Source organism: Ochlerotatus camptorhynchus, unplaced genomic scaffold, assembly GCF_037179485.1.
Source record: "Ochlerotatus camptorhynchus isolate MF236.1 unplaced genomic scaffold, CSIRO-AGI_Acam_v1.1 ptg000467l, whole genome shotgun sequence".
NCBI lineage: Eukaryota > Metazoa > Arthropoda > Insecta > Diptera > Culicidae > Ochlerotatus > Ochlerotatus camptorhynchus.
In genome coordinates, this window is record NW_027040953.1 from 952,650 (window position 1) to 1,024,738 (window position 72,089).

General features: G+C 41.5%; 1 protein-coding gene across 1 annotated transcript; it reads left to right on the top strand.

Moving 5' to 3' along the window:
- The first annotated feature begins 3,400 nt into the window (after positions 1-3,400).
- Positions 3,401-25,905, top strand: LOC135712247 (uncharacterized). The gene is made up of 7 exons (XM_065235205.1): positions 3,401-3,820; positions 24,007-24,585; positions 24,649-24,714; positions 24,779-24,853; positions 24,937-24,996; positions 25,545-25,664; positions 25,720-25,905. The coding sequence occupies exons 1-7, from the start codon at positions 3,401-3,403 to the stop codon at positions 25,903-25,905; spliced, it is 1,506 nt and encodes a 501-aa protein (XP_065091277.1).
- The last annotated feature ends 46,184 nt before the right edge of the window (positions 25,906-72,089 follow it).

A 72,089-nucleotide genomic window follows, 5' to 3' on the forward strand; every position in this document is an offset into this window, starting at 1 on the left:
ACATTAATTTTCACTAATGATTTACTCTTACATACAGTTTTGCACTTAGAACGTAATTCACTTAACTAACAATACTAACTGACCACGTTCCTGTCATGATTGGTCCTACTTATAAGCTTAATATGTTGACCGTGATTCTCGATGAAATCGATGGGCTGGCCGTATCAAAGTCCGTTGCTAGGTTGACGATCCGCCTACTCAGGTGGTGCTGTGGCTCGCTGTGGCAAAGTCCGCTGCTGGGTTATGTGGTGGATGTTCCAACGTAAATAACTCTAGATCAGTTCTTTATTTTGGTACAAGCATTTATAGCAAAATTGTCCATATAGATAGAAGCTATCTTTTGACATCACTGGTTTTGATCTAGAACACCCTTTTATATAGATAAATTTTATTTTTTTATAGAAGTATTCTATCGATGATTCATTGCATAATCTTGGGCAAAATCATTCAAATAAATCAGATCTTTATTTTGACGTTATGAACGCTGATGTGAATCACTAAGTTTTGATATAGATCAATTCTGTCTTTTGATATAAGCATCCAAAGATGTTATGAAAAGGCACATTTATGGAATTAATTATTTTTGTACAATTTGATTGAGTAGCACTTAATTTAATTTTCATTGAAAAAGGAGCTGGTTCACTGTTCGAATGAATGGTTTTAAGCCCATTTTGAAGGATGCTTTATTCACAAAATAATCAAAAATATAATGAATACATGTGAAATTATTGCTTTGAATTTTTCGATCGAGCTTAATTTTAGAGGCAAAAAACACTTTTTCTATTTCCTTGTAATTTCATCTGTTATAGCTGTTAGGATTGAGAGTGTAAAATATTTGATTTTATCTATAAACGTTTCGTTTTCAGTATCTTCCGATCCCATTTCGAAGTGAAAAAGATCCACTACAGCTGATTTAATTTCATGTCTCTCCCAGAGAATTGTGTTAAACATACCGGAGTAATTTATTTTTGCATTTCATCGATATTTTTCCAGATTCTCCAGGATTAAGATTTTTGAATTTATTAACGACCATGTCATTGACCTTTATATTTATTTTTTTTAATTCACAAACGTCTCATAAAAAGGTTGATTTCCTTAAACAGGGATGCCAAAATTGCGACGGATGTCAATTTTCCACTTTGACTCATCGATCCCTTTCTATAGATACCCATATTGCATCGGTTTAGATTCATATACGCAGGCCGGAGGCTGCTATCTTGGATTTTGGTCCACCATCTTGGATTCCAAAATGGCGATGGATGCCAGTTTTTCACTTCAATTTATCAAGCCTTTTCTATAGATACCCATATTGTATGGTTTTAGATGCATTTACGTTGTCCGGAGGCTGCCATGTTGGATTTTGGTCTGCCATATTGGATTCCAAAATGGCAGCAGATGTCGATTTTCCACATCTACTCATCGAGCCCATTCCATTGATACCCATTAGACTGATGCAAAATTTGAAATTTTCGCTCCACAGTGCTCAAACGGTTCCAAATTGAGGCCAGATTAGCCTCACAAAATTTGAATAAGAAACTGACTTGGCGCAAACCATTTGATGTTTATATGGGAATTACTATGAAGAAACAGTAATTTCGGTTCATATCTATCTAAAAATTCACCAGTTCACTCTACTTTAGAAAATGATAGCTGAGCTTGTTGAAAATTTTCTCAGCTACAGTTTTGTTCCAGACCAGTTTTCGATCAAATGCAAGAAACAAAAGTTATTAATGATTCAAGTCACTGATGTCTAATGATTATGCTCAATCAACTGTTCAGCAGGCAACATTGGTGTTCATGGCGCGTAGAATAGAGGATAAAAATCATGGCTACTATGTCACACTGCAGAATGCAGTGTTGCCCACAATACAGTTGCTTAGTCTTGCCATAAGATTATCAATCTCTTAAACAATTAATAACTATTTAATTTGACGTTTGGCTGAAAAACGATTTCCTGCAAAGTTGTAGCTGATAGAAATTCCAATGAGAATAGCAATAGAACTTTTTAACAGTACAATATTGAAAAAGAGCAGAAGACAATGAACAAAAAAGTTTTGTTTTCCCATAGTAATTTCCATATAAACTTGAAATGGTTTGTGACAAGTTAGTTTCTTATCAAATGAGTTTAAACTTTCGGAGGATAATCAGGACCCGATTTGAAACCGTTTGAACACTGTGGAGCAAAAATTTCAAATTTTGCATCAGTCTAATACCCATATTGCATGGATTTAGATGAATATTCGCTGTCCGGAAACAACGATATTGGATTTTGGTCCACCATCTTGGATTCCAAAATGGAGGCGGATGTCGATTTTGCACTTTTACTCATTAAGTAAAATAAACAAATGCACTAAAACCAGCGTAATGTCAGTTCATGCACTGTATTAATGATAATTTTGTCCTTTTTGGCAAGTAATATTACACCATATTTTCAACACGATTGAAGTGCATCCACTTTGATGTGAAATTAAAATTTATTTTAGGCTGTGCATATTGGATTCCAAAATAGCGGCAGATGTCGGTTTCTTACTTTGACTGTAATACCAAGGTATTGATTTTCCATTTAGTGATTTTGTTACCTCAAAATCAGCTAAGGTTAAAATCAACCGTGATTTTCTGTTTGTGATGTTGCTGATCTTAAGATCAGCAGTGATTTTCGACCGTTCCTGATTTTGGATTTTTTTTTTATTTTGCCCACCAGACATAAATAACAATTGTTGGCCTATAGAACGTCACAGACGGTACTGAGAGATTTTATGGTTGAGTAAGTTTTAAATTTCTCTTGTCGCAAGCTTTGCTGTCCTCCAGCATCGTTGTAGTCTGATCCAACAAAGGTTTCCTAACCAATGGCAGCAATTTTTGAAGACCCTGTTTGATTAATGACGTCTTTGTTCATTTAGTTTAGCTCAGCATTCTAAACTGCCAGTCTTCATTAGCCGGTGCATGTGAAATAATTCATGCTTGCAAACATTTGCATACTGACTTCAAGCACTTCACACGTTCATTAACCTCAACGAGTACATGCTCATCAGTGCCAAAACCGTATGAATAAAATCACCGACAAGAGAAGACCCCCACACACGCTACGCATGCCCTTCGCGATCTACCAACCGTAGCTGGGCTTCACGCAAAGAAGTTCTCTCGCTACCCGCACACAACCATCGCAAATCGCTTCAATCAACCGTGGAATACCGCTAAATGGTTGCGGATGGTTGAGAACTTCTGCCAATTCTAAACGTCAACCAATCAATGCGATGTCACATACTGGCTATCATATGATTATGGATTACCACATATCCTTTCCGGGCTCCGTTTGGTTTCCATCGATTTTCCGTATAAATTCCGATCAATTGTCAACTTCGTTTCCAGTCAGTAACCTAACCTCCAACCTCCGTTCGCGATGAAGTTCCAGTGGCTAATCGTTCTGTTCGTTCTCGGAAGCTCCCTGAGTTCAGTTCTAAGCTACCCCCAGGTGACCCCAGTTGTAGTGACCACGTCGGAAAACGCCACCTCACCATCGCCCACCGTGGGCCAATCGATGATCGAGCAAGATCTCAAACGGGTGGCCATGATCGGGATCCTCTTCGGTGCCGTCCAAGGTGAAGCCGCAATGGAAAAGAAACTCAACCGGCAGCTGCAGGACCTGAGCCGGACCTTCGGGGTGACGAAATTCGACGTCAAAACACGCAAGGTGGCCGCCCTCGAGCGGAGCATGGAACGGGACAAGGTGGCCATCGGCATTCTGAACGGTGCGCTGGATTTGGCCAGCCAGCCGATGACCTACGAGCAGTATAGGCGTGAAATGAGAAAACTGTCCGAGGTATGGCAATGATATGGAAAAACACGGGTGTGCGTTTTTGAATGTTTTTGAATTTGATTGGTTTTGGAACGGACAGTTGGAAGGCTCGAGTATTGATTGGTTTCGATTCGGTTCGGTTAGCATGGTTTGATTGAATGTAAATTGAAAATTACGGTGGAAAAGTGTCCGTGTTTGAACAAAAGTTTCCGCTCAAGTTTCGTAAAACCGATGGATGGAAGTTCGCAGCGTATGGCGCGGAAGTCATCATTTTCAATTTTGAATTATGACTCAGTGAGAGATGCTTTGGGAAAAAAAAATAAACACAAAAAGCTTATTTGTAATTCAAAGGTTAAGTGATCGTCATGACAAAAATAATAAAAGTGGAAGTGCGACAAAATCTTGTTTTTGCTCATTAAGTGCAACCGTGAATTCAGACGCGTTGTTTCTGCGAACTAGTGGCTAGTGTATGTCATTCATTGTGACACAGAACAAGAGTATTTTCGAAACTACTGAGAGTTTAAAGATGTTACTTGAAGCCTGCCATACAAACATGCTTTTGTATGAAAGGGGGATATTTTTATTATAGGTCAGGTTTGGGCCAAAGGGTCTCAGAAGTTTGGGAAATTTTATCCACAGGTAGAGTTTATGATTATATGAACGAAAACAAAATTCGTAAAATTCGGGGTGATAAATCCCGGACATCTCGGACTTTAAAAATGCATAACTCATGAATCAAGCTTCGTTGAATGAATGTTGTTTACTAAAAGCTCAGCAATCCATAAAAATATACAATCTGAAAAATGTTTTCCATGTTCATTTTCATGATAGAGGAGGATTGCAAAGGCAATCAGGAAAACCCATTGTCCGTGCAATGAAATGTTTTTTTTAATGATTTTTGTTATGCTTGAAAATTTCTTATCGTTCAATGGTGAAAATTCAGAGCGGTGTCTCTTACCGTTTTTAAGATATGACCGAAAAACTAACGGCCCGTAAAATTTTTAAAAAGTTCCTTACCAAATGACGAATCGATCTGATGCCACTTTTTGGATTTGCTTGAAACTTTGCATAGTTGGTTTTTATAGCAATCATTTACATTTGAGCTCAAATTCGGCCATTTAGAATCTCGCATAAGAATTCACAATGACTCATTCGATATTTTCCATCAAATTATATCTCAAAAACGTCACTTCCATCCTAAATAACGTCAGGGACAAAATCATAGGAAAAAAATTATTGCTTACATAAAAAAACTACAAGGGACAGTCCTATGGGGTACGCAATGGTGACGTTTGTTAACTGCAGCAGGAGCTTGTGTTTTGTTTAGGAATAGGAATTTGAGAGAGGGTTCTCTCTGTTTATACTCTTTAATATGACTATGATTGCCCTGAAAAGAATCTTTTGATATGAATTTTAGTTGGGTCATGTTCAGAAATTTAACTCTTTTGGAAAATCTTGGTGACCCTGAAAAGGGCCGATGGTAGTAGAGGCTTAAAGCCTTTCGAAGATGATGATGACGTGTAGGCAGCTAGATCAGCAAATTGGACCGGACAATCCTACATATTCTTCGATTCAATGATTGGGCACTCGCAAGAGTCTCGGTGCGGCTGCTGCTGGACATGGGTTGACTAGGTGGCTACAACGGGTTGGGACGGGATACCTCAACGACGAATGGGCACTTGAAAGCGTCTTGTCCTGGCTACTGCTGGGCACTGGTTGACCCGGTGGTTGGAAAGGCGCAGCGAAGGATACCTCAACTTCACTACGAGAAATGGGCACTCAGAAGAGCCCGATTGCTTCAGGATTAGAAGCTTGGTTGCATCCTTTTACACTGCTGCTTATCTTGTGGTCACCGTAGCAAATATTTGTTCTTTTGCGGTCACAACTGCAGACAATGTCAGTAGGTATTGTCAATAAAAATAGGTGGTGTCTAGCTTTGAATCTCTGAACCATCGATCATATTTTGCGGTAAATTGAGCTACTCGGTCCATTGAACCAACTCTGAGTAGTTCTGTCCTATCAACCTCTATCTTGAAGATAAATTGGGGGCTCTGAAAAGGACCATTTGTGTAAATTCCATCAGCGATTCAACCTTATCAGATGTGGCAGGTGAGCAGAAATGAGCGGCACGCTGAAGGTAACAAACAGTTTGTTACCAAGTACCCCAATTTTCCGGTCCATGAATAGTTTGCTGTTTCTCCGTTTTCTCAGGCGAGTTCGGCTGGTCTTCTGCTTCTGGTCGTACACAAAAGCCTTTATGAGAGCAACAATTTGCTGCTTGCAATTGCAGGAACCAGAAATGGCAGGCAGACGGCTTCCTCTCGAACGGTTGTCCACAAAATACTCCATAAGAGCGGCAATTTGATGCTTGGAAATGCAGGAACTAGAATTGACAGGAGCACGGCTTTCTCTCGAACGACGAGTCAAAGTTGTCGTCTTCAAAATTTTGAAGATAATAATGACGATGAAATGTGATTCACTTGAGGGATGCAAAGATACTAGGGGAAACGCTCCTATAGTAGCGGTAAGTTAGACGCGTTAGGTTGCTATAGTTGTGCATGGAGACCAATACACAACTATAGGAACCTAACGCTTCTATCGTACCGCAACTATAGGAACGGAGATAATTTGGCACTGGACATCGAACGAAACACTACATGCTAACGACACTACCAAATGGGAGGAGCTTTGGTCAGCTATTGAATGTCGCTGGGCATGTTCCATACTTGTGGTCAAACCGATTACACTTGGAGCAGCGAGAACGCCGACTTCCAGGGTGTGCCCTTGGTCCTCGTGGTTGTTTTGACCTGGATTCAATTTCCTCTGGGTTCGGGTTGCTGCGTTTTAGATTTGTTCCTTCACTTGGTAAGTTCAGCGGTGCTATTTTGACATTAGCTGGGGAGCCTGCTTCTTGCTGATATGCTTCGTTGCGTGTTGCTGCTTGGACAATGTAATTGATGTCATGTCCATAGATTCGAGCAGCCCGGGTTATTTCCTGGTTCATCAGTCCCTTGATCAATTGCGCTCTTACAAACCTTTCTTGATCAGACTCACTGTACTGTAGCCGCAAAGCCTCACCTTTGCCATCAACCGTGCATGGAATGTAACTGCTGGCTCTTCTTTTTGCTGCCTCATATTTGAGAATGCCTCGTGCTCTGCGGCCGTGTCGGTCATCGATCTGAAGTATTCGTCAACGTTTCTCACTAACTCTTCGTAACAATCCGGCCGGGATAAGCTGGGACGAAGCTTTGCCGCTCGAACGATGTTTTGCAGCTACTCTCCCATGGAGAAGAAAAGTAGCTGCGTTTTGCGCACTGGGTCCCGAGCATTGCTGAGGGAGAGGGCAATCTCGAAATTCTCAATATAAGAATTCCAAGCCTCCCACATCCTCCCAAAGGTTTAATGTTTTCCCAACGAACGCTGCATGATCCATACTCGGCTGCAGAGGATACCGGTGCGTTGGAGCTGGTCCAAGTCCGCATCGCGTTTCAAGCATTTGCTCTAATTTTTCAATTCGGTCGACGGTAACGTTGCCTACCGCTGTTCCAGGGGCGTTGTCCGACCGAATGGCTGTGCTTGATAACAAGTTCGCTTGCCTTCCTCGAGCGTCAGTTTCGTCAATCGGTAGTTCTGTAGGATGTGCCATGCCACCTCCGCTATCTGATTCCGTGTTGCAGTCATCTTCCGAGCCAAACTCGCTAGATGCTCCTTCGTGATCCGTCGGATTATCGCCGTCTTCTATGCTGTCGCCACTTTCACTGTCCGTTCGTCTTCATCCGAATCAGACCCGTCAAACGGTGTTCGTCGTCTGCGATTTTCTTCCTCGTTTCTCCGCTCCCGGATGTATTTTCCCTCGTCAGCCATCTCGAAAATTCTGTTAAATGCCATAAAATGCTCATTAGTTTTCGTTGCCATGGTAATGATACCAGTTTTTTTTTTTTTTTTCGAACGGTTGCGTTCTATTTCTGTGGCCTTGCCACTGCGAGGAGACGATTTTTGCCTCTCATCATCTCATCCATCTCATAGAAAGCAACAATTAAGGGTATATCAGCTGAAGTTCCTCCTCTTTCTACGGTTTTGTCGCTTATCAATCGGACATGAAAAAATTATCATTTTTCGAGAGTTAGAAAATCATGCCCCACCCATTTTGGGTATTTTATTATACACTTCATCTGCTGTGACTTTCTGCAGTAAATTATGCGTTGCATAGAAACAGACGGTGGAATATCAGTGTCCACCTAGCTAAAACTCCTCCCCTTTTTTAGTTTTTCTCGTTAAACTCCTTCTCCCAACAATTTGGTAAATTTTAGCCTTAGCGAACCCCACTCGTATCAATACATTGACGTGAAAGGGAATTATTGACAATAATATTGATGATGTGACTACAGAAATTTTGTCAAAATCGATGTACAATAAAAGCAATCGTATAAGGTCCACTTTTAACAGAAAGAGGCTTAAAACTTTTTTCGGCGAATTTATGATCCTGTTCCACGTCATGGTTCTTCTCTATGCCTGTTCAGATAAATTATTAATTTTATTTATTTTCTCTACTGCGCTAAATCAAACGAGTAGAAAAAAGAAGGGATGTCAGTTACGCGCTAGAATAATTTAAAATTCGATAAATATTTATTCGAATAACTCTTAGGCATCCCTATAAAAAATTGTAATTTCATGTTTTTTTTGTAGTCCTTCGAAAATGCCGAAAAGCAGAGTTTCAACCAGCAAGTGTAATCCAAGATCCAAAAGGGGTGCGATGCTACTTTTCATTGCTATGATGACGACTGAATTAAGGGACTTAGAAGCCGAGGGATGAAAGTTAATTCTCTTCATCGATTTCCTCTTTGGATGACCATGGCTTCACTGACCTATTTCGAACATTTTTTGTTATGCTCTTCTATCATCGAGAACAACAAACGTTTCAATGAATGTGTGTTATTCGTGTGTGATTGAAAAAGGAGACCAAACTATGCTGCAATATTCTAATATCGGCCTTACATAAGCAATGTACAATGTTTTTATCGTATACGGATCGTGAAAGTTATAGCAGAAACGTTTTATGAAACCAAGCATGTTATTAGCTCTGTTAATAATTGTGTTATAATGATCTGTGAAAGTAAGTTTTGAGTCCAAAAATAACACCTAGATCCCTGACTCGAACACACTATTCTACGATCTGGTTTCCTAAAGTGATTGTTATATCGGGTAGGATTCGTTTTCTACTAATGTTAATTGATTTACATATTTTTATATTCAATTTTAGCAGGCTTTTATGACACCAAGCATGGAATATCTGTATTTCCTCTTTGAATGTGTTGATATCTTTTGCATCTTTTATTTCGAAAAAAAAGGTTTAATGTCGTCAGCATAGATTAAAATTCAATTTCTTAATATTGCACGATATGTCATTATCGAAGAGAATAAATAAAAGTGGACCTAAATGGGAGCTTTGAGGAACTCCTAAAGTGACATCAACGGGATATGATGTCTTTCTTTTGTATTTTACTATTTGATGGCAGTCAATTAAGTATGATTCAAGCCACTTGAGAAGTGTGTAATGAATTCCCATTTTTGAAGTTTAAAAAGAAGCATGGGTATGTCAATTCGATCAAATGCTTTGCTGAAATCTGTGTACAACACTTCAACATGGTTTCCGTTATCCATTGCCTTCAAGGAATAATTAATTAATTCGAGCAAATTCGTAGTTGTTGAACGGCCTTTAAAAAAGCCATGTTGCGTAGTAGTTATTCTGTTTTCAATTTAAAGAAAGAGTTTTTCATTTACAATCGCCTCGAAAAGTTTCGGAATGCAAGAGATAATAGCTATACCACGATGATTACGTATGTCGGATTTTTTGCCCGATTTAAAGATAGGCACTAAAAACGAGTTTTTCCATATTTTAGGGAAGTTTCCGGATTCCAGTGACATATTGAAAATCCAAAATAATGGAGCAGTGAGTTCAGTTGCTAAAGTTTTCATAAAAACTGGCGGAACACCGTCAGGGCCAGGACCTTTCGATGCATCTAAATTGTTTAAACCCTTTAAGATATCATGAACCTTGATTTGACTAACACTGATGTCACTTGAAGATTCAAAATATTTACGGTCACGGTCTTTTTCTGAAAACGTAGAATAGATTTCATCCAAGTTCTCACCTACCCTATCGTCCAAATGCATCTTAGATTATCAGTTTTTAATTTGATTTTCACATAATTGAAGAAGTTCCTAGGACAAGATTTTATTTCAAGTTCAGTTTTTAAATTATACTCCTCAAATGCCATATTCACTGCCAAATTTAACTGATCGCAAATGTCTAAATAGTATGCCAAAGTTTCTTCACTATTATATTTTTTTATTTCGATTTATTTCGATGCTTTCGAACAATGCTTGAAATTTTCCATATTTTCGCTGACTTTGTTACAGTACTACCAATATTTCTGATCTATTGGTGATAAAATTATTGAAATTGATCGAGGGACAGCTGAGTTATTTACGTTCAAAATCTTTCATAATTTCGTTACATTTTCCATTTTTGGTTTTCACAAAGTGTACCCCCATATATAAATCACAAACGTTGTCCTATGTTTAAAAAAAAATCACGGTAAATCTATTCAGGTGAATCCTAAATCAATAACTTTTGGACAAGTGTTCGAACTTTCTGAATTAAGATTTTATTGAATAATTTTGCACAGAAACCATGTTTTAAACATTCAAAAATCATTTTCTGTCTAGTCTAGTCTAGTCTACACATACACAGCCAGTAATTGAAAGAATCCTGGAAAATGATACATCTATCATTTTTCTTGACATTCAAAAATCATTTTCTGTGTAAATAAAAAAAAAAAAAAAAAAAAAAAAAAAAAAAAAAAAAAAAAAAAAAACACTTCAAAAAGCTCAAACATCTGCCCAAAAGTTTTTATTTCAGGACTTTAACATTTCATTTTTTAATGTCTAACTTGGAGTTCTCACAAAAAGGTAGCATTTCTTATTAACTTTTCAATGAGAAACATTGAAAATAATTGAAGGTGTATTTTTTAGTTTCGGAAGTTTTTAGCACTATTTTTTTATTTTTTACCCAAAATTCTTTGAATTTTACCTCCCATTTTTTTTCCAGAAAAAAAATCCTATAACTTTTTCCTGGACGCCATTTCGATTGGAAGTGACGTTTTAATGGTATGATTCTGTAGAACAAACTCTAATACGTCAATGAACTTCAAATTGAGTGATGCAAAGTGGCCACATTTTAGAAAAAAAAAGTGAATGGCAAACAATTATGCAAAGTTTCAGAAAACTCGGAGATGATCGAGCCAGGAATTCCTTTTTTTTTAGGTTAGTATTGGGTACCAATTACTCGTGGCGGGCTCGAGGTTAATGGGTAACAATTTAGATTGGAAAGAATTAGGTAGGGAGTTGGTTTCCTAAGCCTCCTTCAGAATCTACTCTTGGACGGTTGACCAAATGCTGACTGGGCAGGGGCAAGTAGCACAAAAACAGGAGGATAATAAGACTGGGACACAATGGCGAGACATTGTTTGGAAAGGAGGGGATGATCACATCAAACTCTAACATCAGACAAAAAAGGAATTCGTAGATGGCTCGTAGGAAGGATCTCGGGATCCCAATACATCTCTTACTTCACGCAAGGGTTGTCTACCTTGGGCTACTAGTTTATCCAATAGACGTGCTCTGGAGGCGTCAGTACCCGGACAATGCCAAACTGCGTGATCGATGTCATCATAATCGATAATGCACGTCTACATATTAGGGTGGGACAAAATTCAAATTCCAGTTCCAGTATGATTTCCGGGGGCTTTTAGGTCCTAAAGTAACTGTTTTAAATGTCAGGGCGGTCGGTGTAACTATATTTTAGTGCCAGTGGTTTTAGTTTTACATAGGATTTTCAATGGGAAAACTTACTTTTTCACATGGTTGATGATGATAATTTCAAATAACAGACTAAAGTGCTAATTTTTATACGATAGATGAGGAGATGAAGCGATAGAGTTGATAGTTGCGTTAGAGTACGGCAGTGTGAAAATTGTATATAGAGAGTAGAAAGTGAGCAAGGACAACTTTTTTGGAAGGTAAAAATTGGTTTTATCATCTCTCTTTACCAAACTCCCCCGTTGAAGAGGGGTGGTGAGGGGTATTCCCCCCGCCACCATTGGCAAAAAGAGATGATCAACAACTCGCTCATGTACCAACGATGTGTTTGAAACAGTTCTATCGATTGTACCGCACTCAAGTTATTATCTGAAGGAAGACATCCAGTCGTAGGTTTGGAAATTGCAACTATTGTTACCTCTACCACGGTATGTGCTCCTGTCATCGTTGACTTTACGATCTCGAGGGGACATGGGTAAGGTAGGTGCTGCTACTGTACCTTTCGACCAATTACAGTAATTGATGGTAATCTCCCATCCAGAGTTATGTAGTTTAACTATTTGTTTGTATTACTAAAATCTGTAAAATTGTTAACTTCACGCAGCACTATCCTCTACAGGTAACGAAGGTAGCATTTGGTTTCTTAAACATCTACAAAGTCCCTTTATCCTTCTTGAAATTATTCGTTATTTCTGAAAGTTCTGTCTTTCCAAGCATTGTAATTTTTGTTTTCTTACTCGATTTTCTCCTAGTTTCAAGAACAACGTGATTCATTTTCAGAAATTTTTAGTGAGCAAATCAAAGTTCTGAAAAAAAAACTACGAAAATTTTTGATAACCCCCAGAGATGTTCGTGATGTTACCGTTGAAAACATTAATAGGCAATAAATTTACTGATTCAGTGTCAGGTTTTTCCGATTATATCAGGTTCTTGTTTCATACGTTCCCAAGAGCTCGTAGGAGTAACCACTGTTTAGCATTACTGCCGAAAGTGTTAAATCAGTCCAGAAAATGTAACACTTTTGGAAGTGAGTCTATCCTTGGGAGTTTCAATATTATAACAACTGAACTCAAGCTTTTCTGAAATTATTAAGTATTTTATGAGCTGAATATATGGATACAGTATTTCCAATTTTTTCCGAAGTGATTCAAAACTTTTGCAAAGTTCAGTTCTGTTCAAAGTGATTGTGTACGTTCTAAGCTTTTCTGAAATGGTTCAGTACTTTTCAAAGTGATCCTAAGCTTTTTCTCAAGTTATTCAGTACATTCTGAAGTGATTCTGAACTTTTCCAAAGTGATTCTAAACTACAGTGCACTCCCTACAGCTCGATATTAAAGGGGTCATCGAATTATAGAATTATTGAGTTTTAGAATTACAATCCCATGCAAATTCGCTATCGCAGTAGTCATGACATTCATGTTTACTACGGTTCCATAACTCGATATCGCGTTAGTGGAGAGTTGACTATACTTCATCTATGCTGCCAACATCGAGACCTTTTTCGATGTGTCACAATTGAGTGCTAATATGGCTTAACGATAAGAACCAATACTCCCTTAAGTGAATTCTGTTGAAAAACTATTGAAAAATTTGTGGATTTCTCGGTTTCCAACAAAGCGAGAATCACGTCAACACATTCCTTTCCATTCCCTGATTGACTTAGATTTGCATGCGGCCAGTGGTGTTATTGACTATTGTAAAGTATGAGATCACCAAGTTTTACACTAGTCCCATGCATCGTTTGTTGCTTCTCTGTGTAATACAGGTGACCTGGCAATAACGGAGTATCAACCGCGAGCGGTTAATCATTCTCATGCTTACTTATATTTGTAAGTACCGAAGTGATTTAGCATTTTCTGAAGTGAGTTCAAGCTTGTATGCAGTAATTCAGTACTACAGTACAGATTACGTGAGTTCCTAAAATGTTTCCGTACTTTCCGAAGAGATTTGCAACTTTTTATGAATGATTCTGAGCTCCACAAAGTGATTCGGATTTTTTTCAAGTGATATAAAATTTTCTGAAGGGATTACAAACTATTATGAAGTGATTCAGTTATTACAAAGTAATTTAATTCTTGAGAAAGTGATTGCAAACTTGAGAGAATTGATAAAAAGCTTGCCGAGGTTTTGTGAATTGATTATGTTCTTCCCAAAATAATTCAGTTCTAACGGAACTGATCACAAGCTTTCTGGGAAGATTCAGTATTTTCCAAAGATATTCAGAAATTTTCTCAAGGCGGTCAATACTATCTGAATAATTTTCGAGCCTTTCTGAAGTGGTTCAGTACTTTCAGAAGTGATTCAGTACTTGCGGAAGGGATTAAAAACTATCTGGAATGATTCAGTTGTTTTCAGAGTGATTCCAAACATTCCTGAAGTGATTCAGTACTGATGGAGAATTTTTTGGACTTCAGTACTTTCTGAAATGATTCAGTACTTTCGAAGTCATTCCGAACATTTCTGAAGTGATTCAGCGCATATCTAACTGATTCAGTTATTTTCGAAATGATGCTGTTCTTGCGGAAATGTTGACATACTTTCTGGGATGACTCAAGACTTTTTTTTTTTTTTTTTTTTCCTTTGCTTTGTTTTTTCCGTCGATCTTGTTTTCCGTGCTGAGCACCAATGCTACCGACGTGCCAGGAAGGCAGCTCCCACACCTGGACCCTACCTATCGACCCATCAACTCATGAACCGGGGACCAACGGCTTTACTTCCCATCCGAAGGAAGGCGTGATCAGAGATGTTATGCCTCAGAACATCCCGGCGGCGCCGACTGGGATTGAACCCAGGCCTGCTGGGGTGAGAGGCAATCACGCTTACCACTACACCACCGGCACCGTTGACTCAGTACTTACCAAAGTGAATCTGAAATTGTCTGAAGGGATTCAAAAAATTGTCTGAAGTGTGATTCCGAAGAGATTCTGAATTTTTATGAAGTGATTCAGTTAAGGATTCAGTACTTTCTGTAGTCAATTCAAACTTTTTACTTTTTGAAGAGAATCCAAATTTTTTTCAAGTGGTTCAGTACTTTCTGAAATGATTCTGTACTCTCTGAAGTGATCATGAGCTTTTCTGAAGCGATTCAGTACTTCCAAAGTGATTCCGAACATTCCTGAAGTTATTCAGTATTTTCCGAAGTGAGCTTTCCGTAATGATTCAGTGCTTTCCAAGGTGATTTCGAATGTTTCTGAAGTATTGTTGATCTTTCCTGAAGTTCTTCAATACTTTCTTAAGTGATTCCAAACAATTCTCAATCGATTCAGTACGTTCATAAGTGATTCGGGACATTTCTAATACATTCCGAAGTGATTCGGTACTTTCCGAAGTGATCCCAATCTTTTACGAACCAATTGAGTCCTTTTAGAAGTGATTCCAAACATTCCTCAAGTCATTCAGTATATTCAATAGTTGCAATTTCCAAACCTACGACTGGATGCCTTCCTTCAAATAACAACTGAAGTGCGTTAAAAAATCGGTAGAGCTGTTTCAAATACATCGTTGGTACTTGAGCGGTAGGCTTTCATCTCTTTTAGCCAGTGTCACCCCGCACCATCCCTCTCCAAAGGGGGAGTTTGGTAAAGAGAGATAAAAAAACCGATTTGTACCTTCCTTAAAAGTTGTCCTAGCTCGCTATTCTACTATCTATATGCAATTTCCACACTGCCGTACTCTTACGGAACTATCAACTCTATACTTTCATCTACTTCATCTATCGTATAAAAATTACCGCTACAGTCTGTTATTTGAAATTAGCATCTTCAAGCTGTAAGTAGTTTATCTGTACGTTGTTGCTGTCCATTACCTAAACATATTATATAAAACAGTCTTCAGATTTTGGAATTAAGAAACGTTATCAGTTCGATCCTGTTGCTCCTTTGCGCCTGAAAATTTTTGTTGATCCTAAACATATGCACAATTCATTCTGATCGATAGGAGGTTCTCATGTGTAAAAGGTTATTAATAGTATGTGGAATCGTAGATTAGAATGAAGATGCGCCCTTGGCCTAACTCCCACTGTCTGGCTGTGGCATTATGGATAAAATCTGCCTGCAATCATTTCTTATGAATGCAAGAAGCTTGAACCGGGAGTTAGAAGGTGACAGCTCTACCGCAGCTACAATAGCCCATTTCATGAATGCAAGCATTCCGCAACCACTTTCACACATAATAAGCCCCACTCTAATACATTATCGATGCAAATATACACCATTGATAATGTACTGAAACTTTCAATCAAGCAGTAGTGCAACACTTTTTTTTTTGTCCTTTGATTTGTTTTCCGTCGATCTTGTTTTCCGTGCTGAGCACCAATGCTACCGAGGCCAGGGAGGCAGCTCCCACACCTGGACCCTACTACCTATCGACCCATCACATCTCATGAACGTGATCAGAAATGTTATGTCTCAGAACATCCCGGCGGCGCCGACTGGGATTGAACCCAGGCCTGCTGGGATGAGAGGTAATCACGCTTACCACTACACCACTGGCGCCGCTAACGTGCCTATGGTTACTTGGGTAGCCATTTAAATTTAACATTTATTCTCTCTAAACTAGCCACCGAAGTAGCGAAGGTAACCGACTTAAGAGCAAAGTATTTTTAATATTTAAAATTTGAGGTTTTTCTCTCATTTAAAGGAGTATACATTTTATTTCAAGTTTGGATTGCTATATATTAACTATTTTGTAAACTTTTTTCGATTTGGAGCTAAATAGTCGTTGACTACTCGTAACTACCCACAACCACAGCACCGTTCTGAACAATGATCATTTCGTTTGACGAACAGGTAACATGAACTGAAAATGTCTAGGTTGTTCTGTGATTAAATAAAATTTCAGTCAATTTATGAAACTGGTCGTAGAGTCCTGCGGTTTTTTTAAAGCACTTATAGAACGGCTCATTAGAATGAATTAGGACTTCTGACCAGAAAATGAAGCCCGCGGCCACGGGGTGAACTTACGGAAGATACCGAACAGCAGTGAATGTGGTAAATTCATAAAATTGGTCCTAGAAAGCACTTCTAGAAGACTCATTTGAACGAATACGGACTTGTGACCGAAACATGGTCACTGGAATGTACTGGGTGGGCTTTCGGAAGGTCCTAAACAACAGTGGAAATGGTCGATTCATGAAACTGGGCCTAGAGCTCTGTTTTTTTTGCGGATCCACGCACATTCTAGTGATTCGGTGCGAAAGCAACAAGTTCCGGACGAAGACCGTATGTACCACGCTCCACGCGTAAGCCCACGAATTTGTGTAGAAGACACCCGAGACAGCCGTTCATCACATCGATGGTAGTTTCCGGACCGAAGTAGTGCGCAAAACAGCTTCGGTACCACCGCCGGTCTCCTCATCAACGCAGCGTAAAATCCTAGGTCGTGAGTACTAAAAACCTCCCTTAGTTCAGTCGGTAAAGGCGCAGCTACAAAGCAAGACCATGCTGGAGGTGGCTGGGTTCGATTCCCGGTCCGGTCTAGGAATTTTTCGGATTGGAAAATGTCTCGACTTCCCTGGGCATAGAAGTATGATTGGACTTGCCACACAATTATACCAATGTAAAAATGGTACAGGCATCGAAAGCTCTCAATTAATAACTGTGGAAGTGTGCATCTCGAACACTAAGTTGAGAGCACGCAATAAGCTAATATGCGATAAGCAATAAGCTTGAAATGCGAAGAAGAAGAAGAAGAAGAAGAGTACTAAAAACATGCATGTTATACGTTTGTGTCGTCCATGGCCATTAGACTCGTAGAGGCACAAACTAGTAGAGCCCGTATGCCCATTAATGAACGGGACTAGATGTCGAATGGATGTCGGAGTGTGATTCCACCGACTAAGTAAACACAACAGAAGAATCTGCACATAGTGAACACGCACATGGGAAGAAGGATATCACACAGGCTAGGAGACAGGCAACAATAAAATGCATTGTGCTATAATAGCGTCAAAATGAGAGTGGAGCATTATGTCATGTAGAACTGTTCAAATGTTTCCCAATAAACCGTTTTCCGTTTCGATACACTAAATGTAATCCGTTGTTCCTTTTGAATGTTATTTGGTTATTTTTTTTAAGGTTTTCATGTTGCTCCGTGGTCGATATTATTTTGTTTTGGTATTCAATATTACGAAGAGGTCAGCCCGATACTGACCATTTGACATCTCTCTATTCGGAAACGGGTCGGAACTCCCTCCAACGAGCTTCTGCTCGGTCATTTCTGTTCATACTCGTGTACATGTTTTCGGGATTAGTGGCACCCACACGTGTCACGTGAAGTACAGTGGACGTATTTAAGTCGGCCAGTCAGTTTACCCCATTTCGGGATAATTGATCCTCCCTAGGGAAGGTCTCATAACCGGGCAACGCATAAACTTGTTGGATGGTCTCCTCTTGGAGTGGCGCATAAGCCATCAAATTAACTAAAAAGGGAAGCGTGACAGGCTGGCAGGTTACACGGTTTTTTCGAAAAGACTTCTACAAGACTCATTAGAATGAATTTGAACTTGCTACTGGAAAATGTACCCTGAGGGCCATACGGAAAAACTTTTCGGAAGGTCCAAACCAACCGTAAAAGTGGTCAGTTCACAAAAGAATTCAGCGTTTTTTTTTTGAAAGCACATATAGAGGACTCAATACAAATAATTGGAACTTGTGACCCGAAAAATGGACCCTAGTGATCATTGCAACATGGGTATTTCCGGAACGGGGACGACCTGTAGAGGCTAGAAATCGATTATAAATACCGTATAATATGTTCGGGCACGATGTCTTGAGGTCGGATATCGATCATTGACGCCCTTTGGGGATCCAAGACTATCCACTTAATTGTCTACTTCATGTCTATCCGGATCATTCAGAAGGTTACTCAGTGGCCTCCTGTGTTAATTTTCCGGCCACAAGTCCGAATTCCTTCTATGAGTCTTTCGAATTCCTTCTAGAAGTGCTTTCGAAAAAACCGCAAAGCTCTAAGACCAATTTCACAAATTGATCACTTTTACGATTGTTCCGGGTTGGTTCTCCTTTTTTTCTGTACTTACAGGTACCTCAGTTAAAAAAATAACATCACATCTCCGAATGTTGCAGCAGCATTTGAAACAACTGGAATAGGAGAAATGGCTCTAATGTTGGCCTATGGATCTAACATTGGGCCCATTGCTAAAAATCTGCTATTTATCAATGATATCTAGATGACCGCGTCATCGGGACGGTACTTATGGATATTTTTGGTCGTTATTGAAAATTAAGTCGATTGCTGAATTTATGTATGGGCCCAAATAAGGGGCACTTAGGCCGACATAACATCCATTTACCCTATCTAATAGAAATTGGAGTATGATTTTGGAAGCAATAATTGAAGGCAATCACACATCTGATTACGCTTTAAATTAGCAAACCATTCGCCGTTCCCGAATGAAATATCTTGAGGCGCTGGCGAAAGCAGTAAATGCTTTTATTTTGTTCTAAGATTCAAAACTTCTTTAATACTTAAATTCTAAAAGGCAAAAAAATTAAATTCCTTGACTCGAAAATTCTAATGCTCCAAAATTCTTCGACTCTAATTTTTTTTAATAATTAAATTCTTTAATTCACAAATTCTAAAATTTTAAATTATTTGTTAAGAGTTTTTTTTTCTAAATTTGTTTGCATGGCTAAAATTATTTTCATTTTGTTCATTTTGGAATGGAATGGAAATGGCATGCTTGGCATGCACAGTTGTACACACCAACTGCTCATTTGTTAATTACTTTTCACACAGTTGTTGAAATTTAGTCTTTTTTTAAAGTAATTGCTAGATTAGGATCATAGTTTACTGTTGACATGCAAAGAGTAGGTAGATCTAATCATTTGAATCAACACCAATAAATTTTTACACATAAAGTCCGAGATGTGCAGCGAGCATTTCTCACTTCATTTTTGCAACGCAAAATCAAACATAGTTTATTACTAGAATTAAAATCTCCTTTTTTTACTTTTTTATAAGAAACATAAACTCTATTCTACCGACTGCTTCAAACAGAACTATGTTTCGTCAACTCTGTGCAAAGTTATTAGCAAATGAGCAGTTCGTGAGCAAAACTGTGTACGCCAAGAATGGGAAATGGAATGGAAATGGAATGGAAATGAAATGGAAATGGAATGGAAATGGAATGGAAATGGAATGGAAATGGAATGGAAATGGAATGGAAATGGAATGGAAATGGAATGGAAATGGAATGGAAATGGAATGGAAATGGAATGGAAATGGAATGGAAATGGAATGGAAATGGAATGGAAATGGAATGGAAATGGAATGGAAATGGAATGGAAATGGAATGGAAATGGAATGGAAATGGAATGGAAATGGAATGGAAATGGAATGGAAATGGAATGGAAATGGAATGGAAATGGAATGGAAATGGAATGGAAATGGAATGGAAATGGAATGGAAATGGAATGGAAATGGAATGGAAATGGAATGGAAATGGCATGGAAATGGAATGGAAATGGAATGGAAATGGAATGGAAATGGAATGGAAATGGAATGGAAATGGAATGGAAATGGAATGGAAATTGAATGGAAATGGAATGGAAATGGAATGGAAATGGAATGGAAATAAAATGGAAATGGAATGGAAATGGAATGGAAATGGAATGGAAATGGAATGGAAATGGAATGGAAATGGAATGGAAATGGAATGGAAATTGAATGGAAATGGAATGGAAATGGAATGGAAATGGAATGGAAATGGAATGGAAATGGAATGGAAATGGAATGGAAATGGAATGGAAATGGAATGGAAATGGAATGGAAATTGAATGGAAATTGAATGGAAATGGAATGGAAATGGAATGGAAATAAAATGGAAATGGAATGGAAATGGAATGGAAATGGAATGGAAATGGAATGGAAATGGAATGGAAATGGAATGGAAATGGAATGGAAATGGAATGGAAATGGAATGGAAATGGAATGGAAATGGAATGGGAATGGAATGGAATGGGAATGTAAAGGGAATGGTCGGACACCATTATGATTATTCAAAATATCTTAAAAACTATTCTCGTGTTTTCTGAACAGCCACTTAGCGATTTTTTGTATTTAAATTCCTTGTTCATAGTCTCTAGAACAAAGGTACATCAAACGAGGGTAAACGTAACGAAGCAAACAGTTGTGCACCTATTTTAATAGGAAATTGGTAGTTGATCGCGGATGTCTTAAGATCAGCACAGAGTTGGAAGATTCCTCCAGCCGAATAGGGGTGTCCATGTTGTCTAATGAGACTCGATGAGAACAGAACGAACGAAAATAAGTCGAATGGACAAAAGGTCAAATGACCAAAAGGTTGAATGGACCAAAGTTCAAAATCTAATTTAATCTAATCTAATCTAACACCATCACCAACACAGCCAGTTCTTGAAAGCATTTTGGAAAATGATATATATACTTACATCATTTTTCTTGTCTATTTGATATATGTTTCCCATCGAAGATGCGTCACACATATCAAAACGGCCAGGCCTACTGTGCAGCATTTAAGGGGCAAGCTGATTCAGAAAACATCGGGCCTGTTTAAATCTTCGATTTTCAGAATCCAATAAATGGATGAAACGTGGACATCTCGTACCGTACGTTCCAATTTTGGTAATTATATGATTGGTTAATCGTTGGAAGCATCAAAGCTAGAAAGGTTAAGTGATGCTTCATTTTCTTCTGACGGTTGGGGCATGAGCACTAACTCTTGTCCTAGCCTTTTATGACTTATGGCTATAGCGCCATTACTCGCTTTCTGAAAAGAGAAGAGGGAACTGAAAAGGAGAAGGACAAAGGGCAATGGATTATGTGAAATTTATGAACATAAACAATATTTTTGATTTGAAATATACAATATAGAAATGCATAACGGCAGTGGTCACTACCCGAGTCTTGTCACTATGATCAAGTCATAAAAAGTAACAAGTACTAAAATGTGGACCTTTGATAACTGAAATGGATTTGCTAGTTTGAAATTGTCATGACTAGGGTTCGGTGGTAGATCTTATACCAGTAACGCACCACAAAAAGGTGATCTCCCAACGTTACTGGTTTGAAAGGATTAAAATTTACAAAATGGAAGCCAATTGAACCTGAAGGCTGCTTGACATGTGTTGATGTAGGAGTCCAAATTGTAGACGAAGCTTGACGAAGATCAACATGAACTAGTCCGGTCTTCGATTTGAGATAAACAAATGTTCGGATGTATGTAGTCGATTTTTGATGTGCATTGGCAAGCCTTTCGTGGCCAATGGTCAGGTTCAACGCTGCGACTGATGGAACTAATGTTGGGACGAATAATGGAACGCCTCATGGAGGTTCTACTTGTCTTCGGAACAGCTTCTCAACAGGACAGGGGCGTAGAACTAGATACAACGATATGCAGCTCTCGCAGGGCTTTTTCTGTCTTAGTGAACTCACTAAGGAACTATAAATTGTCTCCTGGGCCTGCTTTTGGCCAGATCAGCAACCGATTATAGATAAAAAAAAACTCTACGGAAAAAAACAAACGTCAGGTTCCTGAATGGACCAAAGTTCGAAATGGATCAAAAGTTGTAAATGACAATAAGTCATGAAATGGGATGAACCTCGAATGTATAGAAGGTTTTAATGTGCAAAAGGTCAAATTATGAAATAAATGAAGGACAGAAGGCTGAAAAAGACAAAAAGTAATATGAACAAAACGTGAAAATAATTCAACAGGATTCGCCTGACGTTGAAACCAAAAAAAAAAACAATGTTGGAAACCAATAAAAAGAAACCTAACGGAGAAAAGAATTCATATTGAAAAATACCATTTTCATAAGCATACACATGAGCATGATTGGCTGTCCGAGGATGCAACTCCGTTATTGCCAGATCAGCTGTAATTACACATTGCTTGGGACTAGCAATCATCCTCAATGTGTTAAAATTAGTGATCTAAATCTAGGCAACCCTCGCGCCGACCACGGCCAAATGCTGGTCAAGAAAGGAATGGGTAGGAATATGCTGGCGCAATACTCGCTTTAATAAAAGCCAAGAACACCTCTGCACTTCCATGAAAAGTCACTGGACTGTTGCATAAAAGGATTGTGATTGCAGCAGGAATCGTTTTGGTAAACGATATGCTGAATTGATGTCCTACCGATTCAATATCGCAAAGAGCTTGGGTTTGAAGCCACGGTCTTTTGTCCAGTAAGCAAAATCGGTTACCACTAGGCCACCGAGCTCATTATATAACAAAACAATTACGATCATGTTTTAGTTCAGCTTGTTGTTATTGGGTTTCGACCCCGGCGGCGACCTCACCGATGACAACAACAACTGCTCTTGATTTTATTTGGATTTCCAATCAACACGTTTTTCCTAAAACTCAAATATTACTTCTTTTACGTACCCATCCCTCCAATCGAATTTCATTTCGCTTTATATCATATATATATATATTATGAAAGAAAGTCGTTTTAAAGTATAACTGTATAATGTGAGGAGCTTGCGATTGAAACCATGATGTTCTGCTCAGTAAGCAAAATCGGTCGCCACAAGGCCACCAAACTCCTTAATTTACAAAAAATTACAACCAAATTCCTGTTCAACGTGCTGTTCCTACGATAACAACTACTCTTGAGAAGGGTTTGTTATAGATTTCTGATCAACACGTCTTCCCTTAAACTCTAATATTATTTCTTTTACGTACCCGTCCCTCCAATCGAGTTTCGATACGCTTTATCTAATATTGAGAATAAATGCGATATACATTGGTAAAGATTGAATAAGATTTAATTAGCCGGCCTCGTAATGTTTCATAAGCATAAAACCAATTGCTCTAAGAAGTTTATCGCTTAAAAATATGTAGCGGAAGCGTTTATTGTTTTTAGTTTTATAGTTCAATAGTAAATAATAATTAGAATATTGGCGTTGGTAAGTTTAAGAGTTTTGCGGATTTTTTATGTGATTTGTGCAATAACAATAGGCATTGTGTACTGAATCTTAAGGTGAAAGGAGACGTCATGAATTTTCAAAAATTAAAAATAAAAATGTCGTTCAAAAACAAATTCAGATTCATGCAGAATTCATGCAGAATTCATTGCATTCTTCTTGCCTACCGGAATCACAGTAAACATATTTTCAATAACAGAATTACGGTTTTAAATGAAAACACTGCTGTTGAATTTCCTAAAAATAATGGCGTCCCCTTTCCCTTAAGTTTAATTTTTCGATCAAAATTAAATTTCTGCGATCTCTTGAAAACAAAATATTAGCTCGATGGATTTGACCAATTTTTGGTGTGTACCTTCTCTAACTTCCCCTTAATCCTCCTTCCCGATTCATTCCAGCGCGAGAAACAATCGGCCAGTGCCACCCTGCCGTTGCTGCGCAAAAACCCCGGCACGATCAATGTCAACCAATCGGACTACGACCTGAAGCTCATCAAACGGGAGGTCAACAGGCACATCAACCAGATGCGTCGGAGCCTGTCAACCAAGATCAAGGAAACGGTCCAGTTCCTGGAAAGTCACGATGCCCTTCACACCATGGATCAGGTGAACACGGAAGCTGTGAAGGCGAAGATCACCATGGGTGGTACCAACCGGATGCCGGACTACAGCTTCTACGAAACGCTGGTCCAGAGAGATCTGGAGAACCACATTGATGTGTTGTTCCGAAGGAGGCAGGATGATGATGATGATGATGAGAAGGAGGCAGGTGGGAATGATGAAAAGGGGAAGGATAGCAATGAAAATGGGATTTCGGTTACGCTGGGTGGAGATGGAGACGAGTCCGAATCGGAATCGGAGGAAGAGGCACCCGGTGGGTTGGTGGGATTGATTGCCAACTTGAGTGGCGGTGACGAGGGATCGGATGTTGGAGCACTGGTTGGGGCTCTGTCGGCTGCGGTTACCAATCTTTTTGGGGTAAGTGTTGATGCGGGTTTTGGGCAATTAGAAGGATCAAATTGATGATGGGTTTTCTTTCAGCCGGGTGGTCTGGACGTGCCCGGATTGCTGGGTACGGGAGCCGGATTGCTTGCGGGACTGCTTGGGGTTTGTAGCGTCACATGATCGCAGCTAATCACGACGATTGAAGTGAACTGTTTATTATTTCTAGGGAGACGAAAACTTTGGCAAAGTGTTGGGAAGCTACGTAGGTATTGCCATCGAGGGTTTCTCCGGCGGAGGCGCTGTAAGAATTTCCAGCTTTGATCTCACTTAGTACAGGCGGCTTGCAATTAGCTGAGGTCATTGATTTTTTTTTTTTATTTCTAGGACAACAACGGAGCCTTCTTTGGAAACTTTTTGGGATCCGTCATTGCGTCACTGAGTTCTGTAAGTCATAAATCTCGTTCTGATTTACAATTTTCGTTTATTAAAGTGCCAACTCGACACTTAAAGCGGCCTGGTAGTGTTTTACGATTCCTGCCATATATCACCTAAACTGAGTTGCGTCCACAGTGATTTGACATTTACGACAAACGCCAAGCGGGTCCAACTCATTCTCAAACGCTGGCCGGAGCCTAAGATAGTCTATTGCATCGAAAAGTGGCCAACTCGAAACACCGACCGTTGCGAGACGAAGACAAAGCACGGACGAAAAAAAAATGCATGATGCATATAATTTTACGATAAAATGATGAAACCATGTAATCGTCTGATGAGTGCGTATGTTTATGGTTGTGCGCGCCGTTGAGGCAATAGGGCAATACTGAAATTGGATATTGCTCTAAACGCACGTTGCGTCCGAGGTGGAGATGCAGCTGGGTCGGTGACGGTCGGTGGTGGCGATGGGTGGTAGGAAGCGTGAAATTCTGTCGACTTCAAATGTTAGGATTGATTGAATTACACCTCTAATGGGGATTTTCTCCCGCTCCTGTTAGGACCCAGACGATGAGGACTTGCCACTGAGACCGAAGCTTTTCATCGACAAGTTCTTTTCCGGACTGCAGGAAGCGAAACGGAAGGGCGACCCGGATGCGGAGGGAGCTGGCGAGCATAAGGTTGGTGTGTTTGTGGAATGATTGCATAGAATGCTAGACTCCATTTCTCCCACAGGGCTCGGATCTGTTCGGCTTCATCGGTAACATTGTGGCTTCTGTCGTCGGTGGCATCACCAGTTTGGTTCTGAATGCATCGCTCGGATCGTCCGGTGGTTCATCCCAAGGCTCAGCCGACGCTTCCGGTGCCTCCTCGGCCGGCAGCAGCGGAGACAGTTGCAACCATCCCTGTACATCCCTCTAGTGAGCGTACGAGCGTGTGCCATCGTATTTCTTCTGTACCTGTTTCATGATGATCACTGTTGAGTAGTTTTGTAATGATTGAAGTTTTAATAAACGCATAACCAAATCGAAATCGATCTTCTACCGCCACTCGGGCACCAGTAGTGAAAGTCAAGGTAAAATTTGTTTATTTTCGTTCCATCCGGCTTGGTGGCTTTGTGGCAAGAAGCATAGCTTGTTTTTGTCGCTGTCCACCGAAAAATTAAACACTGAGTCGGAACCTTCAGATTGTATAATAGAGAGCTTAGTTCCAGCATCAAGCAAGGAACCAACTCGAGGGTCTGTTGGCACACGACAGGTGCGGTGGTGCTAATGGCTCTCACCTTCCACCGAATTTGAATCGAATTGGCTTCAAACAGCCATCTGCATTCAGAGGGAACAACCCTGACAAGAAGTTCGAATCTACAGCAAAAAACGGGGCAGCCCACAGCGGTGTGATACGATTTGAAAGTATTTTAATGGACGGCTACTAAAAGTAACTCAAACATGACTCAAATTTGCTCGAGAAATGCCTTTTCAACCCCCTGACACACAGAACCACAATCGTAATGCACTGAAGACCACCACCAGCGCCGTGTGCGAAATGGAGGCGTACATTGGCCAGAAAACAAAAAACCGAGGTGTAAATACATGCAGTTTAAGTACGTACACTGCTAGGCCTCTTTTTCCTCATATTTGCCCATAATGTAACCGGCGAAGGAGCAGCAGCCGTCCATTAATCGCCCTCCACCTGGTCCGCCGACCAGGGGTTAATTGAATTGCGCAAAGTGGCCATAGACTTCATCAACATGTTGATGATATGTAATGATTTTCTAACTCACTTTGCAACCGACCGACGTCGATTGTTTTGTAGTAAAAGTTGCAAACCGCCCAGCAATCTTGCAGCGCACTCACTTTTACTGGAAAGTACGTACCATTTGAGTTAATGAATTTTTCCCGATTGTGTCACCGAAATTTTAGCCGAATTACGTAGGTACCTATGTCACCAAGCTGGCCGGTTTCGAGGCTTTCGTTGATCTCGTCGTTTCCCATGAGGGCATTGTGCGTCGTTAACCTACTTTTACTATACGCTCAGCGGCCTGCAGCTAGCCACTCAGCCGGTGACAGTATTGTTACTTTCTGCAAAAAGAGCGTATCTTAAATAAACGATGCACATTCAACACCACCAATGAGGGAAGGAGTCTGTGGCAAAGTCGTGCAAGTTATGACATCAATCGAGGGGTTTTTTTTTTTAGAAGACAATAGCTGTTTGCCAAAAACGAAAATGAACTGCGCCGTGGGTAGAGCGGTTTCTCAAAATGATCGCATTTGTTATGAGAAATTGCTTTTCACCGGGATCATTTGAAAAGCTAATAAGACGCTAATAAGTCTCATTGTCTAATTCGATGCAATCTCTACCAATGACCCGAAATTCAGACTCTGTTCCGAAAATGCAAAGAGATGCAGAAAGTTGCCCCGACGCAACCCTTAGGTAAGTGTGTTGAGGGTCTCTCTAAAATAGAAAGGAAAATATCAGATTTGAAATTTTGTTAACTTTCCTGCAGAGTTCTGTCAGTTAAATAATAAAAAAAAATCAAGTTGGCAATCAAACCTTCATGCCGAACACTGTCGAATACTTGTTCTATGTCTGGAACAACTCCAACTCCAGTTGAGCAGCCTTCAGATTTGTTTGAACAAATTGAATTGGTAACTCTTAGGAGTTGATGAATAGCTGAATGCCCATAGCGAAATCCAAACTACACATCTGCAAAAATTGAGTTCGTATTGACGTAAGGCATCATTTTATTCAAATATCTTATCCGGATTCAAAATTGGAACAACTTTTGCATTTTTCCATTTATCAGGAAAGTATGCCAAATGGAAAATTCCATCATCGCCTGGAGCTTTCATATTATGAAACTTTATAGTTATAAATCTAACATACATACATTTATTTGTACAACATCACATTTAAGATCAGACATAATCAACAATAGTACGCCACAATACTCGGTTTGCGGCTGCCGCTCTCCATCCTCGAGACAGAACAAGACCTTGTTGCTGACTTCAGCGATCAAGGCGTAAAAGAAGTGCGCCGTATCACACGACGGGACGGATCAGGTCGGGTCAACACGGCGACCCTCATCGGCACGTGTGCACCTGAATACATAGACATAGGGTACACGCGGTGTCGAACTCGTCCGTACTATCCGTCGCCCATGCAGTGCTGCAACTGCTGGGCGTTCGGCCATACCAAGCTCCGGTGTAGAGTTGCAAAAGCAATTTGTGGGAATTGCCCGGGTGATCATCCGATCGCCAATGACCGTCCCTGTCCCCAGAAACCCTTCTGCAGTAGCTGCAAAGCAGACAACCACGGACTGTCTAATCGCTCCTGCCCGAGTTATAAACGGGAGAATGAAATTCAACGCATCAAGGTGGACAGAGGTCTTTCGTATCCGGACGCAAGGAAAATGTACGAACAACGCAACGGAGGCAACTCCTTTGCCAATGTCACAAACGCAAGCACGCAAAACGCCCTCCTCGAAATGAGTCGGAAAATCGATGAGCTGGCGAACACGGTCAAAGAAAAGGACACTATTATCGCCCAGCTGCAAGTCGCACTCCAGTTGAATGGTTCTGGAAACACTGCCGCTGCCGCCGCAGTTAGCGCTGCCTCAGTCAATCCGTCTTTGAACGCGATTGAGGCGATGATGAAGAGACAAGCCAAACATTTTGAGTCCATGGTCCAGACCATGATGACCGTCATGATACAGACGCAACAGAAAGTACAGCAGCTGGAATCTACCATACAGATCCCCACAAGGACCGTCCTCGAGCCGACCGTCGTCCTACCTTCAGCCCCGTCATTACCTTCGCGGACCACCCCGGAGAAAGTTCAGCCCGTGTCGCAGAAAGCTCCCGAGAGAGCAGACGATTCCATCACCGTCTTAAGTGATGGCTCGATCTCGTCGGGATCCAGCAGCGATGCCACCATCACGCCAGAAAACAGCCCAAACCTAAAAATCAGCCGCAAATAAGATCCCCCATGCCATCGACTCCCGCTACATCCATTGAACAGCCCTCAACACCGCAATCATCGAAGCGACCCATCAGCCAGCTAGACCCTCCTGGTCACCCCCCTCGCATGGCCCAAGCTCCCAAAATCCAAAGATCGACTCTTGCCCGTACCTCGCCAGTCTCTCCGGAAAAAGCCACGCAAATGAAAAAAAAAGTGGAAGTAGTACGTTATACGCTGACTACTTTCAACGGCACCTCGACCCTCGCTATTCACCTTGACAACTCTAATGGTCACCTCAACACCTCCATCAACTGCCAGCCACCGTCAACCGTGCCTGTTTTTGGCCTCGGGTAGCCGGGGCACCGTTGAACCGGAAGCTATACCCCAACCGGAATCTTCGGACACCCCTCGGCGCCCGAGCCAACCAGTCGAATTAACGAGTGCTTCGGGCACGCAGGGCACCGGCAGTGCGGACGTCATAACCGAAGAAGAGCCCAGCGATAGCCCCCAGTAGTTGGGGCCCCGTCGGTGCGGACGCCATTTCCACACCGGAACTGACGATAACCCCCCTTCGCCGGGGGATGTCTGGAAGAGGGACGCACAAGGGCGGAAACGCTCATCCCCCTATGGACGAAGAGGGAGTCAAGTCTGCTTCAAGTATCGGGACGGACAAGGGCTCATCGACCCATTCCCCGAAGGACTTCGAGGGACTCGAACACGCTGTTATAACAACGACCGAAGCTGCCAAACCCAGTACGCCATCATGTAATACCTCTTCTCTCTCTGTTGGGTCATCCCTGCCCTGGGTGGGTGGAACTTCTACACCTGCCCTTGGTGGGGCTCTGTCTCATTCAGCATACAACATCAATCTGTCAGCTGGCTCCGACTATCACGATGGATCGGACACCTACGATATAGATCTACCCGTCGACCAGAGTGGCATTCACATTCGCGATGACACTAGCTCCACAATCACAGCGCGCTCGTACCCCACTCCTACGTTGCCTAAGCCAGTAAACTTTACCCTGCAGTGGAACATTAACGGGTTCCTGAACCACATTGGTGATCTAGAGCTCCTTTGCCACGACGATCCCCCCTGGGTCATTACACTCCAGGAAACTAACAAAGCGACAACCGACCAAATGGACCGCTCTCTAGGCGGTAAGTATACGTGGACAGCTAAACGGGGAAACAACTTCCGGCACTCCGTGGCCATCGGGGTTTTGAAGACGATACCTTTCCAGGTTGTCGATATGGACTCCGAGCTTCCCATACTTGGTGTCCAGCTGGCGGCACCGGCGAACATCTCCGTCGCATGTGCATACCTGCCATGCGGACGGCTGCCAAACCTGCACGATCAACTCAGCGAAGCCATAGCTAAACTACCGGAACTGCGCATCCTGGTTGGGGATCTGAACGGGCACCACCCAAGCTGGGGCAGCCCCCGCTCCGACCTTCCCCTGGTCGATATTTTCGAGAAGGAAGATATGGTGATTCTGAATGACGGTGTGCCCACGTACGTCACTGCTGTCAGCCGCTGCTTTGCCGGAAAAACTCAGTGGAGCGCGAACACTGATCTCTATGGTAGTGACCACTACCCCATCAAAGTTCAAATTTCGACCGCCATCTCTCCGATGACAACACGGAGGCCCCGATGGCGCTATGAACAAGCGGACTGGGATAGCTATGGTGAAGCCTTTCAGTCCTTGTTACTACAGCGTAATCCGAACAGCATTGAAGACTTTTCAGAAGTGGTATACGAAGCAGCAACAGCAACCATTCCAAAGACCAGCAGCGTTCCGGGGCGAAAAGCGCTACGCTGGTGGAATGAAGATACGAGGAAAGCCGTTAAAGCCCGGCGTAAAGCACTTCGCCGTGTAAAGCGATCGCGATGACGCTCTCCGTCACTACCATGAGTCGCACAATCAATGCCGGCAAGAAATCCGTGTCGCCAAACGAACCAGCTGGATGGACTTTCTGGAAGGAATGAATTCGTCACAGTCTTCGGCCGACTTATGGAGGCAAGTCAACGCCCTCAGTGGGAAACGGCGCATGACACCGCTCCACGTAGAGATTAACGGTGAAGCTGTTTCTGACCCTGCAATTGTAGCGGACGAACTCGGCTCGTACTTTGCCGATCTCGCAGCCATCGAGAAGTACGAAGACGAATTCAAGCGGAAAGCTAAGCCTTCGACGTCATCCATTGCAAGTTTTTCTGTTTCTTCTGACGCTGGAAACTCGGACATCAACCAGGCATTCTCCTGGCAGGAATTGCAGCATGCCCTCCGCTGCAGCAACGGAAAGTCGGTGGGTCCCGACGAAATCGGGTACCCTCTACTCAAGAGGTTACCAACGCCAGGCCAGCTACGGATGCTGGAGCTTTTCAACAAGCTCTGGCTCACCAACTCGTATCCAGCGTCGTGGAAAGAGAGCTTAGTCATCCCCATCCCAAAAGCCAATGAAACAACCCGTGAAGCTAGCAAATTCCGGCCAATAGCCTTGACATGCTGTATGGCCAAGGTCCTGGAGCGAATGGTCAACAGGAGGCTAAAGCATTTCCTTGAAGCCGAAAACCTGCTAGACCATCGACAGCACGCCTTCCATCAAGGGTACGGAACGTCAACTTATTTTGCAACATTAGGGGAGGTCCTCAAGAGTGCCAACGATAGCGGTCTCCACACCGAGATCGTCTCGCTGGATATATCGAAGGCCTTCAACAGGACGTGGACGCCCCTCGTCTTAGAGCAGCTTGTCAACTGGGGGCTGTGTGGACCCATGGTCCACTTCATCAAAAATTTCCTGACCGATCGCTCTTTCAGAGTCGCAGTGGGCAACACGAGGTCCCAGCTTTTCAGAGAAGAGACGGGCGTCCCTCAAGGTTCAGTTATCGCCGTTACCCTCTTCCTTGTGGCCATGAACGGAGTTTTCGGAGGACTGCCGAAAAATGTTTACATTTTCGTGTATGCTGACGATGTACTTATCGTAACTACCGGCCCAACAGCAGCACGCAACAGGATCAAGGCCCAGGCAGCAGTCTCCGCTGTACCCAGGTGGGCCAGCGCGGTAGGTTTCCAGCTTTCGGCCACGAAAAGCGTCAGGTGCCACGTGTGTCCATCCCGGCACCGTGTCAGCGGGCCACCTATTAAAGTTCAAAGCCAGCCCATACCACTGAAGAAGACGGTCCGTATTCTGGGGGTACTTGTTGACCGGTCCCTCAACTTCGAGCAGCACTTTAAGGCGATCAAGAACAACTGCCGCAGTAGGATCAACTTGATCCGCACTATCTCTCGCCCCCACCGGTCTAACAATCGTGATACTCGTTTCCGGGTTTCAAGAGCCGTCATCGATAGTCACCTATTGTACGGTCTTGAGATGAAGTGCATCGCCACCGAAAAGCTCGTGCAGATACTAGCACCAACTTTTAACACCTACGTTCGGATTGTCTCCGGTCTTCTTCCGTCATTCTGCCCTCCCGCCATCGTATAACCGCAGCAATTGCAACGAAAGCCGCTGCCTTTACCGCAATGACCTCCGGAAATGACAGGATCTTTCTCCTCGATGAGGGGAACAGACTCCTCCGCATGACTGCCAATTCGGAGCTCCCCCCAGTGGCCAAGGTCCACTGGTACGGAGACAAAAGTTGGCGCATACCTCCACCAGAAATCGATAGTCGGATAAAAAGCAGGTTCAAGGCTGGAGATAACTCTGCAGCGCTGAAGAGAACAATAGCCGAACTGCTAGGCTCGGACTATCCAACCCATGCCCACATATACACAGACGGATCGCTTTCCCGAGCCGGGGTCGGAATTGGAGTAGCCAGAATTTCAGCACCGATGAGTAGCAGCCTACCGCCACAATGCTCGGTTTTCTCCGCTGAAGCTGCGGCCATCTTTGTTGCCGTTACAACACCCTCGGACCGGCCCATACTGGTGCTATCCGATTCGTACAGCGTGATACAAGCCCTTACATCGGAGACCATGACTCACCCCTGGATACAGGGTATTGTGGAGGCCACACCTCCGAACACGGTGTTTTCCTGGATACCTGGGCACTGCGGTATCCCAGGCAACAGCGAAGCCGACAGCCTGGCAGGGTCTGGATCAGCTGGCCACCGTTACACCGACGAATTGCCACTACAGGACATAAAGCGATGGATAGTCAGCAAAATGTGGGAAGCCTGGGAAGCAGAGTGGTGCCAATCCCAATCCCTCTTCATCCGAAGAATCAAAGGAACGACAAGCAAGTGGACGGATATGTCGACACTACGGAACCAGAAGGTGGTTTCTCGTCTTAGGACAGGCCATACAAGGATCTCACATAGTTTTGGTGGGACGCAGTTCCACAGAATGTGCTACGTTTGTGGAACCACTGCATCGGTGGAACACATCCTATGCCTGTGTCCGCAATACCAACAACTACGGGAGCAGTACGCACGTCCCAACAGCATTAGGGACATACTGGGCGACGAACCTTCCACTTTAGCAACAGTTATTTATTTCCTCAAGGACGCTGGGTTATACAACAACATTTAGGTCATCTTAACTTTGTTTTGGCTGACGGTACATCTCTACCGGACGGGGGACTACCCCTCCTACGGTGGAGCTCCGATCTCTTTCAAAACCCTACCTAACTTTGATGTACCAGATTGTTTTTTTTTTCTTCTCGTTGCCTGTATTGTTAGTCTTTTTACTGGAATCAGTTTTAATTGCTTCTATTTGAGTACATGTGAATTGTAAGCCAATTCCGTAACAAAATTTGCTGGCAGAACCCCCCTCTGGGGCCTTCCATTTTATAAAGATGAACTAGCCAACGGCTAAAAATCTCTCTAATAAAGTTAATATTTAAAAAAAAAAACCATCCTCGGTCATGCCCAATGCTCGCTAGATCACGCTCTACCTGGTCCGCCCATCGTGATCTCTGCGCTCCACGTCTTCTTGTGCCAACCGGATCAGTAGCGAACACCAACTTTGCAGGGTTGTTGTCCGGTATTCTTGCAACTGTTCTGCACATGGTACATTTGGTGCGGGGGTGAATCTTTTTTGACCGTAGTTTCTTCTGGAGCCCGTAGTAGCCACGACATCCACTGATGATGTGCCTTCGTATTTCACGACTCACATTGTTGTCAGCCGTCAGAAAGGATCCAAGGTAAACGAATTCCTCCACTACCTCGAAAGTATCCCCGTCTATCGTGACATTACTTGCTAGACGAATCCTGGCATGTTCGGTTCCGCCTACTAGCATATACTTTGTTTTTGACGCACTCACCACCAGTCCGACCTTTGCTGGTTCGTGTTTCAGGCGGGTGTATAGTAGGCAAATGTTTATGAAAATATGTCACTCTCTTTCGGTTGGTAACAGTGAATACATATTCATGAACAAAAAATAACTTTGATCTTGATGATTTGTTATATTTACTTACCTCTCAGATAATCTTGTTCAGGGTTTTCACCGAGAAAATCGGTGGAGATGCTCATTACAGTAAAAAAACTCACTTGAAGTCTCAGTAATAAAGTCCGAAAGGGTCGAATGGTTCCTGATGTTAGTTGCTCTGACGGGAACTTTATCCTCGCGGAGTTTGCGTCGTTTTCCGGATTTTTCGATCGATTTTTTTTGGCTTATTTAAAGCTGGTAGTTTCTTTACTCTTTCGTCTTTAATAAAGAAATCGATCATTCAGAATCAGTGGAGATCTGCTCAAAATCGTTCGCTGGGAGGGAGATACGATTAGAGTTACAAGCGCTGCGCCAATTTCAGGCACTCCGTGGCCATCGGGGTGCTTAGGAGCATTCCACACGAAGTTCTTGACCTCCAAAGTGACCTGCCAATCGTCGGCGTCCGCCTTAAGAACGCCGCTAACTTAGCTATCGGCTGTGCGTACCTGCCTTGCGGACGGATAGCCAATCTGGATAGAGACATAAGTGCAGTTATTTCCAAGTTTCCGGAACCGCGGCTTTTCGTCGGCGACATCAACGGGTACCATCCGGACTGGGGCAGCCCTCGGTCAGATCCCAGAGGTTCTATCCTGGCGAGCATTTTTGAGAGAGAGGACTTGGTGGTGCTGAACGATGGCGCTCCCACCTTTTTTAATGGACGGCACACCACCGCGATCGACATTGCCACTGCCAGCCGATCTATAGTGGACAGGGCACAGTGGAATATCAGTACCGACCTGCACGGTAGTGACCACTACTCGATCCACATACAGCTTGCCGTAGGTGCGGTTCCCCCAACGACTCGGAGACCCAGGTGGCGCTTCGAGGAAGCCGACTGGGACGCCTTCAGGGAGAAATCCGACGCTCTCTTTCAGCAACGCCAACCGAACGACATCTCCAGCTTCACGGAAGTACTCTACGACGCTGCAACACTATCCAACCCCAAGGACTAGTAGCGTACCCGGGCGAAAAGCCCTACGTTGGTGGAACGAGGATACCAAATGTGCGGTAAAAGAGCGACGCAAAGCCTTACGCCGGCTTAAGCGCCTAGCCTTAGACGATCCTGGTAGGGAGGAAGCGCTGAAGGTCTACCGAGAACGCCATCTCTCGTGCAGACAGGTGATCCGTGACGCAAAGCGATCCAGCTGGATGGATTTCCTGGATTCAATCGACAAATCCCAATCGTCGAGCGACTTATGGAATCGCGTCAACGCTCTGAGTGGCAAGCGGCGGTCTACTCCACCTACTATCCACGCTCATGGCACCACGATCTCAGAACCGAAGGACATCGCTGACAATTTAAGGAACTATTTTTCCGGCCTGTCCGCTGTCAGTGGCTACGACAGCGATTTCGTTCAGCGCGTCAAACCTTCCACAAGCAGCATTCGTGACCTGCGAATTCCACCCAATGTCCCTTCCCTCCAGATCAACGATGCTCTTACCTTCCGGGAGCTTCAGTTTTCCCTCGGCAGCAGTACAGGTAAATCAGCCGGGCCGGACGAGATTGGATACCCGGTGATAAAAAACCTCTCCCTCGACGGAAAAACGAGGCTACTCGCCCTCTTCAACAACCTATGGCTCACTGACTCGTATCCGGACCTCTGGAAACAAAGCCTGGTAGTGCCCATTCCGAAGAACAACGCGGCGAGTGGAGAAGCCTCCTCCTTTAGGCCGATTGCGCTCACTTGCTGCGCGGCAAAAGTGATGGAGAGAATGGTAAATCGTCGACTCAGGCAGTTCCTGGAGTCCAACAGTCTCCTTGACGAACGGCAGCATGCATTCCGGCAAGGACATGGCTGCTCCACTTACTTTGCAGCCCTCGGGAATGTACTCAAGGAAGCCCAAGACAACGGTCACCATGCGGAGTTAGTATCCCCTGATATTTCTAAGGCGTTCAACAGGACGTGGACGCCTGGCGTCATCAGGCAGCTCATCGGCTGGGGCCTGAAAGGCCACATCACGCACTTTGTACGGAATTTCCTCCTTGATCGTACCTTCCAGGTGACTGTCGGGAACACTCGATCGGATCCGTTCCCCGAGGAAACTGGAATGCCCCAGGGATCCGTCATAGCGGTTACGCTATTCCTGGTGGCAATGAACGGGGTGTTCAGCCGACTGCCCAAGAACGTGCACGTAATCGTCTATGCCGATGACATACTCATCGTCGTAACGGGACGAACGACTAAACGGACCAGGAATATTGCCCAAGCAGCTGTCTCCGCCGTCTGCAGGTGGGCGCTTTCTGTTGGTTTCCAGCTCTCCGCTCCAAAGAGTGTACGGTGCCATATCTGCCACTCGGGCCACCTGATTCGGGGACCACCGATCACCATCCAGGACCATCCAATTCCGCTTAAGAAAACCGTACGTGTTCTGGGGGTAGTTCTGGATCGGACCCTAAGTTTCGACCAGCACTTCAGATCGGTGAAAGAAAACTGTCGTAGCCGCATCAAAATCGTCCCGCCCGCACCGCTCCAGTAACCGCGAGATCCGCCTTCGTGTCGCCCGGGCTGTTATCGACAGTCGACTTTTCTACGGCATTGAAATTACCTGCTTAGCCACCGAGAAGCTGAACCGCATCCTCGTTCCGGTATACAATACCTACGTACGCATCGTATCCGGCCTTCTACCTTCCACGCCTGCAGACGCTGCTTGTGCGGAAATCGGAGTCCTCCCTTTCCACTATCGATCTGCTGTAGCTACTGCTACGAAAGCCGCTTCCCTCGCTGCTAAGACATCCGGGAATGATAGGGTCTTTCTCCTCAACGAGGGGAACAGAGCCCTCCGCACTGCAGCCAACCTTGCGTTCAGTTGCAGAACTTCTTGGGTTGGTCTATCCGGGGCACGTTCATCGCTTTACGGACGGTCAAGAGACAAATTTACTCATCGCTGAGTTCCTGCACTTTTGGCGATTATGAGTGAACTAAACTCAAATTTTGGTCGTTCTTATTCGCCGTGAAGTCTCTTTTCAGTAGAACTGGAAGACGGGTTATAATACCATTTTTTACGTCAGATTTAACACTAGTTGTATCAAAGCTTATTCCAACTATTCTTTCCTGCAGACCCCACTCGTTGATTGCCTCCATAATCGCAGCTGATTCAGCATCCGCCGTTCCACTTGATAGGGAAGGTACCGAAAGAAGTTTAGACACCCCTGCTCCCGTAACAAAATTGTGAAGCCGATCAACGCGCTTTCCGTTGATGTCAGGCAGAATCTTTCCATCCCAGTGTACTACCAAAGGTACATCAGGATCAAAGCTTTGATTCAGCTGGAAAATTTTCAATCAGAGAGTGACATATTTTCATAAACATTGTTTCGATTTTGAATAAAAAAAAGTGCTTTAAATTTATTGAAAGTGACGGCGGTTCTTTTCTACTTAACAGCGCAGCAGCGAGTTCAAGCTCTTGGGGTTGTGAATGATGTCACGGAAAGGGCCGTAAAGCTTGTTTCCAACCTCAACAACTCGGTAACCAAGAATCCCAAACAACGTGAATACCTACTGCAAGTTGTGGAGTACCACCGAAAAATGAATCCGATGAAATATTGAAGTTTGAGCAGCAGCACATCGCCTGATAAGGTTTGAATAAATTGTGCGCCAAAGCAAATACACCCTTGTGAAAAATCACACTTGTTTCCAAATGACCCCCGTGAAACATAATTCTTGTACTCTACCGGAAACCTGTGTAAAGTTTCATCAAAATCGAAGATTCTTTGCGCATGATATCGGCTTTCCTCCATGCTGAGTGAACCCTCACACAACGTGACTGCCTCGCGCAGACAGCAGCAGGCGGCAGCTGGCAGTGCTGCTAGAAAAAAAGAATAATGAGCAGTTCGTTTGGTTAGCAATCAGTAATGGCTAAATTACTTTTTCCACAAGCGTCGGATCGTTTTGAGGTTTTCTAAGAAAGGTTTCCTTGTAAAATTTCCTAGCTAAAAGTTGGATTGATTTATTTTTAGAGGATAATGGGTGACCTCACCAGATTTTTATTTGAAAAAGTAAGTTTTCCCATAGAAAATCCTATGTAAAATTAAAACCGCTGGCGCTAAAATATAGTTCCACTGACCGACCTGAAATTTAACACAGTTATTCTGGAACCCAGCAGGCCCCCGAAAATCATACTGGAACTGGAATTTGAATTTTGTCCCACTCTAGTCCAAATGCTCTTGCGATAATGTCCATGTCGTCCGCAAAGCACACAAATTGACCGGATTGTACCCCGGCTGTTGAGCCCGGCTCGTCGCATTACACCTTCTAGAGCGATGTTGAAGAGTAGGCATGAGAGTCCGCCACCTTGTCGCAGTCCCCGGCGAGATTCGAATGAACTTGATAGTTCACCCGAAACCCTTACGCAGTTTTGCACACCGTCCATCGTTGCTTTGATCAGTCTGATCAGCTTCCCAGGAAAGCCGTTCTCGTCCATGATTTTCCATAGCTCTATGCGGTCGATACTGTCATATGCCGCCCTAAAGTCGTTGGGACCTGGTATTCACGGCATTTCTGCAGGATTTTCCGTACGGTGCAGATCTGGTCCGTTGTCGATCGGCCGTCGATGAAGCCGGCTTGATAACTTCTCACAAACTCGGTCATTTTAGGTGATAGACGACGGAAGATGATGTGGGATAGCACTTTGTAGGCGGCATTCAAATTGGTGATCGCTCTGAAGTTTTCACACTCCAAATGGTCGCCTTTCTTGTGAATGGGGCAGATTACCCCCCCCCCCCCCTTCCACTCCTCCGGTAGCTGTTCTGTTTCCCAGATCCTGACTATCATCCGGTGCAGGCAGGTGGCAGTTCCGTCCTCTGCTGCACTGACGTAGTCGTTTCCTCCATTGCGGTGTTCTCCCGTGCCTACGTTCTCCTCGCCATTCAGGTGCGCATCGAAGTGCTGCTTCCACCTTTCAATCACCTCACGTCCGTCCATCAAGAGGCGCCCGTCCTTATCCTTGCACATTTCGGCTCGCGGCACGAAGCCGCTGCGGTATGCGTTGAGCTTCTGGTAGAACTTCCGTGTTTCTTGGGAACGGCACAGCAGTTCCATTTCCTGTGGAGGCGAACCAGCCTAAGGCTGAAAGCCTCCTAAATAAAGCTAAATAATAATAACAGTTCCATTTCCTCGCACTCCGCTTCTTCCAGGCGGCATTTTTTTTCTAAAATTCTGAAATGCGTTCATCAGACCCCAGCTGCTCGTGATAGCATTGCAGCTTGTTCCCAACTATTTTGGATGTGCAAAGCTTGCACCAAAATGATGGCGAACGCTTCCTTTCGACAAGCAATTGCGTCCACCAATACTGCAATGCATGTTTTGGTTGAAGATCAAAACAAGGTATTGAATGAACTGAGGAACGAGATCGCTCTAAACACTACCAAAATCAACACAATTCTCGAACAATCAGCAACGCGTAACGAACAAACCCAGTCAACACCGATAACTTCTGGCAACGACACACGACAACAAACAGAGTCTACTGGGACGAAACAAATAGAACCTGTGGTTCTGCAAGGAATGTGAAATTTCCCGAGCAACTGATCCGTTAGATTTTGACTTCAAGCGATGTGATTTTGCAGTTTTGAGCTCAATGATTTCGGACGTCGGATGGGTGAATCTTCTAATTGGTTGCAGTGTCGACGAAGCGGTATCGATATTCTACGACAAGCTTTATGGAATCATCAGCGAAGTTGTGCCTCTAAAACAACGGATCGACACCCACAGGAAGAAACAACCATGGTGGAACAATGAACTGCAACGGCTGCGAACTCGTCTACGCAGGGCAAGGAAGCGTAACTTTCGGTCTAGGAATGAACAGCATAAGGCTGAGCTGCGTGACTTAGAGAGCGAATATAACTCTTTGCATGCACAATGCTTTCGCTGCTACATTCATCGTACTGAAGCAAGTTTGAAACAGGACCCCCAACAATTCTGGCAAAATGTGAAGACCCGTAAGCGATCCAACGGAATGCCTCGACATCTTCGTTACCAAGGTGAGGCAGCTGAATCTCCATCAAAATCTGCAAATCTGTTCTCGGCGTTCTTTCGAAGTGTGCAAAGTAATAACCGACCACCTTTGACTGAATCGTACTTGAGCAATTTGCCGCACTACGACTTGAACGTGACCGTCTACAACTTCTCTCGGCAAGATGTTTTTGCTAAGCTGGTTTCTATCGACACTTCGAAAGGAGCAGGTCCAGATCGTCTGTCACCTTTCTTCATCAATCGGTGTGCGGAGTCAATCGCTTTGCCTGTGAGTATACTCTTCAACAGATCTCTTTCGGAAGGCATATTTCCCAACAAATGGAAAACTGCAGTCATCACTCCCATTCATAAAAGTGGTAATGTTAATGACGTCGAATTAGTTCGTGCAATTTCGATTTTAAGTTGCTTTCCTAAAGTCTTGGAGAGTCTTGTCCATGATTCTTTGTATCGTAACGTTCAACATGTGATATCAGAGAGTCAGCATGGATTTGTCAGGAAGCGGTCAACAACAACCAATCTGATGTGCTACGTTTCTTCTCTTGTGGACAGCCTTGAAAAGCGACAACAGGTCGATGCAGTTTATGTCGACTTTTCTAAAGCATTCGACAAAGTGCCGCATGCACTGGCAGTGGAAAAACTCAAACGCATGGGATTCCCTCAGTGGCTTACTCAATGAATTGAATCGTACTTGTCTGAGCGTTGGGCTTTTGTACGCCTCGGTGGAACCTCATCTGAAACGTTCTCAATTACTTCCGGGGTTCCCCAAGGAAGTCATTTGGGACCATTACTTTTCGTGCTGTTTGTTAACGATCTGTGCGGACTCATCAGATCACCGAAGTACATGTTCGCTGATGACCTGAAATTCTTCCGCCTGATAACCTCCATGGTCGATTGTTGCGCTCTTCAGATGGATATCGACTCGCTTCTTGAATGGTGCTCATTAAACGGAATGGAAGTGAATATTCGTAAATGTAACATCATCTCGTTCAACCGATCTAGGAAAACTGCCATTTTTGATTATAAGATGAACGCTTCAAGTGTCACCCGGTGTCATCAATCAAGGATCTTGGATTAATACTGGACAGTAAGCTGAAATTCACCGAGGAACAACCACCGCCAAAGCATATGCGATACTTCATCAAGCGCAACACGGAGCAATTTGAGGATGTATACTATCTAAAAACATGGTATTGTTCGCTAGTGCGCAGCATACTGGAATATGGCGTTCTAGTATGGGAACCGTATCAAGTCACGCTTTGCTTTCGCAGTGAAAAGATTCAACGTAACTTTGTCCGCTACGCTCTACGACTGTTACCATGGAACGATCCGGTTGTTCTTCTGCCGTACGAGGATCGCTGTGCTTTAATTCGTCTTTCAACATTGGCTGATAGAAGGATTCTTCTGCAACGGCTGTTCATATTCGACATTCTGGACAACAATGTAGATTGTGCTGAACTTCTAGGGAAAATCCAGTTCAATGCACCGGCTAGGCAGACGCGACAAAATGACCTTCTCCGTATTCCTCAGCATCGTACAGTCTACGGTCAAAACAATCCACTGGATGTTTGCTGCCGTCGTTTCAACGAATCGCGTGAAGATAATGATTTTAATATTTCGAAAACCATGTTTAAAAATAGGATTAGTTCTTTAACTAGACATTAATAATTCTGTCTGTGCGTTTTTATTATACGAAGACAAGTAAATTAAATAAATATATAAATTTAGATACCCCATAGAAAGGTTCTGGTCCTATAAATTGGACACTTGAGCCTTGTCTAGCCTTCACTAGCGCTGCGTAGTGAGAGAGTTCTGAACTAATATGGCCACCATTCGAAAAAACATGATCACTTGAACAGTTTTGCTGAAGACGGTAACTTTCTATATGGCCAGGATCACGAAATAATCTATGTTGGACCTAAGATCCATATACTTTAGCGCCCGTCATAAGTAATAGAAATGTAAAGCGCCTCTAGTGGCTTAGTTTTCAATTAAACCTGAATCCAATGATACAGGCTTGTTGTTCTATCCCAAAAACAAATTAGATGATCCACCACAGCCCTTATTAGTGAAAATCCCATAAGCTGTGCCTATCCTTATTCGCGGATAGCCCGGCAATAAGGATCCGGCATTAAGGGACACCGGCAATAAGGATTCCTGACTGTACTCTTCAAAGAAAAGATTTTTTTTAAGAACTAAATAAGCTGGAATTGTTGTAGTTTGTAGTCACGGAACATGGATCTTTTATAACCCTTCAATTCTACTAAAATCTGCTCACGACGAAAAAAGTTACAACAATTCCACCATCTAAGATTTTTTGTCGTAGGGTATATGTCCCTAACCTCGGTCTAATATGATAACTTCAATAACATTTTAACCCGTATCTTATGTAATATTTGAGCTGCAGTCGATATTTCACAGTCAATATGTATAATTATTCTGATATTGATAAGGCACGACTGAAAATTGTTTAACCTCACCATTTTATCATGAAAACATTCCAGGTACGTGGATGTAATTTCGGTCTACTGTACTCAAATTGGGTCTATAACTTGATGCAACTACGTCCTATCGAAGATGAACCTCGATCTACAAAGGTTCGGCATGTGAAATCACGATTCTTTTTCACTCCTTATAATTCATACGTAGCTCCGAAGCAGACATGTCAGATTTTATTTGCAGAAGTCTGTGAATTTCCTAAATGTCTGTAATTAGGCTGTATAAAATTAGCAGAAGTTTTGCGTGTGACTTGTCATGAAATGGTTGCGAAATTTGAAATTGGGCAAACAAAAAACACCTGCTTTTAACGAATTGAACCTAATTGGAGTTGGGAATGCATCCATTTACGATGAGGTCAGCTCAGAGTTGAGATTTATTTACTCATATTCTTGAAATCGTAGTCAACTCATAGACTGAGTAAAACTTTCCGAGCTTTTGCAGGAATTTGTTTTCTAATATGAGCAACATCTCGATGCACTTCTTCTTCTTCTTCTTCTTCTTCTTCTTATTCGCATTTCAAGCTTATTGCTTAGCGCATATTAGCTTATTGCGTGCTCTCAACTTAGTGTTCTAAATGCACTTCCACAGTTATTAATTGAGAGCTTTCGATGCCAATACCAATGCATGAATTTGTATATTGTGTGGCAAGCACAATGATACTCTATGCCCAGGGAAGTCGAGAAAATTTCCAACCCGAAAGATTCCCTCAACCGAACCGGGAATCGAACCCGTCGCCTCCGGCTTGGTAATACCGTGCCTTTACTGGCTAGGCTATGAGGTCCGATGCACATATGACATTATTACACGGAAAAGAAGTTTTTATGTAGTTTCCATTGGGAATGAACATAATAATTTTCCATTGATAAAATCAATGATATCTATCTAAATTTCACGTAACATTCATGTTATGATGAGTTCTGTATGATAAATCACTTAAATGTCATTTGACACATAAGATGCACGTAATTTTCTGGTGAAATTCCCAATTATGATATCTCATGCAATTTATGTGAAATTGAAATGAATATTTTCCATTGGATATGTGATTTATTCTTGGAGAGTATACTTCTAAAAATTTTGATTTTTGTCATTTTCGAGAAGAGAATTTTGATTTTTGTCATTTTCGAGAAAATTTTACAAGTAAACTACGTTTTTTAGAGTTAAATTTGAGTCGATTTTATATGCCATGTATTGTGAAAATCCGTTAGTTACTTAATACTGGTCCTTTTGTACGCCAGCAGCGGAAGAACGACCACATCTTAGTGCGAGATTCAACTTTCCACCACCTAAATATGGAGAAATCGACAATCAAAAGAGCAATTTATAATTTTTATTTATTAATACGATTCTAAACACTTTGTAATCGAAAAGTGTCGATGAATCATGATCAGGGTTGCTGAAACGATTGAGATAGGATGGAATATCGAAAAAAAATCATCGGGAAATGGAGAGTACTGTACAACGAAGCCAAGTACGATGAATTGGCGCCAAACACGAACACTGTTTTAACGATTTTACAGATACAGAAAAATGTTTAGAAAATTGCAATTGTTATTTAGAATTTTAACAACATTTTCGATTTTTGATCGTTCTATGATTTTTTTAAAATGATTGAATCCGCCATTCTGACTTTTTAAGGACTAAAAATGGTCGAATTTCAGTTCATATGTGGATAATTAGCCATAACAAACAATTATGCGAAGTTGCAAGCAAATCGGAGAAGTTCTGACGTTGTATTTGAAGGAGTAGTCTGCTGACATAAACGAGCGTCAATTTTGACTTAAAATGGAGTCATAATAAACGGGAAATCGTACTTTTCGTCGAGAAACGAATTTTTCAGTCTCGGAGCACTTAATTTTACAAGACATGTTTGTTTACGTCTCATCGTTTCTGCCAAAGATGGATGCCGTCACGTGTAAAACTAATCTTACGGTGTTGTGAAACGATACATTAACTTTGAAGAATTCCCTATAAACTTATATTGGAAAATTAGTCATACGTAGCATTTAGCCAACTCTATTCATGTTTACTTATATTTTATATTTAACCTGAGGAACAAAAATGTCCAAAAGTTTATGAAGATTTCACACAAAACATCTTTTTAAATTAGAATTCGAAAAGCATGTTCATTAAGTGTATTATAAGTGATGCAGAAAACATCCCGAGCTTTGAAAGAGCTCTGTAAATGTTTTCTGGCTACTTCTCAGATTGTTTTCATCCACCAGTATGATCGTATTTGGCTTTGATCTTTAAAAGTTATATAAATGAGCATGTTACTTTTATAATACCACAACAAAACATGAAAGCATGCTAGATCGGTTTTCATAAAGGAGTTGAAATGATAATTCAGATGCCGCTTCCAGTACTTTTCAAAACATCTTTATGACGAACCAAACGCATTTTCTCTAGAATATGATTTTCCTGCCAATGACGAAGAACATCATAGATAGTAAGCCGTATTTAGTCTAGTTAGGAAGGTACAAACCTATCACGCTATCTGACAATCCTTCGAAAGAGTGACGAGGAATTCCATCCAGAATGAGCTGAAAAAACCTGAAATCGTGCTCGACCATCTTCGATCTGGATGATACTTGGCACATATTTTCAGTATGATAGACCAAGTATTTTCCGTAGGAGAGGAGACCCTTTTGACTCAAGGGTAATTTTTGAAAAGGGCCTATGTGTTTTTGAACACATACTTTAAAAAAAAATGTAGTTCGAAAACAGTTGGTTGTAGAAAAAAAATTACTAAGAAAGAGTTGTAGGAAACTATTAGGGCTTTATAAAAAAAAATATACACGGAATTTTTTTTTTTCGTTTTTTTACAAAAAAAAAATAAAAATAAACCTCAAAATTCAAATAACAAAAAAAAACGCATTTTTGATTTTTTTTTTTATATTTTTTTAATAAAAACTTGAATAGAAAGCAGAAGTTTTGAAAACAACTCCAGGATGGACAAACTTTTAATAAAAAAGTTTTTCTAAGAGCAACTTTTAAGGCATTTTTGAAACTTTCATTATTTACGGCAAAATGTTCAGTTTGATGTCAGTATATGAATATAAAAATCATTTCAAACGATAGTGCTCACATCGATAAACTTCCTAAATGTAACCGTTTTCAAGATATTTCAAATTTACTTTCATCATAATCAATTTTTTGTAGAAAATATGCCCTTTTCGTAAGTTATACGTGATTGTCCATCAAATATGATAAGTTAAATATGTGTGCAAAAACACATAGGCCCTTTTCAAAAATTACCCTTGAGTCAAAAGGGTCTCCTCTCCTGCGGAAAATACTTGGTCTATCATACTGAAAATATGTGCCAAGTATTATTCAGATCGAAGATAGTCAAGTTTGGTGACTGACCGATTTGGCGTGGAATTGGTCTGACGTTCATTTCTGACAATCGGAACCTGAGTTTCGACTGAGTGACTAGATGATGAGACGTCAAAACTGAGTGTGACACACACAACAACCAGCGTTGCCAGATATACCGATTTCCGAACTAGATACCGATATACAGATAAGGTTCCTCAGAATACCGATTTTTAGGATTTTATATACCGATTTTTTTTTTAAATAATCAAAATTATTATTGCCTGCCCGCGCTCGAATTTCGGAGAGTTTTTTTTTTTTGAGGGACTTGTATTGTTTACCTTGTATACCTTGTTTACCTTATATTTTTTGAGTCTTCAAAATTCTAAAAAATCATCTCTAAAGATGCCTTATGCTTATGCTTGATACTCTTTCGACTAATGTTTGCATTTCCTCCTTTTGATTGGCTACCCATCAGTCGAGAAAAAGTCGATGGCTCTTTCCGGTAATTCCTAGGGAATCGAGAAATATTTTTTAAACATTATTTACCTTCCGGACGTTTTTATTAATTTTTTAACTTCCTGAAGCTTCATACAACTTTCCCTGGAATTTTATTCCACCTTACATTGGAAGATTCTTCAGCTTTCACTCGAATGATTCTTTCATCTTCTTCCGCCAGTTTTTTCAACTTTCTCGGAACTTCAAGGATGCTATCAGATTTTATTAAAGACAGTTTCAAAAACTTCTGTTAAAATTCGAAAACCCGAAATTTTCAGAAAAAGTCCAGCGAAGTCCAGTGAACTTAAGGAAACATCATAAATATTTTGGAAACTTCACAAGTTCAAAGAACTTCAGGGAAATTTAATGGTTTTCATGAACTTTAGGGAAGCTCATTAGAGAACATCAGGACAGATCAAAGAATTTCAATGAAATTGCTGAGATTATAAAGGAGTTCCGAGAAACTCAGGCAATTTCCGAAAACTTTAGCCATGTCCTGAGGGGCTCATGCAAATTTAGGAAACGTAAGGGAAGTAACATTAACATTAGAACATTGTGAGAATATTTTATGGGAAGTTCTATGCTTTTTTAATAGCAAGGGTCGCTTTTAAAAATTAAAAAAAAAATCAGGAAGATCAGAGAACTTCAATGCAAGATTTGGTCATCTTAAAGAAAGTCCAGAGACCTTCAGAGATGATTAGAGATATTCCGGTATTCTCATTATAATCAGGGAAATTCTCAGCGCTTTGATGATCACCAGAGAACTCCAAAACAGTTCCTAATTTCAGGAAAATTACAAGAACTTTTATGGAATTTCGAAGAATTATGGAATATTCCTAAGTGCATGTTCCGAAAAAATCAGGGATGTTTTATGAATATCAGGAACATTGTCTGGATCATTAGATCATCCCCCAGGAATCTCTTTCTTCCGGGATTATGTCCTGGTTTCTTTCGACTGTTCCGTAAGCGCTCTGGCTTCCGACTTTCTTCAGATGTTTCTTCAAATCTACCTTAGGAAGTTTCTGCCAGCGTCTCCAGGAAGTTCAATTAATTCTCCCAGAAATTTCTTTCGTCTTCTTCTGGAAGTTTGACCATAAGCCAATGGTTTTTTTTTTCAACTTCTATTGAAAGATTTGTCCGAGCTTCTTCTGACTTTTCCTGGAAATGGCTACTTTTGAAAATCTACTTCGGGTTTTCGAAACTTTTCTGGCTTCCTATGGATGTGACATCCGATTTTTTTCCGATAGTATATTTAAGTTTTCGCCACAAGTTTTGCAATTCGTGTCTTGGAAGTTTCCTGGATGTTTTAGCAGCTTTTCTCGAACTTTATCTTCTTTCGCCTTTCTTTTGATGTTTTTTCAGCTCCATTTAGATGCTAATTTAAACATTCCCCGGAGTTTTCTTCCGGAATTTTTCGATCATAGTTTAAAAGCTAAAATTTTGCTTTGATTAACGGCTTTCTCAGTCTTAAACACTGCAATGACTACGATGTAATCTGCCCGACATTTCGGGCATGGGTTGTAGCTTTTTTCAAGGGAAAATATTGTTTGTTGTTATTGTCAATAGTTTAGTCGTTGTTGTGGCTGATTTTCCATATTTTGGTTTCATTTAATGATATTTAATTGAAAAAAAAAACTACTTGGTCACAATTTCGATCACCATTTGAGGACAACGATAATTGAAAAAAAAAAATAAATTAAAAAACTAAAGAGTGAGAAAGCCGTTAAACAAAGCAATTACTCTCAAGTCCCAGTCGTCACCATTGTTAAAAAATTGCTTTCAAAAACGGCAAACATGTAAGATTAATTAAATAGTAAACACATACCGATAAATACCGATTTTTTAATACCTTCGCTACCGATAAGCTTTAAAAAAATCTGGCAACGCTAACAACAACTAATGATTGTTGTTGTTTTGATGCTCGTGAGCTTCGTTTTGGTGTTAACAAATCTTGAGAACTTTGAGATTTGGACGTAGCTACTTTTGCAACAAAACACGTCAATCACCGATTTCTCGCAACAAAAAAAAAATTAACCTTGAAAGCTTACACCACAATCAGGTAGAGGATTGATTTGTTATTGTCTCCTTGTGAGATCGAGCTTTTATTTGCGAGAAATCAGTGATTCACGTGTTTGGTTACAAAATCAATTACGTTCTACAACTTTTAAGTAGACCAGTGTGCCAGTGTTATTTGGTTGATATTTGATGCCATGCTTTGTTCACTAACGACTTAATGTTACGGGATGTAAAAAAAGGACTATGCTTTGTATTTGGGTCTTCTGGTTTTTTCAGACTAAGTAATTTTAACAGGTTATAAGGCTATATTAGTGACTTTTTACTGATCAATAATTATTGTAGCTCTGCTGTCTGAAAAAGACATTCATAACGTCTTATGTATCTACATAAATGGAACTAAAAAAGGACACCGCGACAAGTTGACTTAATGTTGATTTTTAACGAATCCAAATGAGGAGCATAAGTCAATTTACACCCTGTAACCCTATGTAATTCTCCGAAGCTGTTTGAACGAGTAATTAATTCAGAAGTGAACTAACGATATACTCATAAGTGTCCTATTTTAATTGGATTTGAAACAAATAAGAGGTCAATATGGTGTTATGGGCATGAAGAGCTAGTGCTAAACCTTACAATGCAAAGCACGTGTTTATAGGTACAACAGTTACTATGGCTGTAATTGGAGTGTCTACATGGCATGGTTTATTTCCGAATATGGTACATAATTACTTGTATATCCTCTTTTTCTTCTGTATTGAATTCAGAGGGATCCAGAAAATTGAATCTTGGATCCAGGTACAACGACGCACGGAAAACACTGGTCTTTTTCAATCGATCCAACCTTGAAATCAATACGTTCATTAGTGGCTCTACGAAACGGTTATTGTGCAGCTGTTTCAGCTCCTGGACTCCAACTAGCCACTGCATGTAGAATTCGGAGAATGGTTGGTGCAGTGTTTGCATAAGTTTTGTTGCCTTGTAGAATGGTCCAAAGGCAGCCGCGTATTGTCTCATGAAACGCCAAGTATTGTCATCTAGTGCTGTGAATGATTTACATATATAAGTTAGCGCTAAAATGTCATATACAAAACAAATGCTTGAATCTTACCAAGTTCCGGGAGCTGCTCGCAAAGCGACACTATAAATGTTTCTTGCTTAATGATGGACTTGATCATTTTATATTTGCCCCCCAACGTGTTGCTGACCATAACGGAGGGTAGTTGGTCTTGTTGAAGTCAAAAAATGGATTGTACTTAATTTTTTTAGCTTGCTTTACAAAATCAGTAAGGTACACCGGGGGAAGTGGATACAAGAAAATGCATAGTTCAACTTCAACTTGATGTGCAACTCTTAAAAATGCATCGATTTTTATTCTGTTGATTGTAAAATGAATGTGGAAGTGTTGTGCATAACACAATATAAAAATAAAATCATTAAGATTACTCGTTAGTGCTCACCAAAGATTATAAAAAATTGACTCGATGGTCCACTTACCCCGGTGGTTCGGGGTAAGTGGAACAGCGATATGTTTGTAATCATAATTAAGAAATAACGATTGTGATTGATATAAAATGCATTCAGAATATCTCAAACACGCTTAAATGACTTATTTCTTATGAAATCATTTATAAGTACGTAATAAAAATTAAAATAAAGAAAGAAACCCAGTTCTTAAGATTTTTTTTAAGACTTTATTAACGAGATTTTTAGCCCTTAGTTCTTAAGCAGTACACCGATGAAAATGGAAAAAAATACAATACAAAGTTCGACTTCTACTTGATGTGCAACCTTCAAAATTGCAATATTTTAGGTTTCTTTACTGTAAAATTTATGTGTGACTTTTACATATAACATACACACAATATCTCATTGATTGCATTAGGGTCTGCTCACATATTACTTAACGCAAGAGGGTGTAGCTGTAGAAGGGTATCTGACAACGGGGTATATGTCATGAATTAGCTGATATGAAAAAAGTGACGAGCGAGTATGGGGAGTATTCAAAATCTCACCTTTCAACGTTAAATAGTTTATGAACAAGCCTTTATACACAAAAAATACGAGATTTTTAAAAGCTGACTTGCTCATGCATTTACATTGACGATATGGGGTAATTGGAGTTTGTTATCATTGCGATTGTGGAAGAAATAATATACAATTAGAATTAAAATATCTCCAAACACCTTTATTGACTTTTAGCAAATCAAATTATTTTTCTAGTCGATAAGCAACTTGACAATAAAAAAAAATCCTATCCTTAAATCAAATGTTCTTTAAAGGGAGACCGCAATAGTGTGCCGATTATTATTTGAACGTTCCAATACGCTTCTTCGCAGAATCTTTGATAGTCTTCTTTGAGTTTTTCAATGTATCCAAAGCATCTGATGAGGTGATTACTACGGCTCCCACGCAGATCTTTCGTCGTTTTTCTTTCGAGGCTGATGAACTCTGCTTAACATATTCCAATAAAACTTTTTCAAAAGATCCATCAGCTGCAGATGCGTTTTCTACCTGTACACTGGCATGTTGTATGTTTACTTGGCATGTTAATTCGTTCGTAGCAGATGTTGTGGCACGTTGAAGTTGATTAAACCTTTCAAGTGCTCCTGGTTCGTACTTCTCATCAGGAATGACTTTGTCAGAGAAGGGGAAAATCCCTGCTTTCTTGAACCCGCTGATAATGTTCGTCTTATCGAATTGGTTCCACGCTTGAGAAATAAGTGTAGAAAATATTGATTTTGAATCCTTGACTCCGTAGTTTTTGCGCTGCCAAGCAATTAAAGGTGCCGCCACACGGACGCTATTTCTAGTATATAGCGAGCTATGTTATAGAAAACTATATTATAGCCCATAGAAACACCTAAACTATGACGTGATAGCTCATAGTTAAGACTTACAAGTTATAGTTTAGAGCTATGACATAGAGCCGAATTCGTTGTTGTGTGTACAGTCTAGCGATAGTTTCTATATCATAGTTGCAAGCTATAAACTATTCCATCAAGACGGAATAGTTCATAGTATATTGGTCATAGTTTTTTGACAGCAGTCTGTGCGCGGTGTTTTTGTTTTTGTTTATGAAACCACTCATAGACATCTTATCCAAATGAATTCAGAGTTGTGTTCGGAATATGGACTCTGGAGAGTAGGGGATGGCCACCCGAAGATCCGGAACATCCGGAAAAGTGCTCAATTCATGAAACTGATCGTAGAGCTGCACGGTTTTTTAGAAACCACTCATAGACGTATTATCGCAATAAATTCGGAGTTGTGACCAGAAAATTTATACTGAGGACAACGGGATGGTCCACTAAAAGATCCGGAACATCCGTAAAAGTGGTCAATTCGTGGAACTGATCCTAGAGCTCCGTGTTTTTTAAGAAACTACTCATGGACATCTTATCAAAATAAATTTGGTCAAGGGATGCTGGGGACCACGGGATGGTTCACTTATAGATCCGGAACATTGGTTAAAGTGACCAATTCATGAAACTGATCGTAGAGCTCTACGGTTTTTTAGAAATCACTCATAAACGTCTTATCACCACAGACAAACAGACGTAACTCTTTGAAAAAAAATTTCTTGAAAACATCCCAAGTAACATTTCAAGTTTTATGAAATACTACAAAGCAACTATAAAACAACATTCATAAAACCCTGGTCAAGGCTATTTTGTCATTAATGCATCCACCAAAAACTCATTAAAACTAGAATAAGTTGGCCCACCCTGGAGAAGGTTCTGAAGAGTGTATTCTCGAAGCTCTTCAAGATTGATTTACTGCAAAAGGTTGTATGACGAACGCATTGAGAATCATTTGAAAGCTACAATAAAAGCTATTCAGCAACAATAAAAACCCTTTCCGAGCCATTTCCCCTAACCGCATGCTAAATCCACTAATACAGCATCAATCAAGATAGAAAAGGATTTATGAATCCAATCTTAACTAAATAATTAAAATAGAAACTGATGGTATAAAAATCGATTATTACAAAAGTTCTCATTAAGTGGCCTACTTTTAAGTGCCATATTAAATGTTATGTGAAATGTACGTGAAAACATCGAAACAACAAAATCCACCCTCGTAAAACGTCGATTTGACTAATTATTTAACATTGAGAAAAAAATGTAAATTCTTCAGATCGAGCTTGGCCGATATTTTTTTTTATTATTTTCGCATTTAAATGTTTTCTCAGTGCCAAATTTACCAAAATATTGTTATATCTAAGGAAATATAGATTGAAAATCGAAGATTGTAAAAAACAAGCAAACTAATTGTAACATAGCGGTGGCATAAAAGTTGATTTTCATGGGTCATTTGTGAAAAAGTTGTTTTGCTTTCAAGAATTCCTTAACAAATTCATAAGGTTTTAAAATAGCTTTAATAAAGAAAACTTGCAGGCTGAATTGTATTTATCTAAAGCTATTTTGCTTGCTCCTAACCCGTTCAGATTTATGGCAGCATTTATGGAGGCAAAGTTGCCTGCAAAAAGTTAAACGTCAAAGTTTGTTTATCTTTCGATAGTTGCGCTGTGGGATCCAGGGTTCTTCCAGGTGGTTTCCTCCCGATAGATTGGGAGCAGTTACTCAGATAGTTTGCGATACTGTTTCACAACATTTCGCATTTCGAACAGCTGGAAGCGCAATCGTTCCCGAGAAAGATCTCCATCTTTCCCATCTTTTAAGCTCAATTTGTAACCAGAGTAATTGGGGAGTTTATGATGCACTTTAACCAGCAACAATAAATGCTTTTTGCTCTAATGCAAAACCTAATGGTTGTATGGTTGCTTTTATAATTATAGAACACGTTTATTAAGTATTTTATCACGACATTAATAAACAATTGCGAATGATATTTATGCTTGAATTACAGAACAGTTTTAAGGAGGGATTGAGAACTGATTTAAATTTATTTTAAAACAAGACAGTTTTTGACTTTCTTGCCAGCCTATAAAAGGTTTTTAAAACAGTAAAAAGCTGAATTACTAAGTATGAGTGGTTTACACTTGGAAATGCTGTTTTTACCTAAATGGATTGTTCATTGCCGTTATTAAACCATCATAAGTCAGAGTGGATTCCAAATGGTTACTGAATTTTTACTTGGGATAGTATCTCAAAACATAGGACCTCAGTAACGACATCTCTCGGGCTTCTCGCGGAAAACAAGCTTGCTTGCGAACTCGTAAAGAATATTGCATAAAAGTTCTATAGAATATATAGAAACGTCAAAATGATCCTAGAAGTTAAGAGAAAGAAATCCAAGAATTCCAAAAATTTCGTTAAAGGCAGTCAGTTTATGAGCAACAAGAGGGACGCACATTTTTGCCTGTGGACTTGGAGACATACTTCAAGTCCCCGCGTACATCGTACGGGTTAGGCAAAAATGTGCGTCTATCTTGAAAAACTGTCACATTAATGGCCCTTCGCTCATTTTCAACTTCTATTCAATTTCCATACTGCCGTACTCTAACGGAACTATCCACCTACCCTCTTCTAAAGATCATTCTCTAGCTAATAAATCATCACACTAAAGCTTCATGTTATCATTTCCAACCAACTCCGGCACCTAGAAGTTATTAAACACTTAAATACCACCTAGAAATCATCCATGATAATAAATTGAAAAATAATGTCTTTGAGCAGTTCTTAAAAACCATAAAGTGGTGAGATCAGTTTTCTTGAACGATCCACTTTAACGGATGTCCCGTATATTCCGGATGACCATCCAATGGACCCTGGGTCAATTTTCCAGTCACAACTCAGAGTTCATTCTGAAGACACATCTATTATCTTCCAGAGGAGCGGATGTGATGTTCATGGTCTCCAGGGTCTCCGGGGTTTATTTTCCGATGATAACTCCGAATTCATAATTATAAGAGTTTTCGAATAATACGGAGTTGTTTTTTTTTCTTGATTTGTTTTCCGTCGATCTTGAGGATCTTGGTAAATTGGATATACAAACTTTTTTTTTATTATTTGAGACTAAACCAATGCAATGTTCTAAAAAGTTGTAGAGCAATCAATTCGAAGGATTTTTGTTTAATACACCAAATTTAATATAACCAAATATATTTTTTTTTTATTATAGTCACTTTAACACTCTTGGGTCATCCGTGACTTGTCCGAGGGTGAGATTTGAACTCGTGACTTTGGCGTGAGAGGTATGGATGTTAACCATTACGCCGGAGTCGCGCCCCGCAAATCAAATATTAAAAAAGTTTGTATTTTCAATTCACCAATTTTTTGGAGCACCCTAAATTCACTAACATAAAAAGATTGGCCAAAAAATACGAATAAACTTTCTACAAGACACCATAAACCTAAAAGTGATGGTTTGGGGCGCAAATATTTTTTTCTTCCTAAATACGGCTTGGGGACCTTTGTGCACTGGTCCCCAGGATACAATTTATGGTCATAACTCCAAATTGATTCTGATAAGATGCCAATGAATGGTTTTGTGTTTCATGAACCCTAGAGTCAATTTTCCGATCACAACTCCGAATTCATATTAATAAGATGTCAATGAATGGCTTTGAAAATAACGTAGAATTCTAGGATAAGTTTCATAAATTGACAACTTTTACGGATGTTTTAAATTTTGCGGTGGACCATCACGTGGTCACCAGTGTCTATATTCTGGTCACAACTTTGAATTAATTCTGATAAGGCGTCTATGAGTGGTTTTGAAAAAAACGCGGAGCTCTAAGATCAGTTTCATAAATTGACCTCTTTTACGGATGTTTCGGATGTATTAGTGGACCACCTCGTGATTTCCAGTGATCAATTTTCGGTCATAACTCCATATTTTGATAAGATTTCTATGAGAGGTTTCGAAAAAAAGATCAGTACATGAATTTACCACTTTTACGGATGTTCCAATGGCAGATCACGTAGTCTCCAGGGTCTATGTTCCAGTCACAACTTCAAATTAATTCGGCAATTTGTAGAGATTACTTTCTGATGTCTTTGATGAAGTTGTTAAGCAGATAGTTGGCCACCTTTTGGGAAGAGTCAGTTTCCGGTAAGTCATAAGACTGGTCCGTAAAAGTGGTCAATTCATGAAACTGATCCTAGTAGGCCTATTCTGCACGGCGTGTGAGGTGGAGTGACGCGCTCTCACCGATGAGGTGACAATTGTCAGCTCAGGTGAGGTGACTCTCCATTTGATTTGCACGGAGACTCACCTCATCCGAGGTAAAAATTGTCACTTCACCATCACTTCACTGTCATTTCACCTCACTATTGGCTACCAGGTGAATCTTTGTCATTGACGAAAAATTAATGAGATTTTGACGAAGGGCTTTATGAGGATCATGTCTATCAATCAATTGAGCATCAATTTTGTCAATATCGCACGAAAGTCTGTCAACGACAATAACAAATCACAGCACTGCCAGGAAACTATCTCTTCAAGTTACCCTACACAAAGAGTTTATCCCCAATTAGCTCTAATCCCATATATTTTTACTTCCTGCAATTATTTTTTTATGATGGGCCCGGATCATTAAGCGAAAAAATACATGAAAAGTTCAATCGTGTGTACACTCAAAAATTCTATTTTATAGCACTACTTCATAGTTTTCTACTACATAGCTACTATTACGTTATAGCTCATATTTTTTTAAAATGGTTTCCCAAATCTCATAGAACTATGATATAGAAATCTATATCGGCTATGTCATAGAGAACTATAACATAAATATCATGCGCCGTGTGGCGGCACCTTAAGAGTTCGTCATACCTTTGCTTAAGGGATTTGAAAACGGAAAGATCCATGGGTTGAAGCAAATGGCTTGTGTGAGGTGGAAGTTTCAATATCACCACTTGCTCTTGCAACGCTTTTTCAATCAGCCTGAGACTGGTGTGGGAGGAATAGCCGTCATAGATTAGAACAACGGGTCGTTCTTTCGGGATCGCATTTAAAAATTGACGCTCGAAGTAATTGTTAAATGTCTCAGTATCCATCCATCCGTTCGGCGTAGATGCGTAACTTAGGCCGGGAAACTCGTCCTTTTTCGAGGCCATCCAGCTGGTCCAAACGTTTTTCGCTTTAAATATGATCAGCGGAGGCAGTTTCCCACCTACTGCATTAGCACCCATCAATACAGAAATATTAGCAGGTCCTGCTGTAACGCGATGTGCTGCTGTCCCCTTTGCTCCAACAACTTTCACGCGCGTTGGGTCAAGACAGAAGCTTGACTCATCCAAATTGTAAATACGATCGGGAGGCACTGCCCGAGTTATCTTCTGGAGCAATTGAAAATAATCAGCCATGATAAAAGGATCAATGCATCTCTTGCGGGCGACCTCGACAGCTTGAGGCTTCTTTTGAGACAAACCATGGCGTTTCTTGAAGCTGTAAAAGTATTCGTCTCCAGGCATCGAATTCTTAAAGGGGTTTGGAACATCATTTTCTTTTAAGTACCGTGCAATAGCCTGCAGTACTTCAGACTTGGATAAGCCAAACCCCCACTTCTCCATGGTTTTAATGCATGAGGCTATTTAGGCTTCTTCGTCTATCGGAATCGCAGTGGATCTACCTCCCGTAGTACTTTTTACGCCTCTTTGGCCATTCACTCGCTTGTATAGGGTTGATCTTGGGATTCCATAGCATCTTGCAGCATGTGACAAAGTCATTTGTTTATTTTTCACAGATTGAATGGCAGCATCTAACGTAACTTTAGAATATGTAGATACTGGCCTTTTTCTAACGTATGTCCGGGTCATTGTCGCTGAAATAAGATAAACAATAAAATAAATAATCAATTACAACAATTAGCATGAGAAAAACCCATCGACAATGGTCCATTTTTATGTAAACACAGCATGTCCCACTTCCCCCAGGGCTATCAAACATTGGGGGAAGTGTATCATTGCAAATTTAATTTCTTTGATAGTTTGAAGCACTGAATATTTGTAGTGATCCCAACAACCACATCATAATAGTTACCAGCAATGCGAAACAACTGCAAAAACTGGTGGTTGAAAACTATACGAAGCTTTTTATTACGATGTGAGCCAACTTTTTGCGGAACTGAGAATGGCGTATCAAGGAATTAGCTACGTTAGTGTACGTATGCTCTCGATATTATCGTAGTGTTGGTGTTAGTAGGTCACTAGGATCCAATACATCTTTATTATGCAATTATTAGTACAAAATTTCAACAGTAGAATTTTATAAACTGAAATGTTCCACTTACCCCGATGGTACACTTCCCCCGGTGTACCTTAATACATTTAATCAGGGGATCATTATTTCCCACCACATCATTGAGGGCAAGCTGTAGTGTATGGATGGCGCACCTAACAATACTGAATTGTTCATTCAGTTCAGTCGTTAGATGCTCCAGGAATTGCTCTTCGTCGTTATTCATTCCGAACTCGTTCTGCATGACTGTTAACGCAAATTCGATCTGCAGTTTTTTGGCTGCTGCAATCATATTTGCACCATTATCGGTCGTAACGGAAAAAAAACTTGGTCAACTTGCAAGTCATATTTCTTCAATACCTCCAGAATCTTTGATTTAAGAAATTTGGCCGTCTGGATCACGTGAACTTCCATGGCTGCAAAAATATAGCATAAAAACCTTGACAAAACAGCATGAAATGTACTTACCCAGAGTACGGCACACTATTTTTCCATCGGATTCGTATTGGACATTTACTCCAATGATATGTCGTCCGTATCGCATAGCAGAGTCCACTTTTAACGAAACGAGCTTTCCTCTCATTTTGCTTGTTATCCACTCAACGGTCTTCGATTGAATCATTTGAAGGTGCGTTCTTATGTTATCCTGGTTCATCTTTAGCCCAAGTGCTGCAGACAACGGATCAATAAACTTTCGAAGGCCAGACCATTCAAAACAGTTTAGAGGCATATTATGGTCTGTGACCAGCTCCACACAACCTTCGACAAACGTTTGGTGATCAATATCCACTAAGCGCTTCGATACAGTTTTTTTTTTCTTTTTTGGTGTCTCTGAATCTGAAGATTCTTTCGATAGTCCGTGAGTGCGTGTCGCTTCTGGGTGCACCGAACGGAAATGACGCACAAAATTTTCGGCTTCGTATCGTGACTGTTCATACCGGCAACCGCTGGTTCTGGCAATATTGCAAGCAAACTTCCCGTCCGCTTTTGACACCAAGTCCCATGCAATCGCCGAACACGATCGTTTTTTACCACTGTCCGGTTCCTTCTTACAACCACTTGGTCCTGCAGTATCCATTTTAGTTTCGGTTCCACCGAAAATCGTTTCAAATTAAATTCACTTCACTCTTTTATCAACCTGACTATGCGTAACTATTGCAATCCTGATTGAAGCGCGCGTGAAAGGACATCACATAGCATTTTTTTTCTTCTGATTTGTTTTCCGTTTCATTCCAAATTCTTGTTTTAAACATATTTTTTTGGGAAAGGAATTATATTTGAACCATTTTATTTATGATTTAAGAACTTTAATGATAATGGTTATGGTAGTCGGTAAGGTTCACAGATGGTTATGTGACATCCATCAACTTTATGTGGAATATATCGCGAATAGGTTGCCTGTAAATTACTGATTACCAGTGTTTATCTTAATAAAATATAAATTTTTACAAAAGAATTGATTTTTTTCTTCAGATGTCATTAAAATGACCAAAACGTAACCCTCCAGGGAGCGTTTTGGTACCACTTGTTCTCTAAAATTTGTACATTTAACGCCTTTTTTCCGTGTTGAAGTTTGAATGGGAGAATATTTCAAGAAAATACATTTTTTTTATTTCAGCCGCTTGGTGGCGTTGCAAACGATCTTCTCTCCAGAGCCAAAGAAAGAAAAATATTCAAGTCGTTTCTGTGCATGTTTAGTTCTGGTTTGTTTTACTGAGCACAAAGTCAAGTTAACAATAAAAATCGGGATGCTATTAAAATGCTCATTGAAAGAAATTATAACGGGTTCAGAATCTGCGGTATTTAACCTAGTAGCTTGTTGTTTCATGCCTGAAATAAGCAAATGTCTACATCCTTTGTGAAATCACTCAAAACCAATTTAATTGACAATTGACTATTTGGATAACAAAGCATACTATAATTGAAATCTAAAGCATACAAAACTGTAGCTTACTAATAAAACACCACAACTGGGTAATTTTCTGCAACCTTCTTTGATGTGCTATTTCTTATACTTTTCAAAAAAAAAAGGTGCATCTGATCAAAGCCAACCTTGTGATCAAAGACACCCCGTTTTACAATACCTTTATTCTGAAAAGGTTCAGGTGGTATTAACGAATGAAATATTTTTTTTTCTTCAGTTTCTTCATGCAAAGACTACAAAAACCGTGCGCTTGAAACGGAGGCCACTATGAAAAGTGAATGTCACGATTATCATCGATGATAGGTAAACGAATGTCAACAATACTGATTGATAGAAAAATTACTGCTGAGATGACACTCACTATGAAGAAGAATGTAAACAGCACGACTGATTTAGTGGAACGGTGAGTGACCAACTTTCATTGTCAACTGTCAAAAGCAACTAGGTACGTTTCTTGAGTGAGCGTCCGATTCGAGAGTGATAAAATAAAAAAAAGGTGACTATGATCAGTCATTTCGTGACTTCTACAGTGACAGTTTTCAAGACTGGTTATAAGATCATAATCTACTTTTACAAGCTCCTCCTCTCGCTTGGTTGTATGCCATGCGTGACAAGTTGATGGATAATAAAAAATGGTTTACCAAGAAGCGGAGCTGGTCTACTAGAGAATTTCCAAACCTAGTGCGATGAATACCTGATTTCAAATCCCATGCTCGGTTATGTCTTATTTTTGTTTTGGAGAATACTTTTTGGCCATTTACTTTTATTGGTTATTACGATGTTTTGTTTTATTACGCTCCGAAACTTGCGCTTTTTCAATTGCATAAAAGTATGAAATGAAGTATTTTCAAATCTAATTGAACACTCATAGGGTTAACTACCCCATTTCCGGCATATTAAGCACAACCCGCACTTAGTCTTTGTTAATCTAGCGCAGATTAGCACCAAACGGAATGTTATTATTACTGATGGTTTTTAAATTTATTTACCTTTCCGTACGTACCGTAAGATTTGATAAAGAGAAACCAATCGTTGAGATATTGTCAAAAGTCTAACACTGCTTCTTGACGCCAAAATTGGCCTACGGATTCTAAACTCGGCCTAACGCATTGAAACGCTATTGAAATGCCAATGAATTCACTTCGGCCTATTGGATGAAGATAAAAATTGATTCGGTCGGATCGCTTCTTTTGTTTTCGGGAATAATTGGTGCAAACCTTCATATCACGCGTTCTCATTGACTTCGTTCCGTAGCTTATTAACTAAAGTATCTTACCAATCGCATAATTGACTTGTTAACTCTGAAATCATGGATTTATTTAAAGTTTTCTGCTCGATAGGCCCAAAATGGGCGATTAGGCCGAAGTAGTTCTCTACCCTATTTGTTTTTAGGCAGTATTTTAACACCTTTATGACAAGTTGTGTTGCTTGGGAGCATTGTTGTTTCCTATAAAGGTATCAAAGCTTTGCGAAACATTTAGTGTTAACAAACTGTCATCATGGGTTTTATTTACTTTCACGTAAGACCATTTCGTTGACAGGAAATCCATCCCCTTAAAATGTTTCCTCGATCTTCTTGTTAATATTTGAAGCTTAAAAAACAACAAAGCCAAGTCAAGCACCATTTGCTTCCATCATTGCCCCCATTATCGTCTGGAGCTGTCTGCTGTTGCATTTCCCACCTCGAACCTCGTCGTCAGGAAGGAGGCAAAGTTTATTTAAAATCCACTCTCACTTTCCTTTTTTTTATTATTTCCGAACATGAATGGATCGAAACGAAAGCATCATCATCAGTAAAAATGCAACGACGAACCGACGCCAGCGAAGGCGGAGGAAACAGGTTTTATTACAATCGCCTATCGTCCATATACCGACCGTGCTGTGCTGCGGCGATAAAACGTCACGGATTACGTTTTCAAACGAACAAGCCAACGAAGATCAAGTTTTTCTCCTCCGGATTTACAACTGCTTGTACGGAAGCGTCATCACCGGCGATCGTCATTGTAGCGAAAGAAAGAGAAAGGAAATTGGTAAAGAAGAGCGAAAGATGCGCGTAATACATTTTATTCAATGTCTGCCACGGAGGGAATCGCCGGGGTCTAACTCCCACACGACGTGGAGGCATTTTTCCCACCGTGCATCTGATCGATAACAAGCTGTCGATCGGAGGAGTTGCGCACACCTTTCTCGCTTTCTCATCCACACATGTACCGATTGGCCAATGCTCGACGGCGTTGGCATTCCGAAATGTCCGTGACGTATTCCGGGGTGGTCATCCACACGCACCCACCTCACACGCTCTCTGCCATGTCAGCGTTGTTCCTTTTGCATGGGGACATGTGTCCGGATCGGCGTCGCCCAATCAGTTGGCGTTGCTCATCGCGTTCGGCTTGCATTCGTTCCGGTCCGTCGGTCACACTCTGTTATCGGCCTTATTCAATTTGGAACTCCGTGTCCTTGGGCATTACGCTAATCCGTGCATTTGGATTATATTTGCTTTGCCTATTAGATGATGTGGCTTTAACTGTGTGTGCCAGTTTTTGAAGCCCTCTTCACCGGTTGAAGCCGTTGATCTCTTGTGTTTCGGTTGGCCTCGCCGCTCAGCAGCAGTAGCAGGTATGGTGGTGCACCTTGCGTAATTCAAAATTAAGTAAGAAGTGATTTCTCGCGCGAGCAGACTGCGTATTACCCGAGTTTTTTTTTTCGCGATTTACGCATATTGTTTTGCTTCTGTTTGGTTGATCGAGTGTGAAGGAGGCGCCCGCTGCTAGCCATCGACCGTCGTCGCCGTTGTCGTCTTCGTCGGTTAGAAGCGAGGAAGAGTAGAGGAAGAGGTGAAGGAAATGTGTTGCAAGTGTCGATGTAGCCAATAATGTGATTTACACAGCAGGGACTGACGTGATCCTACCGATTTCGAGTACCTTGACGGTTTGTGATTTAAGGTGATTTTGAACGGTGGCGTATTGGCGGTGTAGTGAAGAATTGTGAGTTGAGTGGATCATCGTATTTCATTGATATGTATTTTTTTTAGCGAGAAATGGATCCTCATCGTCTATTGTTTGTTTGGTACGGTTGGTTGGGAAGATAGGTAGATGCTAGTTCCATTATACAGATCATTTGATACCTCCATTAAATAGATCACTTTACCTGTCTCGTTGGAAAGTAGCGTCGAAAATGCTCTTCTGCATTAAGGGTATGCGATATGATTTTTTTTTCTGGTCGATACACGTAGAACAAATTTCTTTTACATAAAATGTATGACTGGATATATTTAATCCTCTGCATTTGTTTCATAAAACAAATGTAATGACAATTCTTGCAATCGACTGCAGCGTACAAGGAAGTTTTTCCAGAATGCATATGGATCGTTACACTCCAAGTATGCGAGGTAGTTGAAATTGACCCAATCCAATTTGGACCAAGTTTAGAGGGGAAGTTTTCCAAATAATAAAAATCCTAATTTTTGTGTTGAATCGAGCACCCTTCGGTCAAGCAAACAACGATAAACCTGACGTTTCCAGTTGGTGATCTCACCTCCACACTAAGGGCCTCGATGATTGAAGTGCGGTTGTGGGGCAGAGTGCAGAACTTGATTCCCGTTCTGGCGATGACCGCTACACCACCCCCGGCCCTGGAACTGGTGCGATACAGCCGGATTATGTTGTGGTCAGACAACCAGGAGCTGTCACCGGACTTCAGGTGGGTCTCGGTTAGAAGACCAACGTTGATGCTCAATCTATTTTGCTCTTACAGAGGGTAGCAATAATAAGCGGTTTAGACGCCATAATGGATGATAAACTTACCGAGAACTTGGATCTGCTCTGTTGATAACAGATTGGGGTTGTTGTTTTGCGCTGTTGGTTGTCTCCAAAATCCAGGGCGGAGATCTTTGTCCAGCAAAAGATCCAGACGTTTCTGGAGGGGGAGTGGATAGCACTAGACGCGGCGTCACGCCGTTTGCTTTTGGCGGCGGTGGCGTGGCGGCGTTGGTCGGCGTGAGTTTATTTTTAATGATTTAGAAAAAAATAATACTTTTCAAACCAATCGCAAAAAATGCTACCCACATTTGAGTTCAGATTACTCAAAATCGCTAAAACGTAGGTCGCTCATCGTATGAGTAAATTTTCTGACACTTTCCCGGGGAAAACTTCTCGAATATGGGGAAAATTTAAGAAAATTATACACAGGTTAGAAGTGTAATAGGCAGACTAAAATCACAATCAGTTTTCCTCGTCTTCGAGAAGTTTTCCTCGGAAAAGAGTCGAAAAATTTACTAATTCTATGAGTGACCTACGTTTTCGCGAATTTGAATAACCTGAACTCAAATATGAGTAACTCTTACTCAATTTTGAGCGTTTTCATTGACTGTGCCTGTGCATGCGGAATTTGTTTAGAAAAGTATGCCAAGTGCTTGTAAAAATTGTAGTGGGTGGAGTCATATGACAAAGTGCTACAACCCTTTTATTAAGTATAAGAAAAGTACGTTATGTATGGGTTGGATAGTATTTAAAAGCAATCTGTTGCATAACGTAACAACCACTGCTTACTGCAAAACTCTATTTTTGCAAATGCTGTTTACTTGCCTGGTAGCGGGCACACACAATACCTTGCGAACCAAGGCTGCCAACCAATGATACTTACTTAAGGGTAATGTACACCACCGGAGGTGCAAAGGGTCATCCTGGGCGGCTGCTCGCTTTTGTCTTGACCTGGGCCCAGGTCAGGTTCCTATCGACTTGCTTTATTTCCTTGTTGAGGCTCCGCCACCATGAGCTCCTGGGTCTGCCTCTGCTGCGATGTCCTGCTGAATTCCAATCCAGCGCTTGCTTGCAGATTTCGTTTCCGCCCCGTCGAAGTATGTGGCCGACCCACCTCCACTTTCGCTCTCGAATTTCTATTGCTATCGGCTTCTGATGAACTCGACGATGGAGCTCGGCATTCGAGATCCAGTTGTGAGGCCACCAGGCACGAATTATATACCGTAGGCATCGGTTGATAAAGACCTGCAGCTTCTAAGTGTTCTCCGCTGATACACACCACGTCTCGCTGGCGTATAACAACACAGATTTCACGTTCGAGTTGAAAAATCGGATTTTGGTGCGTTGACTTATCTGGTTTGATCTCCATACGTTTCGTAAACTCGCAAAGACAGCGCTAGCCTTCATGATTCGTGCACCTATGTCGCTCTTGGTCCCGCCGTCTGACGCCATTTGACTGCCAAGATATTGGAAACTTTTGACCTTCTCCACTGTTTGCCCCGTTACCGTAAAGTTTTAAGGGTTGCCCGTGTTGACATCCAACAATTTGGTCTTGTTGACGTTGATGGTGAGACCCGTCACAGAGGAACTTTCGCCTAGGTCAGCTTACTCTGCATATCAAAGCGCCATTGTGATAGTAGATCAAGATCATCAGCCAAGTCGAAGTCGTTGAGATGCTCCATGGTGATAGGCTGCCAAAGCAGCCCGCGTTTTGGTACATCCACGATGATCTCGTCGATTACGATGAGGAATAGTAGCGGTAATAGTAAACATCCTTGCCTCACACCAGCGACTACCCGGATAGAGTCAGACAAGGCTCCGTTATGCAGAACTCTGCACGTGCGCTTCGATGTGGTTGACGACTTTATCCGGGACTCCCTTGCGTCTCAAGGCAACCCTCAGAATCTCGTGATTGAGTTGGTCAAAAGCTTTTTCGTAGTCAATGAATACCAAATAAAGGGACTCTTGGAATTCATTGACCTACTTCCGGCACAGAATCCTGTCTGCTGCCGCCAAAGAGTTGCATCGATCTTTTCCTGTATCCGATTCAGGATAACTTTGCACAGAACTTTGAGAACAATACACAGTTACATGATGCCTCACCAATTGTCACACACAGTCAGATCCCCCTTCTTTGGGACCATCACTAAGACGTCCTGCATCCAGTCGGCCGGAAAAGTCGCGGTGTCCCAGATATTACAGAATAGTTCATACAACATTTGAGCGGATAGCATGGAGTCAGCTTTGAGCATCTCTGCTGCTATTTTGGATTTATGGGAATGAGTATAAATAACTCATCAACGAATACGTAGCCGTTTTAGCCTAAATTTAGTTCTGGCTATGTTACGCAACTTAGAGTAGATCTGGTTTTAATTAAATTGAGCGGTTTTTCCTAGGGTTTTTCACTCAATTTTTAGTAGCCACGAACGAGAGTGCACACAAGTTCTTAGTTCAACGCGTTCAAGATGCATTTTACCGAAAAGATGTTACGGAATAGTAAACGCGTGACATAAATTTATTCGGCGGCGTGAACCATTTTACTGCGGCGGCGCGCCGGCTCAATTTCATCAGCGGCGGCGGCGGCGTGGTGTGGCGGCGAACAGGTCTAGATAGCACCCGTGAATTCGCTTGTCCATGAAGAGGCGAAAAGTATTCCGCTCTAAAAACTGAGGCCTTATCCTTCCTTTGTCTTGATTGATTGTAGGTGGATGCCTGTTTTTGGATGCGCTTGAAATCCTCGCGTTTAGGGCACTGCACCACAGTTGGCGCATTTGGACGCCACAGCTTAATCTGCAGCACATTCAGAGGTGGCGTGTTCTTGAGAGCAATTGCCGCCACGTGGCTTAATGTTGCAGTTGCGGGTGCCGTGTCCGAAGTTCAAACACTGCACAGTGGTACAGGAACCAAATTAGGTGCAATAAATTAATAACTCGAAAAATATTAGAGATAGCGTATTGATGTCTTCTAAACATTTGCTTGTGATCTCTATTCGCATTGGTTGCAAAAGTGTCCTAAACGCCAAATTCTACCAGTGACGTTATGCGGTATTAAACTTTTTATTTCAATAGATAGAGAAATTAAATTTTCTACAGAGTTGTGAACTATAAAAATCTACAAAACTTCTTTGGACATTGGTTTCGTCTATCTCTTCTATATTTGGAGATATAAGCCATTTATGAAAACAAAAGCCAAACATCGGCTTTCTGTCATATTTTTTTCAGTATCACTTTTTTGGCCTACTATGTTCAAATCGATTGTAGTTAATATTAAAATACACATTTTCTCCAAAAATACTTTACCAGTACAAGTATTCTATCAAAAGTTATCGTCAGTTTTGTAGTCGTTTAGCCCAAATTTTCAAGCGTAACATTTCAAAATGGCGCAAGTACAACCGATAATGTTACATTTCACTTTAAAAAATAGATCAAGAAGTACATTTTAGCAACTTTTGGTGAAGGTAATTTTTGTTGTTTTTAAATAAGTTCACTTCAAATAGAGGTTTTATTCCATAGAATCTACATTGTTCGGTTTTTTTTTCTGTTTTCAAGAACCAGATCGATGATACACTATTATGTTTATACATTTGTATATTATAAAGCATACATATCTTCAAAATAGCATAAGAAATGGAACACAAGCAAGACTGTAAATGTCTTTAACATAAACAAGAATATTATTTATACCGTGAACCAGGCTTGCTTTCACTCACTTGCTTTAAAAAATTGTTTTTCGGGATTATGAAATCATTAGATATTATAATGTTAGTTAGTAGTTGTAAGTCACAAGATAAGATTGACACATAAAACCTGTCATTATTGCTTTCAGTGCGTCACAATCAGTGATTTTACAATTCGTGAGCGCTCACTCTGAGTGAACGCTCACGAGTCGTTAATTCGCTGATTGTGACGCACTGAAAGCGAAATTGACAGGTTTTATGTGTCAAATACATACTTTCCAATCTCTTCTTGTTTCTGACAAGTACAAACTTTCATAATAGCATCCAATGACCTAACCCTGTAACCCTGCCGTGAACCACTGTTAATCTCAACGACACTGCGTGCATATTAACGGGGTTTATTTTTAATTTGAACTTATTGTAACCCTACAACCATCAGAAAAGCGAGTTTCTCGAAGCCGTATTTGCTTTTTAATTTTGCGTTCCGTTTCGCAACGGTCCATTTCGTTTTTCTCTGTTCCATGATGACGTTTGAGCAATTTAAATAAATAAAGCTATGGTTTTTGAGAGGCTGAATTGCTCATTTCAAAACGTTGCAAAAGGAGAAAAGGTAATTTTATCAGCGAGTCGTTTGGCCGATCCTATTTTTCTTCTCATGAACGGAGATAAGATAAAAGTTTTCTGGAGAAGAGCTGGACGTATGTTTGGTGCAAAGGAAGCTTACTCTGATGATGCTGAAGTTTCAGAACCTTTGGCGGGCAGCTGGAAGGAAACGTGAACGATTTTTAAAGATCAACGACGCTTGGCTTGGAGGAAAATTTATCGTTGATGTCCTTTCGCCCTCAAAATCATCCGTTTGAGGCCGAAAGGACATCCCGTCCCAAGTCGACCGTGAATAGCAGCCTGCTTCATTGTGTCTAATAGTGACGACCTTACCAATTACGTTGGTGGACTTTTTGCGACCACGCCGTGGTGCAAACCGAGGAATAATCTCGTGGAGTACTGCTGAGTAATTGACAACTACACAAGGCACGAGTCCGCCTTGGTCAGATACGTGTCTCTCTACCTATCGTCACCGCACGTCTCGCTTCAACGCGATGGAGGAAGATCGTCGGAAACATGTGCTGACATCCCGGCGAACCACTCTGCTTGCGTCTCTAGGACGAGCGTAGAAATTCATGCTGCAGTACAAGGAGGAACGGGACAAGCTCAAGGTCGATCTGCGATTGGAGAATCTTGACGTGATCCTACAGGAGCAAGAGGACGTGCAGACGGAACTGGAGGACATGGAGGACACCAACGTAGACATGGTGAGAAACTCACAGTTTCGTTCCAATTTCGAAACTCTGTCTTTTAAAATAAAATCCTTCTTGCGCTCTAAACTTCCTCCTCCAATCAATCTGCACGACAATCTCCCTCAACATACTGGGTTTAACACTCTAAAGGATCTGAAACTGCCTACCATTTCATTGCCTGAATTTTCTGGGGACTTGCGTTTCACGACACTTTTCTGGCTCTTATCCATGCGAATCCGGATGTGGTGGACATCCAGAAATTCAACTACCTAAGGGCTGTTATCAAGGGGGAAGCAGCTCAGTTAATCGAGTCAATTGGAATCTGTGCTGCTAATTATTCGCTCGCTTGGGAAGCTCTTGTTAACCGATATGCCAATAACTACCTCCTGAGGAAAAGTCATTTTCAAGCGTTGTTGGAGTGCCCAAAGATGAAAAGAGAGTCAGCGTCCGTCTTGCATACCATCATCGATGACTTCGAGCGCCACGTCAAAATTCTAGGTCAGTTGGGTGAGCCAGTAAATTCGTGGAGTACCATATTGCAGCACATCCTCAGTACGCGACTGCACGATGACACCCTGAAGGCGTGGGAGTTTCACGCTTTCACTCTGGGCGCAGTAACTTACGAGTGACTGATCGAGTTCCTGCAACGTCGTATGCGCGTCTTGGAATCGATTTCCGTCAACCAACATTATTCGTCTGTCCCAGCCGAAACCCAATTGAATCCTCCGTTTTCGAAAAGATCGTTTCCAACGAAAGTCTCGTCCTATGCTGCCGTCGAAAATTCACCTATGAAGTGCTACGCCTGCGATCAACGTCATCCTTTAGTAAAGTGCTACAAATTCGAGAAGCTTCCAACTTCCGAAAAGTTGAACCGACCACCTCGCTCGAAATTGTTCGTCGAAGTACAGCTGCAAGTTCTGCCAGAAACGCCACCACTTCCTCATCCATGCAGCCTACGTGGATATTTCAAAACAATCCAGCGCAAATGGTAGTTCTTCTAGGGCATCCGTTCAAACCAACGTAGCCACTTCCGAGACAGTTTCGTTGCTGTCTGCATCGACATTGGTGAAATCCCAAGAGCAAGTGTGCATTATCCCGATGCAAAGTTGTGGTAGAAACGTTTTCATGCTCACCGTACTGCTGAAGATCGTCGACTGTTATGGTGAAGATCATTTTGCTAGAGCTCTTTTGGATTGCGCTTCCCAACCGAACATCATCTCCGAAAACTTGGCTCAAATTCTGCGGCTGAAGCGAAACAAGGTGAATGTTTTGATCCATGGAGTAGGAGAGAAACCGCAACACGCCCGCAACTCTGTCCGTACGCAAGTTCGTTCTTGGAAAGGAGAATTCATCCTAGATGTCGACTTCTTGGTTCTGAACATGGTCATCCCGAACCTTCCGTCCCGTGACGTCTCCGTTGAAGACTGGAATCTACCCCAGGACCTGTTCTACGCCGATCCAAACTGCCACAAGAGCTCCGCGATTGATTTGATAATCGGCAACGGGCATTTCTTCTCTCATTTCTTCAAGACCGCCTCTAGAATCCAACTGTCCGATTCTCTTCCGTTGCTTGTCGATAGTGTCTTCGGTTGGATCGTCTCTGGTACCGCCCACGCTGCTCCGTTACGACCGTTTCACTAATGTCCCTCGAAGAAAGCCTGGAACGCTTTTGGGAAATCGAAGAGCTGCTAGCTCGATCTGCCTCACTAGAGGAGAAGAAATGTGAGGAATTCTACTCATCCACGGTTACCATAAACAGCGAAGGACGATACGTAGTGCGACTACCACGTAAATCCAACTTCGACCAGCTAGTTGGAGAACCGATTCGAACTTCTTGAACGCAGGCTTGACCGAGATGCCCACCTGAAAGAAGAGTACTGCAAATTCATACGAGAATACTTGTAGTTAGGGCATATGCGTTTGGTTCCCGGGGAAGAAGCAAGCAGATCAAAGAAATTTTTCCTGCCCCACACAGATAAAAATTCTGAATTTTAATTGTGATGTAAACATTCATTAACGTAAATTTGTGTTTCATTTCACGCAACCAAGCAACTTGTAAGCAATGTTGTTTACAAAGATGGCCTTTTGTATACAATATTTGCTACATTGCATGAAATGTGTCTGAACTTTACATGATATATAATGTAAACTTATATGATATGTGACGCTCCATTTATGTGCATCATGTTGAACAGAATTTTACACTACTTTTTCGAACTGTGACCACCCAGTGCTGAAAGAGGTCAGCACGACGACGAAGCTACGTGTCGTCTTAAATGCTTCCGCCAAGACTTCTACTGGGCACTCACTGGATGAAACATTACTAGTAGGCCTTGTAGTACAGGACGATATTCTTAATATCAGCCTTCGGTTTCGAACCTTTCCAGTAGCGGTTGTGGGTGACGTCGAGAAGATGTACCGCCAGGTCCTGAATCACGAAGACGATACACCACTCCAAGAAATACTGTTTCGATTCAGCAAATTCGATCCAGTGCAAACTTACCATCTCCTGACAGTTACGTATGGCATGGCTCCGTCTGGGTTCCTTGCTACGCGCACGCTGCTGCAGTTGGCTGACGACGAAAGTGATGCCTATCCGCTGAGAGGACCAGCACTCAGGAAGTGATTCTACGTAGACGATTTCATCGGAGGTGCCCAGTTGGTTCAAGAGGCTATCCAGTTGAGGACCGAATTGGGAGAGTTAATGGCGAAGGGTGGATTTTGCTTGAGGAAATGGACGTCGAACAGCCTGAAAGTGCTGCAAGGACTAGCTGTTGACCAAATCGGAACTCAGTCCTCTCTGAAATTCAACAAGGACGAAACAATCAAGACATTGGGAATCAGCTAGGAACCTGAACTCAAAGTGTTCCGTTTTGAGACCATCCTTCGACCGACCCAAGGACCAACTACCAAAAGAAGCATTTTATCAGGGATATCGCAGCTATTCGACCCCCTTAGAATAGTTTCTCCTGTCGTAACCCGTGGCAAAATGCTGATGTTACTCCTGTGGCTGCAATCGTCGAGGTTCCAGAATCGATCGCTAAGAAATGGGAGAAGGATGCCGAACAGCTACTGAAGCTTTCCGAGTTCCGGGTACCACGTTACGCGTTGCTTCCAAATGCTACCATCCAACACACATTCTCCGATGCATCCGAGGCTCCCTTTGGTGCATGCTCATACGCTCGATCCGTTGACTCCCAGGGCAATGTTGCTGTACATCTACTAGCATCGAAATCCCGAGTGGCACCACTGAAACTTGTCAGCCTTCCCCGATTGGAACTTTGTGCCGCAGATCTAGCTGCAAAACTCTTCGTCAAGGTATCCGAAACACTGCAAATTGTCTTTTCCGCTTGATACTTTTGGTGCGACTCCACAGTCACTCTCCAATGGCTCAAGGCTTCACCCAACACATGGAAAACATTTGTGGCTAACCGTGTATCCGCAATACAATCGGTTACTCACGGAGCACGCTGGTACCATGTAGCCGGCAAACACAATCCTCCAGATCTGCAGGATCGCGAGGAACGGAGACCACCAATTTCGTCGAATGTCACAACGGCAACGGCAAGAATTTTGAAGGAGCGAAAAATGACCTGAAGGAAATTCACCGTCTGCTAAAACGAGAAA

Bases quoted from the DNA above. Each gene is read 5' to 3' on its own strand.
- LOC135712247 (XM_065235205.1), top strand. From the start codon at position 3,401: ATGAAGTTCCAGTGGCTAATCGTTCTGTTCGTTCTCGGAAGCTCCCTG. The intron at 24,715-24,778 runs GTTTGTAGCGTC...TATTATTTCTAG, and splicing joins TGCTTGCGGGACTGCTTGGG to GGAGACGAAAACTTTGGCAA. The intron at 24,854-24,936 runs GTAAGAATTTCC...TTTTATTTCTAG, and splicing joins GTTTCTCCGGCGGAGGCGCT to GACAACAACGGAGCCTTCTT.